Source organism: Artemia franciscana, chromosome 10 (assembly GCF_032884065.1).
Source record: "Artemia franciscana chromosome 10, ASM3288406v1, whole genome shotgun sequence".
Taxonomy (NCBI): domain Eukaryota; kingdom Metazoa; phylum Arthropoda; class Branchiopoda; order Anostraca; family Artemiidae; genus Artemia; species Artemia franciscana.
The window spans coordinates 33,900,636-33,964,155 of NC_088872.1; the positions used below are offsets into that span (position 1 = coordinate 33,900,636).

General features: G+C 35.0%; 1 protein-coding gene across 2 annotated transcripts; it reads right to left on the reverse strand.

Moving 5' to 3' along the window:
* Positions 1–14,642: 14,642 nt before the first annotated feature.
* Positions 14,643–60,493, reverse strand: LOC136032109 (poly(A) RNA polymerase, mitochondrial-like). 2 transcript variants are annotated; one of them, XM_065712270.1, is made up of 9 exons: positions 60,354–60,493; positions 44,211–44,410; positions 35,344–35,571; positions 30,050–30,151; positions 27,251–27,361; positions 25,394–25,525; positions 19,643–19,731; positions 17,850–18,076; positions 14,643–15,332 (listed from the first exon to the last, which is right to left on the reverse strand). In XM_065712270.1, the coding sequence occupies exons 1-9, from the start codon at positions 60,436–60,438 to the stop codon at positions 14,767–14,769; spliced, it is 1,740 nt and encodes a 579-aa protein (XP_065568342.1). In that variant the 5' UTR covers positions 60,439–60,493; the 3' UTR covers positions 14,643–14,766. The 2 variants fall into 2 exon arrangements, with proteins under 2 accessions (XP_065568342.1, XP_065568343.1); XM_065712271.1 differs by lacking the exon at positions 60,354–60,493 and adding an exon at positions 45,504–45,561.
* Positions 60,494–63,520: the final 3,027 nt, after the last annotated feature.

Here is a 63,520-nt window from a genome sequence, read left to right on the forward strand (position 1 = left end):
GAACTTTAAAGCACAAGATCCTTCTAAATTTCAAATTTCATTAAGATCTGGTCACCCTTTCGTAAGTTACAAATACCTCAATTTTCAATATTACCCCCTCCCCCCCCCCCAATTCCACCAAAGAGAGCAGATCCGGTCCAGTTATGTCAGTCACGTATCTTAGACAGGTTTCTATTCTTCCCATCCAGTTTCATCCTGATTTCACCGCTTTAAGCATTTTCTAAGATTTCCGGTCCCCCCAACTGCCCCCCCCCCAATTACGTTTGATCCGGTTGAGATTTAAAATAAGATATCGGAGTTACGAGGTCCTTCTAAATATGAATTTTCATGAAGATCCGATCACTCCTTCGTAAGTTAAAAAGACGTCACTTTTCTTATTTTTCAGAATTACCCCCCCCCCCCCCACAATTGAGCGGATCCGTTCCAATTATGTAAATCACGTATGCAAGACTTCTGCTTATTTTTCCAACCAAGTTTCATCCCAATCCCTCCAATCTAAGCGTTTCCCATCATTTTAGGTTTTCCCACCCCAAACTTCCCCTAATGTCAACTGATCCGGTCAGGATTTAAAATAAGAGCTTTGAGACACGATATCCTTCTAAAAATCAAATTTCATGGAGATCCAATCACCCGTTCGTAAGTTAAAAATACCTCATTTTTTCTAATTTTTCAGAATTAACCCCCCCCCCTAACTACCCCAAAGAGAGAGGATCCGTTCTGGTTATGTCAATCATGTATCTAGGACTCGTGTTTTTTTCCACCAAGTTTAATCCCGATCCCTCCACTCTAAGTGTTTTCCAATTTTTAGGTTTCTCCCTCCCAACTCCCCCCCCCCCAATGTCACCAGATCCGGTCGGGTTTAAAATAAGAGCTCTGAGCCAGGATATCCTTCTAAATATCAAATTTCATTGAGATCCGATCACCCGTTCGTAAGTTAAAAATACCTCATTTTTTAATTTTCAGAAATACCCCCCCCCCCAACTACCGAAAAGAGAGCGGATCCGTTCCGTTTATGTCAATCATCTATCTAGGACTTGTGTTTATTTTTCCCACCATGTTTCATCCCGATCCCTCCACTCTAAGTGTTTTCCAAGTTTTAGGTTTCCCCCTCCCAACTCCCGCCCCCATCACCAGATCCGGTCGGGATTTAAAATAAGAGCTCTAAGAGACGATATCCTTCTAAACATCAAATTTCATTGAGATCCGATCACCGTTCGTGAGTTGAAAATACCTCATTTTTCTAATTTTTAAGAATTACTCCCACCCCCCCCAACTACCCCAAAGAGAGCAAATCAGTTCCGATTATGTCAATCATGTATCTGGGACTTGCGCATATTTTTCCCATCAAGTTTCATCCCAATCACTCCACTCTAAGTGTTTTCCAAGATTTTAGGTTTCCCCCCTCCAACTCCCCCCAATGTCATCAGACCCAGTCGGGATTTAAAATAAGAGCTCTGAGACACAATATCATTCCAAACATCAAATTTCATTAAGATCCAATCACCCGCTCATAAATTAAAAATACTTAATTTTTTCTATTTTATTCCGAATTAACCGGCCCCCACTCCCCCCCCCCCAGATGGTCAAATAGGGAAAACGACTATTTCTAATTTAATCTGTTCTGGTCCCTGATACGCTTGCCAAATTTTTAATCGTCCTAGCTTACCTGGAAGTGCCTAAAGTAGAAAACCGGGACTTTAGGTTTTCCCCATCCAACTCCCCCAATGTCATCAGATCCGGTCGGGATTTAAATAAGAGCTCTGAGACACAATATCATTCCAAACATCAAATTTCATTAAGATCCAATCACCCGCTGATAAGTTAAAATACTTCATTTTTTCTATTTTTGCGAATTAACCGGGCCCCCACTCCCCCCCCAGATGGTCAAATCGGAAAACGACTATTTCTAATTTAATCTGTCCGGTTCCTGATACGCTTGCCAAATTTCATCGTCCTAGCTTACCTGGAAGTGCCTAAAGTAGCAAAACCGGGACCGACAGACAGACCGACAGAATTGGCGTCTGCTATATGTCACTTGGTTAATACCAAGTGCCATAAAAACTAATTTTTTTAGCTGAAAGTAAGGAGCGACATTAAAACTTAAAACGAACAGAAATTACTCCGTATATGAAATGAGTTATCCCCTCCGCAATCCCTCGCTCTTTACGCTAAAACTTTTAATTGTTTTAAAAAGTAGAATTGTGGCAAAGAGTCAAATTTTAGCGTAAAGAGTGAGGGATTGCGGAGGGGACAACTCATTTCATATACGGAGTAATTTCTGTTCGTTTTAAGTTTTAATGTCGCTCCTTACTTTCAGCTAAAAAAATTAGTTTTTTTTTTATTTAATTTCTGAACGTTTTTGAATGAATGCATGTTTGGTTTGGCTCTCCGCACATAAATTATTAAAATGAAATTTGTATATTAATTCTTTTTTTGGCTAAATGGCTTTCTCTTAGTTTTGATCAGACGATTTTGAGAATAAGGGGTGGAGAAGGAGGCCTAGTTGCCCTCGAATTTTTCGGTTACTTAAAAAGGCAACTAGGACTTTTAATTTTTAACGAACGTTTTTATTAGTAAAAAATATACGTAACTTAAGAATTAACTTACGTAACAAACTTTCATAACTTTATATTTTTATTATGTATACGAGGGGGTTTGTACCCTCGTTAATACCCTCGCTCTTTACACTAAATCGTAAGTTTTGTCCGATTCTTTAAGAATGACCCCTGAATCAGAAAGGCCGTAGAATAAATAGTTGAAATTACTAAAAATACTTTAGCATAAAGAGCAAGGTATTTATCTCCTCCTAAATACCTTGCTCTTTATGCTAAAGTATTTTTAGAACCCCTCATACGCGTAATAATCTGTGTTCGTTTTAAGTTTCAATGCTACTTCTTCCTTTCATTTGAAAAACGTTTTCATGTTTATTTTTCATTGTTTCTTATAGTAATGCTAGAGAATCCTGCGCCCTTGTCATTGAATTTTTCTTCCCCCATGACAGATTCTCCAAGGAAAGATCCTCCAACATAGCTCCCTCTCCTCAACCCCACCCCCAAACAAAATTAAATCCCCCTGAAAACGTCTGTACACTTCCCAATAACCATTACAATATGTAACACAGGTCAAAGTTTGTAACTTGCAGCCCCTCCCCCAGGGATTGTGGGGGAGTAAGTCATCCCCAAAGACATAGTTATTATGGTTTTCGACTATGCTGAACAAAATTGGCTATCTCAAAATTTTGATCCGTTGACTTTGGGAAAAAATGAGCGTGGGAGGGGGCCTAGATGCCCTCAATTTTTTGGTCACTTAAAAAGGGCACTAGAACTTTTCATTTCCATTAGAATGAGCCCTCTTGCGACATTCTAGGACCACTTGGTCGATACGATGACCCCTGGGGAAAAGAAAAGAAGAAAAAAAAAAACACGCACCCATGATTTGTCTTCTGGCAAAAAATACAAAATTCCATATTTTTGTAGAAAGGAGCTTGAAACTTCTACAGTAGGGTTCTCTGACACGCTGATCTGATGTTGTCATTTTCGTTAAGATCCTATGACTTTTAGGGGTTGTTTCCCCCTATTTTCCTAAATAAGGCAAATTTTCTCAGGCTCGTAACTTTTGATGGGTAAGACTAAACTTGATGAAACTTATATATTTAAAATTAGCATTAAAATGCGATTCTTTTGATGCAGCTATTGATATCAAAATTCAATTTTTTAGAGTTTTGGTTACTATTGAGCCGGGTCGCTCCTTACTACACTATTGAGCCGGGTCGCTCCTTACTACATTTCGTTACCACGAACTGTTTGAAAAAATGAACTTGTGTTGGATCGCTTTGGTTGAGAATAATTATAAGTGCCTATTCTCTAACATCCATTATCTGACTTATCAAGTTAAGACCGAACTCATCGGATGTAATTTCTAAAATATTATAGACAGCGTAATAGTGCTGCCTAAGAAAAAAGCGATGTGGGCACAATGTATTTTATAATTATTATTATTATTTTTTTTTTGGTTTAAGACCAGGGCACTTAGCATAAAACGAGTTGCAGAAATTTTGAAAGGGGATCATTGGATTGGAAATTGAGAGGACTAGTGCCCTTCTTAATAGTCAAAAGTAATTGAAGAGCATCCCCATCATTTTCCAAACATATCCAATCAAAATTTCGAGATAGCAATTTCGTTCAGCATAGTTGAAGCGCCAGGAAATTATTTCTTTGAGAATTCCCTAAAGCCCTCAAGGCAAGGGTTGAGAGCTATGCCCTTAGGGCATGTACGGTTTTTACAGAAAGGGTGGTCGTAAAACTTCGAAGGGGGCTGATTGGACTGGTAATCAGTGGTTATAGTGCCCTTTTTAAGATTCAAAGTAATCAGAAGGCAGCTATCCCCCTCCCCTTTTTTTTGGTTTTAGACCAGGGTATTGCATACAGAAGTAGTTGTCATAGAAACTTCGAAAGAACTCATTCGATTTGAAATTGCGACGTCTAGTGCCCTTTTTAATTGTCGGAAGTGATTGAGGGGCAACCAGCTCCCCTAAACCTATCATTTCTTCAAATGTATCCAATCAAAATTTTTAGATATAGTTTTTTTTTCAGTGTAGTTGAAAATTCCAGTGATTATGACTTTGAAGACGATAACCCCCATAGCCACCAGGGTGACTAGCCCCCATGTTTGTCAGGGCGACTAGCCCCCCTCCCTGGAACCCTCTTTTCTACAAACACATTCGATCAAAATTGCGAGACAGCCATTTTGTTCATAATAGCTCAAAGAGCAGACATCAATACCTTCAGGGTGGACACAACCCTCCAGAGCACAGGGGCAAGGGTTGTAAGTTATGCCCCGAGCATATAAGTTTTCATAAAACGGATGGTCATATAAACTTCGGATTGGATTGGGCTCACTTGAATGGAAGTCGAAAGATCTAGTGCCCTTTTTAAGAGTCAAAAGTGAATGGAGAGCAACCAGCCCCTCCCTCACAAGCTTATCATTCCCCAAAACAAATCTGATCAAAATTTTATGAGAGCTATTTTGTTCAGCATTGTAGAAAGGTTCAGTAAGTACGTCTTTCAGGATGTCAACCTCCCCACAGTCTTCAGGTCGAGGGCTGTAGATTAGGCAATTCGTTCGTTGTTCACATGTAGCATATGTTATTGAAGAAAGTATGCATGTTTGAACTTTATATTCCAAAAAGACGAAGGAAATTCAGGTGAGAATCTTTCATGAATGACAAGGTACATTAATTTGGAGCTTTTGGGATATGATGAAAAAGGGAATTCTTCCATGCTATTATTACAACTACAATACTGAAGGAAATTTGAACTAAACTAAAAGACGCTAAGTGCATACACATTGTCAAAATAGCGTATCTCTAGGTTTGATTTGATTATTAAGTAGAAACTGTCAGAGAATGCTACAAGGGGAGAATTATCAGACTAAACATACAATATGTACACGCTACTACTAATAATTCTATCAGTGCTACATTCTCTACTGCTACTAGTGCTTCAACTACTACTTGTAAAGGCAATGCGTTAATACTGCTTCTACTACTAGTACTACCAGTATTACTATTAACACTACTACTGGTAATACAATTACTACTGCTATGACTACTATTACAACTATGCCTAAGTGTATGTGGGTAAAATTTTCAAGGATTTTTTTTTTGGGGGGGGGGGGGGGCGAACTAAAGCACAACATGTCGCCTGTATAAAGGTTGTCAAAAGGACGTAACAGTAATATCCTATGAACAGTTTGGTGTGTGAAGTTGAATCTAACAGGGCTTGCTGTGGGGGATGTTGAAAAAACCGAAAGAAAATATTTGCATCCTCTTGCTACTGCTTTTACTCTTGCTTGCATTATTACTAGTTCTACTACTGCTGCTACCATTAAAGATACGGCTACTACTATTAATTCTACTCCTACTACTACTACTACTGCTGCTGCTACTAAAACCAAGGTTTTTAAGACGAAAAATTTAAGAAATGTTGAAACCGTATGGAATTAAATCGAAACACACTATGCCCAAACAGGCTGTTAAGAGGAAGTATCAGTTGTTTCTCAGCCAAGGACAATATATAACAAACAACTTATATATATATATATATATATATATATATATATATATATATATATATATATATATATATATATATATATATATATATATATATATATATATATATATATATATATATATATATAAATATAATCAATACCACCATTACAGCTACTGTAACTAGTGACGCTAAAGGTATTAAGGAGAAACCTTTAGGGAACGTTTAGGGGAAATTTAAATTAAACAAAAAAAAACTATATGAATGCGGGTTTTCAAAAGGTCATACAAGCAATATCATAGGCAGTACCACTCTTTAATAGCTAGAAATATTATTGAAACTTTGAAAGGAGCTAATTTGGTTCAAGATTAAAAGCTCTATTGCCCATTTTAAGAGTAAAATGAGATAGGAGGGCGATCAGCCCTCCTCCCAAGCCCTTTTATTTTTTAAAAACATCCAATCAAAATTTTTGAGATAGCTATTTTGTTCAGCATAGTAGAACAGTCCAGCAACAATGTCTCTAGGGATATTGGATATGTCCCTCCCCCTATAATTACGTAATGGGCCCATTATGCTTTGAAACTGAATATTGCTTTAAAAATAAATCAAAAGGCACTCTGTGTACGGTTTTCAATAAGAAACCTCAAAAACATGAGATGGAATGGGGGTATTAATTTGGAAGTTTTGGGGCTACTACTACTACTACTTCAGGTTTTACAATTTAAATAAATCCAAAGAGTGTAAGTTTGTCTAGGTTTTCAAAGAGCATAGATGAACTTTTTGAGGGTGATATTAAGTTTTCTTTTTCATGTCAACTGTTGAAAAGTTTCTCGAAAGCATAAGGAATCCCGTGGGTAGTCCATGTTGAACTCAAAGTGACAAAGCAGACAAAGAGACCAAGACCATATATACCCAAATGACACATTCAAGTTTTCTTTGATTGATTTGATTTATTAACACAATAGAATAATGCATATACATATTCCTGTATTGCCAACAGGACTGAGGCTATAAACGACCAACACGAGAATTTAAGACAAGAAATAAAGCACTTCACGAGATATCGTGTCGTATGTGACACATACCTCATTAAAAGAACATTAAGCAGATAAACTAAACAAAAAGCAAACAAAATATAAACAAATTAACAACTATTTAATCTGCTCAGTAAGATATTTTAAGATTTTTTTTTCGGAACGAACTAAGTGAAACTGAATCTTTTATGTAGTTGGGAAACGTATTCCACACCTCTGCACCTACAAGTCGTATTGACATTGCACCTCTGAGGGTTTAGCGTATTTCTGAGATGAGCAAGTTACATTCGGATGAGGTTACTCGGTATGAAAGTTACTCTGAAGCTAAATGAAACATACTAAGTTGCCTTAACCCAAGTGGTGCTAATAAATTATTAGACGAGTAAACCAAACTCACGATTTGGATATTTTAGAAACATTTAAAAGTTTTACCAGACGGAATGAATCACTTGTAGAGTATTTATTTCAAAATACAGCTTTTACTGCTCGATTTTGAATTATTTGGATTTTACGTGAATATTAATTAAAGAAATTAAACCAAAAAGCCAATCCCTACTCTAAATATTAAAAAACGAGAGTGTAATATAAAGTTTTGAGCGTTCAAGAGGAATAAGATACTTTAGTCTCTCTAAGGTACCTGTCCCTCTGGGAGTTTTAATGGAAAGTGTCTCCACGTTGTCTTTCAAAGTATTTGAAATTAGTTACCATTTCTATCAGTACATTTACAAATAAAAGCATCTTATTTATTTCAAAATGTTGGATATTTGAAAAAAAAGATATTTTGCTTTTGAAATATTTAAGTATAGATAGATCATTGTCAAATAACTAGACAATTGACCTAAAGTGTTCTCCATAATATCAAACAAACCATCAGCCTTATATGATTTGAACAACATAACTTTAGCAGCGACATACGTTATTACTATGCAATTAGTTACAATTATTTTTTTATTTCCAAAACATATACCAAGAAAAGCAGGTTTTAGGATAAAACATTGGGAAGCCCCTCATTTCACTTTTCCTTCTAATGACGTCGACGATCTGACAACTGTTATTTGCATTTTAGCTTCCTAATATTATTTTATCCATGTCACCATTAAAAACAGGAAAACTATTTTATTCAGTTTCGATACTAATACCTTATGACTAATAGCATCAAAAGCTTTTGAAAGATCCGCAAAAATTTCTGTAGTCATGAGTCCAATATCCCAATTTCCTTAATCTTTATAACAAAATGATACACAGCATGTGTAATGGAATAACCTTTTTGAAAACCATATTGGCCAGACAGTAAAAATTCCATTTCATTTATGAATTTTGTCATTCTTTCATGCATAATTTTTTTTAAAAGTTTAGAAAATACCGATAAAACTCAAATCGGCCTAAGCTAATAATGTAGCATATATCTCCCTTCTTATGTAAAGGTATCAACTGAATTTTTTTTCCGTTCTTTAGGAAAGATTTTTTTAATGAAATAATGAATAAAAAGAAAAAGAAAAACATGACAAATAAATAGAAAAATTGATTTTAAAGCTTTTTTTTGACATTCTATCAAATCCAAGGGCTTCGGAGGGACCAAGTGATTTCAATACTTTTTGTAACTCATGCATCTGTATTATATCTTGCTGAATGAAATCCATTAGCTGAATCAAACATGCTAATATTTAAAGTTGTCTCCATCGGTCAAACACTAACATTTAATTTGCTGAGATATACTTGAACCAATTTTTGAAAAATAAAAACAAAATCTGTTAGCTAAATCCGCATCGTTTTTTTTTTAGAAAATCTTCGTTCGGAGAGGTGATAGTATTTGGGAGAAAGTAATTCATTTCTCTTATTATTATTATTTAATTCAAAAAACGAATAGTAATAGTTTATTTTAATTCACGTTTCTCAATGTCCAGAGTCACCCAGCATTCCTTATAAAGTGTATTGTTTTCAGGGAAAGAGAATTTTATTTTCAGAACATAGAGGTTATTTCTCAATTTTTATCACATCCCTAACGAAAGTGTTTCTTGACAGACAGGTTTTTTATCATTCGGTGTACCGCAACATGAATCCATGCCATGAATGGAATAAACAATAAATATCCACTTGGTACCTTATCGATTTCATATATCTCTTCCCAATCGTTCTTTGAATGAAACATTTTCAGTTTTTCACAATTTCTATTAGAAAAATTTAAAAATATTTTCTTGAGCGTTATGATGATGAGGCTGGTTTCTTAAACTGTAATAGCCTCTCTGTAATAGGTATGAATATCGCTGAAACTTTTAAAGGAGCTCTATCATAGCTAGTACTATCATTGATATTTTAGAGGAGCTAATTTGACTGGAAATTAAAAGTTCGAGTGCATTTTTAAGAGTAAAACGTGATTAGAGGGCAAGCTGCCCACCTCCTAAGCGTATTCACTTGCCAAAAACATCCAATCAAAATTTTGAGACAGCCATTCTGTTCAGCAAAGTAGAACGGTCCAATAACTATTTCTCTAGGATTAATGGGTATGTCAACCCTCCCCATCAATTTACCCATTACATTTTAAAACTAAATCAAAAGGGACTGTGTGTACGGTTACCAATGAGACACCTCAGCAATATCTCGAGAACAACTGGGAGTATTAAGTCGAAACTTTCAGAGCTACTACTATTACTATTTATGCTCTTACAATTTGAAAAAAAAAATCAAAAACAGTGTAAATATATCCAAGATGTCAAAGAATACCATTCCAAAAAAAAAAAAAAATGGGAATGCTATTAAGCTTTATATTTCAGATCAACTTGAGGAGGTACAAAACTAAATTAAACAATACAATTTGTGTTAGGATTAAAAATTGCTGAAAAAGTTTCTCGTAAGAAATTATCAGCCCCCCAACTACTCCAAAGAGAGCGGATTCAGTCAGGTTATGTCAATCACGTATCTAGGACTTGTTCTTATTCTTCCCACCAAGTTTCATCCCGATCTCTCCGCTCTAAGCGTTTTCCAAGATTTCCTGTTTCCCCCTCAAACTCCCCCAATATCACCGGATACGGTCGGGATTTAAAATAAGAGCTCTGAGACACGTGGTCCCTCTAAATATCAAATTTCATTAAGATCCGATTACCCATTCGCAAGTCGAAAATACCTAAATTTTTTCAATTTCTCCTCTCCCTCCAGCCCCCAGACGGTCGAATCGGGGAAACGACTCTTATCAAGTCAATTTCAACAAAATCAAATTGAATGTTTCGTTTGGAACCTTAGTTTTCAAATGGATACTTGTGCTGGCTTTTGCCTACGTTTTGATTTTTATCTTATTTTATGATCTTAGCCAAGTTTTCCTCAATGTCTTAAGCTGTTTTCCATACTCTCTATCCGTCCATCACTGCATATGTTTGTCAAATACTTGTCATGATTTATTGCATTCGTTAGTATCGGGTAAAAAAAAAAACGCACAATAGAGTTGTTAAACTGCTATTGCTACCAGCTTTTATTCTGCTCGGTGCAAGGTAGCCTGGAAAAGTTTTCTTTTTTGCTGTCTTTATTACGCAAGTTTTTCTTCTATAAAGACTATGCAATTAAGGTATTTAAAAGGAAAGTTTGGTATATAGGGTCTTATGAATGTAAAATTAGATCTACGTTGCATGGGCAACGTGAGGTGTTGCGGCAACTATTGTTCGGCTTCACTGAGTACAGAGTTGCGAGAGCAACACTTTGGTTTTGTTTCTTCGCTTTGGTTAAACACTGAATTTGTTAACATGTAAGGATCTTAAATACTAGGTACACCAACACGCAAAAGCTGCAAACCCCTCATTACAGCTAGCAAATAGCAAAAGTTGCGAACCCCTCACCACGGAAGATGATTTTGTGCTAACAGTCGACTGTTGCTTAAAACTCCCCTGTATGTCTTACAATTGATATCGGCCTATTTGTTTGGCAGAATTAGCTCCAAGAGAGAGACTATGAGAGGGTGGAGGTAGAAATTGATATATAATCCTAAGGGTCGTATCCAGGACTTTCGTTTAGGAGGAGGGATGGGGGGCTTTGGAAAAGACATGGTCACTTGACTCAGAATCTAAGTCTGAAGGAGTGGTACTAGATTTGCAAGCAAATCCTGATGAAGACAGTCTTAATGACTGAATGTTCCGCATTTATGATCCAGTGCTTAGTTAATCAAAGTCATCAAAGTGCTACAAAGCTCTTTCTTAACTATATTCGGTACTTTTATAAATAAATGAAAATAACATGTATGCGATATGAGAAATGTAGCTGAATGAGGCTATTTAAATATGCAAGGCTGTTAGGGTAGCATTTCTTAAGTTTAAATATAGAAAAATTATTAATAATTTTACTCCCGAATAAAGGCAAGTTTGATTAATTTATTTTATTCATTTTTTTAAATGGATGTCCGAAATTGGGCACTGTCCAATTACTGAGGTATTACCGTAGGCACAAGATTACCAATGGGATGAACTAAACAGTTAATTAAATTGGTGAAACTCTATATAAAGGGGCATTATCTTTTTCAAGCCCAGGAAAATCGGAATCATTAAAAAATTTCAGTAAAAGCTGCAAGTGATGCTTAAAAAGAAATGTTCAACTGGTCTTGTAGCTACAGGGCAGCTCTAAAGCACCAATTATATTCTGTATTTTACAGGGAGTACCTTATTTTTACCTATTTTATCAAATTTAATTACCGAGTTTTTTATTTTACGGTGATTTTACAATACTAGATATGAGCATCCACTATGAAGGAAATTTCGGATCATAAAGTGCAAATCAGGTACCAAGATGGATGCTTTGCTGAAAGCACGCTTGACATTTATCTGGAAATTCAGAGCTGCAAAACAGCCAAAACTCTTTGTTCCGATGGATGGACAAATATTAGACAGGAAACCATTGTTAACTATGTCCTTGTCCCTGACAAAGCTCTTCCTTGAATCAGTAGAAACTTGCGACAAGCGGCACACTGAGCAGTTTGTAGCTGAAGAACTGGAACGAGTTGCTAAGGTTTGGTGCCCAACTATTACTGGACACAGGAATGCAATGACAGGAATCGAAGCCATTTGCCTTGATAATCCTAGTGTAAATAAAATTGCTATCTCGTTATCGAAGCAAAAATATCTCCACCATCAAACCATTGGGTGCACCCCTCACATTTTGAATCTACTTGTCTGAGATACTATGAAAAGCTTAGACCAATGTGTCAATAATATCTTTAAGGTCATTACATTTGTCACGTCTCAAGTTTTCGTTAACGAAAAGCCGATTGCACTTCTTGGCAAAACTATCAGCCCAGAACTCCTACCAAAACTCGCTGGGGATCTATCTACCGATCTATGCGCTTCATGAAAGAGTCGTGGGAACCTTTACAGTCTAAGTAAATCGATAGAAAGTGTGATTTAAATGAGGGTATTCAGGATATCAGAGAAGTGCTTTTCGATGATGTGAAACTGGATCAATTAACAGCCTGTCACAAATTCTTTAAGCCAATTCCACTTGGCTGCCACTTCTTTGAAGGAGAAGAAGCTCTTTCTTAGTGCGTCATCCCGTACTTCAATTTGCTACAGCGGCATTTCCAGGAGGCTGTACCGTTTTTGCCAGTATTAAAGGTCTAGGAAAGGCAAATCCATAAGCACCTAGAAAATATGAGGAAATTTGCATATGATCCCACCCTGGCTGCAGCTACTCTAATTGATCCAATTTTTGGTGCAAACTCACTGACACAAGATGAGTTTGCGGATGCAGTAAGTCTAATCAATGAGCTTAGCAGATTTTCCCACCAATTTTGGAAGAATGGTGATTCATTTAACGAAAGATCTGAAGCTGACTCTGTCGGGGTCTTGAACACAGAACTCTCTAGGTACATCTCCAAAAGTGGCCCATTTTCCCAATCATTGTACTTTGAGACTGCAAAAGCTGTCGAATCGGTAGCTTGTTGGTGGGCTGGTTATTTTGCGAAGTTGATGCTTACGGGAGTGGCTGTAAAAATCTCAACAATATGTGTTACCTTAGCATCCTGCGATGGACTCTGGTCACGTTTTAGACTAGTACAGTACGTTAGTTACTAGTACATTAGTACCTAACACAGAAACCACATCAAGAATGAAACAGCGAACAAAATTCAAATGGTCCGTCAGTCGCTCAATAGCCAAAAAATTGAACATCGCCGTGCAGCTTCAGAAATGCCTGGAAATCAACGTGAAAGGCTGGAAGGGATGCTCATGCTGCATTTCATTCCATTATTAACATTGATTCATCATGTCTGTTTATCAGTAGTTCACTGCTACGTGATAGTGGAGACGGTCTGTTGGAAGATGATCTGCCAGACATACCGTTTGACGATACACCAGATGAGGAGGAGGAGGAGCTGCAGCAGCTCTAGCTTATCTCTTATACAGAATTATTTGAAGCCTAAAGCACAACTTTTTATATTTTTCCCCCCATGTAAACGAAGTAGAAAATAAAAATAAAAATGAAGCAAAAATAATGTTTTTTCTTATCAATCTGTCAGAGAAGAGAGAATATTTTCTTTTAAATTCATGAGTTTTTGAAACTTATCCACTTATGCGGTAACTTACAGTAACTTACCAAAGTTAACGGTAACTTGTTCGGTAAGAGTAAGTTTCGAAAGTTGCACACTAACTTCTTCACATCCAATGAAAAAAAAAACAAACAAAAAAAACAACAACAACAACAACAACAACAAAAAAAAACCTTCAACCTAACAAGTTTTAGCTCAGCTTGATAAACAGTAGGAAGATATTTCAGCAAATGTTCTTTTATATAAAAAAAATTAGGATCAACAAGAAACTCTTGACTGTAGAAAAAAGGACAGATAAAAGTTTCCCATAAATAAGAATTGTACACTTAATTATGAAGTTGATTACTAATACTTCCACACAACTGTGCGTTTGCGATCTGAAGTTTTTATTGTTTGCGTACTTAATTTCGCTCGAGATTTCATCTTTTCTAGTGCACTTTTAACTACTGGATCAAGCTCTCGAATTTCCGTTTCTATCTTCTTTGTTTTAATTTCTTCTTTATTTTCAACACAAACAGGAGTTCTGTTCCTTAACACTTTCACGTTTGATGATTTAAAACTCAACAATCCCCAAAAGGTTTTATCATTCCTTCCTAAATTACTTAAGGACTTCTTTGCAGATTGAGCTTCATTCACTAATTTACGCAAATTCACCATGTCTACATTTTTGGTCACATTGAGCTCTCGTTCCAAAGGATTTTGTATTAATATTGCACATTTTTCCTTTTTGACAATTGGTTTTCCAGTGATGATAGATATACCCCTTTCATCAAATGGAAAAGTAGACAAAAAATTAAAAAAATCGACCAAAAGGTCTTGCAATGCGGCTGGGTTTTCCGATTTTTCTATACGTCTGAGATCACGAACAAAGGTGCAATCAATGCCTTCGGTTGAGCGAACATCCTCAGTGGCTAAAAGAAAAGAAACGTTAAAAACCGTAATCTCAACCTTCTGAGCAACCTTCAACAACAACAACAACAAAAAAAAAACCTTCAACCTAACAAGTTTTAGCTCAGCTTGATAAACAGTAGGAAGATATTTCAGCAAATGTTCTTTTATATAAAAAAAATTAGGATCAACAAGAAACTCTTGACTGTAGAAAAAAGGACAGATAAAAGTTTCCCATAAATAAGAATTGTACACTTAATTATGAAGTTGATTACTAATACTTCCACACAACTGTGCGTTTGCGATCTGAAGTTTTTATTGTTTGCGTACTTAATTTCGCTCGAGATTTCATCTTTTCTAGTGCACTTTTAACTACTGGATCAAGCTCTCGAATTTCCGTTTCTATCTTCTTTGTTTTAATTTCTTCTTTATTTTCAACACAAACAGGAGTTCTGTTCCTTAACACTTTCACGTTTGATGATTTAAAACTCAACAATCCCCAAAAGGTTTTATCATTCCTTCCTAAATTACTTAAGGACTTCTTTGCAGATTGAGCTTCATTCACTAATTTACGCAAATTCACCATGTCTACATTTTTGGTCACATTGAGATCTCGTTCCAAAGGATTTTGTATTAATATTGCACATTTTTCCTTTTTGACAATTGGTTTTCCAGTGATGATAGATATACCCCTTTCATCAAATGGAAAAGTAGACAAAAAATTAAAAAAATCGACCAAAAGGTCTTGCAATGCGGCTGGGTTTTCCGATTTTTCTATACGTCTGAGATCACGAACAAAGGTGCAATCAATGCCTTCGGTTGAGCGAACATCCTCAGTGGCTAAAAGAAAAGAAACGTTAAAAACCGTAATCTCAACCTTCTGAGCTTGAATGCATTCATTCATTCATTCGTTAATTGACAATTCTCGACTGCAAAAGCTCCTTCCTTCGACTCTTTGAAAATAGGAATTAAGTCTTGGGCAGTTTTTCCAGGCAAATATCAATCCAATCACCCAACACACAGGACCTCTGTTTGAATTCATGTAACTTAGTCTAACTTAAAATTCCTCTTAGCTGTAAAATAACAAATCTAGTTTATAATATGTTCTTCTATGTAAACTAAATTGCTCAGATAGAGTATTAAATTCGAAAAGAAAATCATTTTTTTTTCTTTTCACACGAGATGAAATAGCACAATTTAAAGCTAAAATGAACAGAGGATACCACAGATAGGAGGGAGACTGGCGACATCTTCCATCCCTTCAACCCATCTTTATCCTAAATTCTAACTTTATTTTTTAATCCGAATTATCCGATAGTGAATGTGCCCACGTGTATTTGCTTTATAAACCACGATTTGCAGTTTAAATGTTTTAAAAACAGCAAATAAATAAAAAACCGCTACTGTCAACTGGCAATCTTCTTTACATTCTATTAGCCTTTAAGTTAAGATCTAGCAAAACTTTAGTGTAAACAGGAAAAGAAGACTTTTAGGAGGGCGACAGTCCCCTCATATTTAGGCTTGTATCTGCTCATTTTGTATTTTAGCTCTAACCATTAATTTGGTGTGAAAAATTTTTTTTGTTTAGCTTTTACCCGTTTTTTATTTGATGATACCAAAGAAATTATACACAGTACAGTAATACATGAACAAAATTCCCCACAGCATGGGAGTATCGTCTAGGAGTCTGACCCCTGGTGGCTTTCCGATGCCTTTGGGATGGCTGTCACATAATTCTTTAACACATGTCATTTGGTCCAATTCACATAAAAAAAAATTGTTCAGCAGCCCAAAATAGAGGAAGAGCCACCGCAATAAACTGACCAAGACACTTTCATTCAAGCTTAAAAGAAGAACAAGAAATGACGAAGAACTGCATATCAATGAGGCAATATATTCGACGATATTTTACCACTCCTTTGACAGAATCACCCCAGAATGGAGATCCAAAGTCTAAAAAATAAATTTTCCAACACGGCAAGGGCTCTTCAGGCAATCTTCATCTTTGATGTACCCTATCCTCCCCTCCTCCCAAGAGAGTTAAGCAAGTAAATTAATCTTCCATTTTATACCCACAATATTTCCGCCATAAGAGCAGAGCTGCCCCATCAATTAGAACATGTAAAATCCGGTTTTTACACTTTGGTGATTTTCACACAAAAGACAAAGAACGACTTGAAAGAGAAAAAAAATTGAAGACGAATTTCTGAAAACTATACTCAATGAAAAATTCACCAACGTAAGCCGAACTTGCAGAATCGTTGGGTGATACACAGGCAATGGCGTCCAAGCGCCTGAAATCATTAGTATTCACTCGCAATCTGGAAATTGGAAACAACATAAGCTGAAGCTGAGACATGTTGAAAGGCAAGTTTGCATGTCAAAAATTATGCTTCAGCGCTATAAAGATCCGTCTTCTGCATCAAATTCTCACTTTTACCATAAATTGATTAATTTAGATAACCTTAAGTGCTAAAAATCGTACATGAAGCCGGGATAACTAGGAACGTCAACACCAAACTCGCATCACATTCATTTTTGTATCATTTATTATGAGCTGCTAAGACTCAGTAAGTAAGTAAGTAAATAAGTAAGACGACACTAGACCCTTAAGGTCCAAACCGGCGGTGCTGATCTCCGTTTTATGGCCCTTCAGACAGGAAGTGCAATGGGGGGTTGGGGGCCAACCATCCTGCGAGCTTACAGTCACGCCACTGACCCCTGTCCCAAACTAAATAACTGATCACAACTGGGATTGAATCCGCACCCCTTGGACACAGAATTCCCACGCCAGCGCGCCAACCATTCAGCCAGGACGGTCTTAGACTGGCCTTCTACTCAGTAGATTTATTACGAAAAATATGTGACAGACATGAATTGATTCGCTTGAAGAGAAAACTGAACAAAAAAGGCCAGAATATACAACCCAACTTGAGGCTGTAATTTCTTAGCATGACAGCACTAGTTGTTGAGAAAGTTTAAACCAACATGTTTACATATCGTCTTGCTAAAACAAAGGCCATTCCTATAGCTATACAGGAAATAAATAATAAGCCTTTGAAGCTTCTGGTTAATTTCTGATAGCTTAGATCAGGATATTCATGCCGGCATAAATTTTGATGTATAGTAGCGGACATTGAATAATTTCGGGTAATCTTTAGAATATAGCTACTGAATATTTCTTTGTTGAAGCCAATGTCAGTCACCCCTACCTTTAATGAAGTAAAAACCCCTCTGCACTAAGTCAACCCACTAGAAAACTTTTAGAAAAAGAATAACTGGTTTTATGAAAAGTGTCACATGATGTTAGAGCAATAGGACCCTTTGATTTTAGCCGACATAATACATTAGGCTTACCTGATCCTTTAATTAAGCTCCCGAGAGTCGGTAAAATAGGCAGCGCTCGTGTTTGAAGAAAGTAGATGACTAAAAGTGTAAGCGAAAAATTTGTAATTTGCTGTCCCGGATGGTCACTTGTCAGTAGTACTTCTTTGGCCCAATGACGAACGGTGAAAATTAAGGGGCGAAAGCGACTATCAACTTCTCCGTACAAGTACAACAATTCAGACATATAGAATCCTGTCCTGGAACAGAGGCGTATACACAAAAGAAAAATTAATAGTCGTACAGAAATCGATTTTTTTTTTTTTTAATGAAATTAGACAGTCATGTATTCAGCATAACAATTGTATGGCGATAAAGACAAATATTTATGAAAATATGGACACTTTGGAAAAAAATGATAGAGGGACAAAAAATTTATACCCGAGCAAAGTCAGACAAGTTACATGATTATCTTTCTATTACGAACAATTTCATGTGTTCAAAAAACTATGCACGAAATTAAAAATTAGCATCTGTCAGGCTGTTTACATTAGAATGAAAACAAACAATCTTTTTATACCACAGAAAGATTTGAAAATTATAACGTAACTTTTTTTCCATGGTTGGTCCGGTCACTAAAATATTTAATTAGAGTAACGAAGACAAATTTACATATCTAAAAAGGAGCACTTTCTCACAGACGTGAAAGTGCTGCCACTTACATTTACAAACCATTTTTTGTTTGAGATTTTGGTTGAATACATGATTTATTTTCTGTGTTTCAGGCTCAGGTAGTGACGATATTTTATGTGCATCGTAAACTTAAGTGGTTCTTAGCTGGTAAAAAAAATGGAGGTTTCCCTTTGCTTCTTTCTTAGCAGTGATAGTAGAAAGTAGGTCCAGGTCCAGAAAATCTACTCCTGAATTAAGAGAGCTGAAACTTTCTTTTTGACACTGATCAATACTTCTTGAAGAGTTTAAGCAACTAATTTTTGTATGAGCTTTTTTGTGAAAAATTTTGATAATTTTGAGGGGTACATAAAAATTTACAAAACGAATCAGGAAATTGTTTATATGCATTTCTGTTGCTTTTTTACGAATCTAACGATTTTTTGGGGGGAAGGAAGGGGGTTCCTTACCTTAAGTGGGTACCTAACCTTCAGTTTTGAAACTGCCTTTTGCTAAATTTCAATGCTACGAGGTTTTTTCGAAAAGTATTAAAGTTTGCAAAAAAATGAGGCATGGTTTGGATCACATATGTAGAAGATCCCACTGGGCATGCTTGAATTTTTCTCTGCCTAGAGAAGCAGTCAGTTACCGGTAGACTGCTGATGAATAAAGAAGTGAAATAAGTGTTGTTGGATTTCGTTTCCGACAAAATGACAAAAAACATTTACACACTATTGCACTAAGTTGTATGTAAAACTGAAAAATTGAAACAGTCTAAGGATCATATTACTTCAGTGAAGTTCAACCAGGACTAAAGATGAAACCATATGAAACGAGGTAGTTCATTTCAAGTACAATTTAAGAATATATTTTTAATGCTATTTTTGCCTGTTTAGCAGCTAACATAAAAAGTCTTTTTGTAACAAGTTCATCTGTATTGTCTATTGATTTTTTAATATAAATTGATGCCATTATTAACTAAATTTGTGCATAAAGCATTGAATGAATACACATCCAAGGCTCTATTTAAGGAATATTATTATTTAGCTTAAGTTTGATTTCAATTGCCTCACGTATACATACATCAGACGGAGGTTTAAAAGAAGCAAAAGAAAGAAAAAGAAAACTATAGCTCAAAAGAAAATAGGAACACTTACATATTTAAGGATGAAAGATCGCACTCAACATTAGTATATTCGTGCAGAAACTTGATTATTGGTACACGAGCGTTCAGGATACGCCTGATCTAGGAAAAGATAAAGTAAAAATCCATGACGAAAAACTATTTAATACACAAAATTTATTAAATTACAACAAGCAAATTAGAAACAACAATATAAAAAATATTATCGTCATTTAGTATCTTGGCATTTTTCCCAAACCTTGGCATTTTTCCCAAACCTTGGCATTTTTCTCATGAGATTTTTGAGATACTGTTTAATACTCAGCAACAGCCCTGTATTGAATGCCAAATGACTTTCACGTTTTCAGCAGGGTTAATTTGGGTGAATGATATTTCACCCATCGTTACTTCGTTGTGGAAAGTTCGCATCTCTACTTAGATAAAATACTTATTATGTTGTCCATCAATTGAAAATAAAACCGGCATAATATTTGGTTTTTGATACGAAAAATTTTATACAAATTTCGGTTCTATTCTTTTTCCTGTCTGATTAGAAACCCGTTCACCTCCAACCTGCTTAGTAACTGATGCACATATACTAATATACTTCTATTGATCTGAATAAATGGTTCCGTCTCCTTGAAAGATCTAAACATTAGCTTCCCATTCGATTAAACCGTATCAGAAAATAGTTCGTCTCAAGCCAAGCGATTCTTTGAGTGCATTTTAATGCTCGAGTACCCCCTTTTCAGTCAAATTTGGACGTGGCATGCGAACGTATTTGTATAAAGTGACACACATTAAAAAACTCAACTTGAATTGTTTATATATGATAATTGGGGACATATGACAGGGAGATTCTTTAAAAGAATACACTTTCAGGTGCTGGACTGTCAGTTTTAGCATGATATATTTACAGAATTTTTTTTTCATTAAGATGCAAAGATGAAATAACTATTGCCGCTGACAGACAAAACTAATTGTATTCTACGTAGAAGTAGCGTCTACACTGGTGGTCAATTGTTATGATCGTCAAGAGCAGTTTTTGAACCTTCTTGAATATTTACTTTGTTTTAAATTGAGAAAGGCGTGTAATATTTTATTTCGTTTTGAAGCAAGAAAGTTTCTGTCGCTTTGATACAATAGCATGGTGGCTAAGATACTTTCTTTTAAATTTTGACGACATCAATTCAAGCTACATTGCGGTAACATTATTGAACATCAACTGACGAGTAATTTAACGGCTAAGGCATATACAGCAATGTTATAAATTCTCATGACTTGAAGACCGTTGTTTTATAAGTTTAGGTTAATTAATATAATATTATAGTGGTCCGGCATGCACTAAGTCAATGACATTCACACCTGCCTCTCCTTCTGAAATTCTGCAAATCATGCGAAATCTATTGGGTAACTCGGCTTCTCAGTTTGACTGAATATACACTAAAGTGAGCCTCTACGTCAGTAATAGTCTTTTAGTTAGTAAATTCGTCCTTGAAAAAGGGTAATTTCCCAGAACTACTAAAAAAAATTAGAATAATACCAATGCTTAAAAGAGGTTCTTGAGTTGATCTGGCTAATTACAGAACTATTTCCATTCTATTAGCTTTGAAAAATCTGCAAGTAACCCTAATTACTACAGAAAAAAAGGGTTCCTTAATAACCGCCAGTTTGGAATCAGGCCAGGTCAATCCACCCAGGATGCGCAAACTGCATTGAGCTTATGGATAAGCAAATCTCTGGATTCTAGTCTGCTGCCTGCAGTGATTCTTGTCTAAATCAGAAAAGCATATGATAGTATCTAACATTCAATTCTTCCCAAGAAACAAGAATATAAAGGAATAAAAGGTATTGCTTTAGACTGGTTTAGATCTTATCTGAGTGACCGCAGGATTTATATTGGAGAAGACCCTGAAAACGATGTACTCGGCAACTGCGGAGTCTCCCAGGGCTCAATAGTAGGACCACTGCTGTCAGATGCACTTTAACGATCGGTGTCGAGTACTAAAGCCCGCACAATTAGCTACAGTAAATCTATGTTACGACGAAGATTTTTTCCAACCCAAAGATGAGAAGGATGAGCTCGTGGCTTTCAATGATGATATTACACTTTGCTTCTATGAAACGGATAAGACAACACTCATTTCCAAACAGAGGGATATTCTTGAGGAGGTGTATCTCTGGATGGATGGTATCCGTCTTGTTTTTAATATTGAAAAATCTTTCATTTTACTGTTTTATCAGGTCGGTGTATTCATCCGGATACAAGTGGTATCCAAACCTCCAAAGATCAAATCAGTTGACCAGAAACGCACTTTGCAAAATAAAAGGGAACGCTTTTTGATGGAAACCAGTCATTCCTGTGTCATATCCAAGCAGTTAAGCTGAATCTATCCCGGAATCTTGGAGTAATAAAAAAAAACTCAAGAACACCTTGCGACAAAAAAAAAAAAAAAAAAAAAAAAAAAAAAGCGCTCTTACAAAAACCCCCTTTACAGTATTGTCAAATGATCTGGCAATCGACTTTTAAATGTCACTTGCGGAATCTGAATTCAATCCAAAAAAAATTGTCTAATATTAATTGGAAAAAATGAGGAGTACTTGTCCTGGAAAAATGTAATTGGAATATACTTGTAATTGGAAAAATGAGGAGGAGTGTACGTCACTGCATCAACTATCCTGCTTGACTTTTGTGTTTGAACTTCTAGCTGGTGAACTGCCATTTTTATTCAGAACTTTATTTCGACCTACCTCTGACCAGCAAAGTCAGCATACCCGTATTTAAAGTTTTTTTCTTGAATATCAGTCTTTTTTTAAAGAGACAAATTGGTCAAAAACAAAGAAAAGTAGTGTCATTAGTTCAATAAGATTCAGCCCCCCCCCCAAAAAAAAAAATCAATTATGGATTCTTGTCTGATCTAAAACGCAAGTCAACTGTAGAACATGAAAGATTCAGTTTTTGATTAGAAATGATACATAGCCATCTATTTTACGCATATGGAGAAGAAAATTTAACATCTTACGGCAACCACACATCTTTTGAACGCATGATAAAAAAAAGTCGTAATTGTGTTGCGAGAGCAACACTTTGGTTTTGTCCCGTTTTTTTTTTTGTTTTTTTCCTATGCCGCCGATCTCAGCTTATTCCTGGAAACTGGTAAGGGTCTAACCTGTGCGGTTTTTACGGAAAGTGTGGACCTCAGGCCGGATTGATGAATATGACATTACATTTTGGAAAGCTCCGTAGAACTCTTGCCTGGGGCCAAAAAGGATGGTTTTTGCTTGTCCTCGAGCCAGAGCCTATGGTGTGCGAAGTGAAGTGGAGTTATATAGCCTATGTCAGAGAGGAGTATCTGAAGTTGTGCAGCCAAGCTTTCGTTTCATCAAACCATGTTTCTGCTTTCGAGTGGAAAGCTCCATTCTAGCAGGCAAGCAGGCAGGCACCAGTTTCAAATTGAAGATGGACTAAAATCTATAAGTGTTAAATATATGCGGTAGTTCCCCGGCCCCACAGCCAATATATCTTCTTTGAGTGATAAATAGAAAAATTTACAGAAACAAAAAAGTGCGATTTTCCCACGGGTCCGAAAGTGCTGCCATCTGTTGTTTCTAGCCATTTCTGTTCGTGATTTCAGCTGACTTTACCATTCTTTTTTTTTTTACTTGGGATTGCAATAGAGAAATGGTATCAGATATACCTCTTAAACTTTAAAAGTTCTCTCATTGCTAAAGAAATTAGAGCTTATCCTTTGCTCCTTTCTAAGTGGTGGTGTTAGAAAGTTGGCCTCCGGCAAAAAAGTCAACTTTTGAACTAAGACAGATAGAATTTTTTTTTCATTGACAATCGATAGACCTTGATGAGCTGATCAAAGTATATGTCATCCATTTTTTGTTACAAAAATTCCTTCATGACATACACCAGTTTGAAAGTTTCAAGGGGTTGACAACTTCAGTGGTAAGGTACACACTTGAACCAAAAATAGGCCGATACCAATTGTGAGATATGTAGGGGACTTCCAAGCAACAGTCGATTATTAGCTTATAATCATCTTTGGCAATGAGGGGTTTGCAACTTTTGCTGATTGGTGTACCTATTATCTGTTTCTGGTGTAATTGATGGTAAGAACAACTTGGTTCCCGATTGTAAGACATGTAGGGGAGTTGTAAGTAATAATCGGCTGTTAGGCTACAATGACTTCAGCGACAAGGGGTTTGGAACTTTTGCTAGTTGGTGTACCCATTATTTGTTTCCGGTGAACTTGGATGTATATCCCGGGAGAGGGACTTGTAAGTAAGAATCGGTTGCTAGAGGAGGCTCACGAGGGGCTACAAATTTGTGCAAATTGGTACACATCTATGGAATCAGGGACCCATAAATTTCCTGTAATGACTCGCCATCCAATAATAAGCGATCCTGGATGGCGAGTCATTACAGGAAATTTATGGGTCCCTGATGGTATTTTGATCCTGAAAAGTTACAGATAGCTTTATAATACCAACTAGATTACATAAGATAATGTTCCAAGTTTCCATCCGTCACGATGTCTACGATTGAAAAGGATAAAGTTCAACCGGCTGCAAAGTGACATTTAGGGGCCTAGTAAGTAATAATCGGCTGTTAGTGTGGACCTCGGGCCGGATTGATGAATATGACATTATATTTTGGAAAGCTCCGTACGACTCTTGCCTGGGGCCAAAAAGGATGGTTTTTGCTTGTCCTCGAGCCAGAGCCTATGGTGTGCAAAGGATAAAGTTCAACTGGCTACAAAGTCAATTTAGTCCCTTCTACCAATATTTTTTTTTTTTCAACCCTGAGGAATAGCCTTTGATCATCTGATTACTGATTGTGTTATTCTTTGTCTCTCACGGAAGAGGGACTTGTAAGCAAGAATGGGTTGCTAGAGGAGGTTCATGAGGGGCTACAAATTTGTGCAAATTGGTGCACATCTATGGTATTTGATCCTGAAAAGTTACGGATAGCTTTATAATACCAACTAGATTATATAAGATAATGTTCCAAGTTTCCATCCGTCACGATGTCTACGATTGAAAAGGATAAAGTTCAACTGGCTGCAAACTCAATTTAGTCCCTTTTTCCGATATTCTTTTGCTGTTGTTTTTTCAACGCTGAAGAATTTGATCATGTGATTACTGATTGTGTTCTTCTTTGAATATGCCGTTTTGAAAGCTTTGATAGTTTTGACAACTTCAGCATTTAACCGATAGCGAAGAAACAAAACCAAAGTGTTGCTCTCGCAACACTTTAATCGGCAAAGCCGGACAAAGGTTGCCGCAACACTTCACGTTGCCCAGGCAACGTAGGTCTAGTTTCTTTTATTAAGCTACGAAAGAGTTACAAAATTAATTTCGATCACACAATTTCGAACAAAAACAGTGACTCATCATTATCAATCAAATTATGTTACATAGCAGATGGTAACTCACTTTTAGTTCAATTTGAACTTGTAGTATCTCGGTAGCATCGTTAGAAAGATGTAAAACCTGAACGGGTCAATCTATGATCCGTCTAAACTGCATTATTAAGTTAGAGCCTTTTAGTAACCTCTTTTACCCAAAATTATAATTCAGTTATAATGCGTAAGAAATGAGAGTGAAAGAAAGAGAAAAAAAGGGAGAGAGAGAGAGTACAATATCATGGAGAGGAGGGTTATAGAGTAGCAAATTTGCAATTCTGGAACGTGAAATGTAGTAAACCAACTTGACAAAGAAAAACCTAATAGATAAATTAACTAAAATAAATGAACATATATTAATGTAAAATAACCTGACTAGGCCCTGGTAAAAATCCTTTCAGTATGTCAGCCATTATCTCCATATGATGTTTCGACAAAGGTCGATTGTTAGCAATTGCTGTTTTTGCATGAAATATTAAACGACCACTTGTTCCCTCCTTTACCTGAAAACAAACGATCGATTTTTAGTAACCATAGAAACAAAAAGGAAAAAGAAGTACAATTACAAGCTCCACATGCTTTTATTTTTACTATAATAATAAAAGAAAACTTTAAATGAAAAGTAAAGACTTCTTAATACTAATAGAAATTAAAACAACATTACATATCGCAAGATATACCACCATGCATTATATTCAAATGAGCATTTTAAGAAATATAATAAATTTTTATGAAACAAGAGAAAGAACTTTCGGGTCAACTAAGAGTACTAGTTTTAAATATAGCTTATTTACAAATGAGAGATAAATTTGATCTTAAAACAAAACCACCTTTAATTAAGGGGGAAAACAAGGACCATTTGCTTAATCGTTAGAAAATAAACAATATAGTATAATAGCCTTAAGGCTAGCTGGACATTTTTTCTGGACATGATATATATATATATATATATATATATATATATATATATATATATATATATATATATATATTATCTGCTTAGGGTTGCCTTTTGGTTCTGAAGTTTGTATTCAAATTCCTTAAGCCTGACCTCCATAGACATACTGTCTCACTTGACAAATTCATAAATAAATTCAATTAGAACATTAATATACACCAAGGCATAAATTTAGTGATTAGCCTCTCCAGAGGCAAACAAAAGGAAACATGTTAATGAAACAATTCTTACCTCATAATATTTAGAAAGATCGTAGTCAACCTTTTCTCGATTTTATCCACTTTCTTCGTTTTTTTTTTATAAATATATTAATTTCTTTTATTCCTTAAATTTCTTGCCTTCGAATATTATGCAAACGGTGAATAAGGGTGGGCGAGGGCGCTTCAGAACCTTTTTTCTAGAACACCAAGCATTTACCCCCTTAAAGAAAACGGTAGATCAAAGGGTCTTGCCTTTGAAGCCAAAATATTAAAAAAGTGCAACGTGTATACAAAATTTGGAAAGTTTACAACACTTTTCTGCAAAAAAAAATCTTTCAAACCATACCCCCTCCCATCAAAATGTTGGAAGGATCACCCCTTTGGAAAAAATGTCTATGGGTGAATAGTAATCTGAAAGACAATGCTTCGAATAAAATTGTGTGCCATTCTATCAACAATTTATGACGACGATAGACAAAAGGAGCCTGATCTTGCGAAAGCAAGGGCAAAGAGGATATGCACCCAAATGAAAAAGAAATAATAGGACCCCAACTCTGAAAAAGATACTTTATGCGGCAGGAATAATAAACTACTCAAAATTTAGCCCGTAAAGAGGAATAAAGTTGCTATGCAGAGGTAGATCAGGGCGTGATGGGTTAGCTTGGGGTTGGTTCTCAAAGTTCAGAACCTAGTTCTGGTCTTAAAGTTCGGAAACAAAGAAGAGAAAAGATAAAAATTATATTAAAACATATTAACACACAAGAAAATAATAGGATATAAAGAGCACATAGGAAAGGATTTAAAGGGAATTCAACAGTCTTCGAAAGAGTTCAAAAAGTTAACTTTCGATTATTTCCTGTTTATAAAATGGGCATAACCCTCAAACCTGAGCTACATCCTCATATCCTAGAGGATTATAATATATTTACTTGATCTTTAAACGATTCAAAAGTAAATAATATTCCAAGACAAGTCCCTTACTGGGTGTACTTATCAATTCCAAGACTTACTCAAAAAATAAAACTTTTTACATCCAATAAGATGACATTGTAGTAGGAGACAAAGCTTACCTTAGTAACATTATTATAACATTCGAAGACCATATCTAAATCCGTTCCACTTCGTCCACACCCGTTTACCGAGGATCCAAATGGAACAACTCTACCATTGGGGAAAATTCCCTGAAATTAAAGAAACAAAGTTGTTTTAATCTAAATTGGAAAATGAATCCTCAAACAACAATTCTTAGCTATAAAAGAGAACGGCCTCAAAAACCAATCTATTAGTCTTTGGAGGTTATACATGACATTCATGAATGCGAGTAATCTTTAAAGCGACAGCCTAGTCCAAGTTATAGATACAAAGAAAAAAAAAACCAGCGAGAGAAGAGATGGTGACAGCCTCTGTTCTTCTTATTTCAGAGATACAAACTATTCCATTTGTCTTAAGAGCTTTAAGAAGAAGTTTGCCACAGAACATTTTCGTGGCACGCATAAAAAGGGGAATTCTAATTCATTTTCCCTAGAATCCGGATATATTCATTATTTCGCCTAATCACTTATGTTTTCCACCTAATTTGCCCATTTTTGGTGTTTTTCCGAAGTACCCCAACCCCCCAATTTTTTTAAAGCAAATGCCAGTTCTATTCATCCAAGCTTTACAACTTGAATCGCCGTTTAAAAGATAAATATGTTATACTAACTTGTCAGAAGTTACACGTGTTGCATCATCATGTACATCGTGATTCAGTTTTGTCGATATTTGCATTTCATTTTAATAATTCGGTTGCTGTAAGCTAGAATTCGTTCTTTACCATAAAAAAAAAAAAAAAAAAAAAAAAAAAAAAAAAAAAAAAAAAAAAAAAAAAAAAAAAAAAAAAAAAAAAACAACACCTGACATCATCACAACTAATGAAAAGAGGCTAACACAAACAACAGTGGTGTCGTCAACGCCTTCAAACACACCTTAGTCACTTTAATTGGTAAAACTAGAAGACATTTTTGATTCCATTTGCAAACATAATAACCTGAACATATATGAATAAGAGGCATTGATTGAAGAGAGCACAAAAAAAACATACATTTCCCCCGGTTTTACTGACAGTTTTAGCATTATTTATGTATTCTCTTCTCATTTTATTAATCAAAGAAAACTAATTTTCATGACTAACATTTAATAACTTCAGGCCATTCTTAGAATAATTACTGAATAACCAAGGTCGTAGCTCCAGCATTTTAATTGGGGGGGGGGGGCAAAGGAGTCCATATCCGGATAGTTAAGGGGCATTGGCGATATAATAATTTTTCTCCAGATTATTGGGGGCCACTACCCCCCCCCCAAACGACACCCCTGTGAATAATCATGAATTCATGAAACCGTCTAGCTTTTTTAAAGATACGAATTTGGGAGATGGTGGCTCGGGACAAAGATATTGCCTTTGGGCCCTCCAATTTTTCAGACCAGATATCCTTACACTACTCTTAAGGTACAGCTTATATTAAAATATATCCAAAAACCTCTGCTTTAAATGGGCAACCTTATAGAAATAAATTGCCCCTGGGGCTGCCTGCATTATGTTTCCGCTGTGTTGAATACTTCTGTTATAAGTAGTTTTTTTTTGAAATTTTCATTTCTTCATTAAAACAGATTTTTTTTTTACAAAGTAGCTCTGTCCCAATTTTCAAAATAATCTGTTCCATATGATAAGACTAGTAAATTATACTGATAATAAATGGGAGACACGTCGATCTTTACTAAGTCAATGGCATTTTATTAGCTTACAATTTCAATAATTTAACAAGCCCGTATTGAATTCAAGTGGTACAGGACCATAAAAAATATTATTGAATCTTCTGTGATTGCTTATTTCTACATAGTGTCATCCAACTATAAGGTTTTTCACTGTTTATTACACTTTTTTCGTCCATTTTATTGTTATTTCTTTTTCTAAATATATTTTATGTCGTATATATATATATATATATATATATATATATATATATATATATATATATATATATATATATATATATATATATATATATATATATATATATATATATATATATAATGAAAAGAGAAATCACCAATGCAACAGGACAAACACATAAAATAAATTAAAGAGACAGAAGGAGAAAAGGAAGACTGTTTTCCTAAATTAGTGATTAATATAGACCAGCACTTGAATGAGGCCTTAACCCTACTCATCCATACAATCACATAGGTCAAACAGCATAGCCAAACACAATCAACCATAAAGAATAATCCATGGACAGGCAGTCATGTCGTCAATAAGTATAAGTTGTCATTTACCAAACAATAGGAAAAATAATAAAGACAAATAATTCAGAGGCAACAACCCAACACAAGGGCTCATCAGGAGAATACACTGGCCTATAGGGTTCCGCCACTTTAAATTCTCTACCCAGCCAAGTGTTGTGGCTACCACAGAATATCCATGGCATCCCCGTGTCAGGTATCACCCCCAAAATACATGCCTATAAAAAAAACCCAGCAAATGTAAAACAACCAAGTAACACCAAAACAAGCTTATCCTGTTAATATATCCCTCTTCTCGTTTAGGTTTGTTACTTGAACTAATCCCTTGGACATTTTTCAAGACTTTATTTTTGAATACGGGTTCATTTCTAAAAAAAAATTAAGTTATTGAAGCAAATACGTACTGACAGTCTAGATTATATTCATATTGTCCGTTTCCATCGATGTCTAGCGACCGAAGTTCACCTTTTCTCCTTCTGTCTCCTTTTTTTCTTTCTTTCTTTCTTTCTTTTTTTTAATGTGTTTTTGCTGTTCCATTGGTGATTTCTCTTTTCGTTATAAGTTATATTTATAATATGCGACATACTTACCTTGAAGGCAGACTCGACTTGATCACAGACAAGAAATCTTAATCTGATTTCAAGTTCTGTTAACTTGGTTTTACCATAAAATAATTCCATTTGCGAAGAAACCTGAAAGATAAGATAAAATTAAAAAACAAGTATTGCAACAAACCTACTTAAAGCAGCAATTTACTTCGGTGGTAGCGGGAAAGAGTGTTCATATAGAGCCGATCCTGTAAACATGTCTGCTTTTTTATGACACTTGAGAATTTAATTAATGACGCGATATAAGCTCTTTAAACTATTCTATAGCAAGTTCCACTGCTAATCTTGGCTTATGCAGCCATGTTTTATTTAAAAATGTAGTTTCCAAATTAATGTCACTCTTTTTTTTAGCCTAATATGTCCCATCCTTGTAACGAATGTTATAGAAAATACGGAGCTTGTTCATTCCAGTATTCTAAGTGCCTGGATTGATCGATATTGCGAACATAATTGCCAACCATCCATCCCAAATACCCTCACACGTCTCTTGTGTCAGTAAAGATGAAATATCGTGTAGTGCGAAATTTACTAGCGTTAAAACTCCGTTTTCAGCTGGCAATTTTCGATGCATCCAGCAATTGGTGGTATTAAAACCACCAACCCCATCCAGCAATCCTTTCGTAGCTGACATTCCTTGTTTCTGCTTAAACAAAAACACTTTTTTCAGCTGATCGTAAGGAGCAACATTAAATGAACAGAAATTATTACGTATATTAGGAAAGTTGCTCTCTCCTCAATCCCTCACTCTTGACGCTAAAGCTCTTTAGTATTTTTAATAAAGCTTCCTAATCTAATTAAACGGCACTTATGTTTCAGGAGTCGTACTTAAAGAATCGGGACAAAAAGTTAAGCTTTAGCGTAAAGAGCAAAGTGCTGAGGAAGGGGCAGCCTCCCTAATATACGCAATAATTTCTGTTGGATTTAAGTCTTAATGTTGCTTCTTGCTTTCAGTTGAAAAAACTTGTTTTTCTTATTTAATTTCTGATCGTTCTTCAAAGGATGCCGGGAAATCAAGCTTCCCTCCAAGGAGAATTTTCTCCCCGACAGAAAATTCCGCAAATTAAGGCTCCTCTCATGTAAAATGACCCCTATCCATCCACCAGGAAAATACCCCCGGACAATTTCATCCTCGCTGAAGATCCTCCAGGAGAATTTCTCGCGGACGATTCCGTCTGAAAAATTTCCTTAGCATACTTTCATTTGGAAAAACTTCAATGTCTGATCCTTTCTCAAATCCTATCGGAAACCCTCCTTCCGTGGGATATTTTTCCCGGAAATCCCCTACACCCAGTGGAAAGTTGCTCCCGCAGATAATTTTCCCATGGAGAATTTCTCCCGTGGAAATCCCCCCTTCCAAAGAAAAACCCTCAAGACAATTTCAACCCACGGTGAAAATTTCCCCCGGAGCATCTTCACATGTAAAATTTAGTCAGCAAAGACAGCTTAAGACAAGTAAAAAGAATTTCGTATTGGAATTCAGGTAAATTCCCTCAGTGTAAAATTTACCCTGGAATATTCACTCCCAAAAATTTCCTTCCCCAGAAAAAATTCTCAGAGTCGACCCTGCCCCCCTACCACCACAAAAAATGTCTGTACTTCTCGATAACAAATGCAAAACGTAAATGATGGGTAAATTTCGTAACTTACAGCCTTTCCCCCAGGGGCTGTGGGGGCCATGTTATATCCTAAGGCATAGTTATCGGACCTTTCAACTATGTCGAACAAAATTGCTATCTCAGAATTTCGATCGGGTGACTTTGGAGAAAAGGGGGAGGGAAGGGGGGCTAGGTGCCCTCCCATCTTTTTGGTCACTTAAAAAGGGCGCTAGAACTTTTAATTTTCGATAAAATGAACCCTCTTCCGATATTCTTGGATCACTGGTTCGATATGATCACCCTTAAAAAAAAAAAAAAAAAAAAAAAAAAAAAAAAAAAAAAAAAAAAAAAAAAAAAAAAAAAAAAAAAAAAAAAAACACGCATCCGTAATCTTTCTTCTGGCGAAAAAAATACGAAATTCTACATTTCTGTATATATTGGCTTGGAACCTCAATAGTAGTGATCTATAATATGCTGAATCTGATGCTTCTTTTGAATATGCTGAATCGTTTCAAAAATTAAGCAAATTTTCCCATGCTCGTAACTTTTGATGGGTAATATTAAACTTAAATGAGCTTTGTATATTTCGAATAAGCATTATTCGATTCTTTTGATGTATTTATTTTATCAAAACTTTTGTTTTTTGAAGTTTCGATTACTATTGAGCTGCGTCGCTTCTTACTTACAGATCGTTACCACGAACTGTTTTTTTTTTACTTATCTCATAATTTTCCATTGCGTAGATTCTAGTGTTCAAATTCTGAGACCAGAATGTCATCAAACGTATTACACGTCCCTTGAAAGATTTGGATCAAGCAAGTGCTAGTGAACTCTTATGGCAGAATTTTCTAACGTTATTAAGAAAGCCACTCAAAACTTATCCCACTAACCTAGTTTTAAACGTGAACAACGAAGTCGTAAATTCAGCGGTAATAACCGGTTTTCAAAAATTGATAATAAGGCCTCTTTTGCCCACGAAAATTGCTTACTAATGCAATCAAATATTGAAAAAAAAAACAACTGATTTTAGGGTTTATCTACCTAATACGTGTTTTAATTTTTTAGACACAAAATGCAAGTGTAGGAATTGTAAATATCTTCACATGAAGAAATTTAACATTTTTAGCCATTGTACCAATAATTTGCATAAATACCCCATATACCATTTATATTTGCAAAAAAAATTCCCAAGTGAAAGATGCTTTAGTTGTGCAAAAATTCATATTAAATTGCCACATAATGTTAAGTAAAGGTTTCTATTCACAAAGCTCCTTCCTCAGCTCCCTAATGAATTTTTTGTCTCCTTTCCATTCTTTAAGATGTATACCTCATTTGTCTCTTCCCATTTTGAATATGCTTGTTCAGTTTGGCACACAAGCATTTCGCGAGAAGAGTCAGATAAATTGAATGTATCCAAAAAGAGTCTTGCCAACAATTTTCAAAGTTGGTGAAGTTCCTAATTCTTTTCTTCTAGAAAATGGAAACACTTGGCGCGGGACAGTTAAGCTGTGCATCGCTTTTTCAAAAAAAAAAAAATTCCCCAAAAGACACTTGCCACCTGCACTCCGCCCAGCCTTGACTGTTTCTCAGCCTGTTCTTATCTTGTCCCGAATTCGCTAATTCATTTCAATTCACGAACAAATTCCTGTCCCTTATACTACAGAAACAATAATAAACATCCAACTAATTTACTTCTTGTTATTTTTATAAGTTCGTTCTGTCCTTTCTTTTTATATTTTTAATGACCTTTTGATTTTTTTGGATTTAACTAGTTTTATTTGTTTTATTTGGATTTAACTATCATATAAATATGTATATTTATATTGACCTATTTGTTAAAATGGAAGAGGATCCTTTTTCAGTTAAAAGGGTCCGGTGTTAAACCCTTTCTCATGCTATTATCCTAATTTTCGTTTGACTCAGAAATAAGTTCGGCACATCTAGTGTTAGCAATTTTTGAGATGAGTATCTCAAAAGTAAAACAAAAAAAAAGTAGCTGAATGACATTAATTTTTAAGTAAGGAGATCTAATAAATATTTAAAGATTTCAGAAGAGGCGAAGAAAAAAAAAGCCCATTCCCACGCTGATTCACTTCTCTGATTCAGAGTAGTCTTCTAAGCGCATATTCTGTGCATATGTTCTTGCATATATTCCTTCTTCCCTTTCATATTTTTGAATACTGAGGATGGATTAGTGGAAGTCTTTACAGATACATTTGCTTTGTTTTTTCATTTTTAACTTGCTGAAAATCATCCTCGTTTGGCTAATTTTTTTTTCTTGTTTTCTTTGTCATTTGTCGAACATCACGCATGGACAATGTGATCAAACGGACCTATAAACAACAGCTTCAAACATGATAAAACAGGCCGGAAACTTCAGTTAGTGTATAACTACATTAACTAATTATTCCTATACTTTTGTTTTAGAGCTCATTTGGGCACTCTTATGCTGATTTTATAATCTTGAAACAGTTCATTCCCTTCAGTAAAAAGTGGATGAAACATAGCTTCACTCCTCTCTCTCATGTCTTTAACTTGGCTCTTAAGATCGTCAGAATGTTTGAAAAAGTATACAAGACCTATAGTTCCTGACTGCAAAGATGTCAACAAATTGTGTGGCAGACTAAAAACTTTACTGACAGTAACCGTAGCTACAACACAACTGCATCTCAACAGCAAATAGTGAAGAATAAGCTTTGCTTGAAGATTCAGTATCTGAATCAGGATGTTATTGTGTTTCCTTGCTAACCCTATCGATAACAAAAAAAACCTTTCTCTAAACAAAATGATTGCTTTTAAGTGCTCTGCCCATATAGTCTTACAAATTTGCTCAATCTTATTCTTTTTGTCCCTTGAACTTACTTGCTTGAACAATTTGTTTGAAAATTCCAGAGCGTTTAAGGGAAATTCTAAAGAAATTAATTACTTCTTTCAAAGTTCCTAGACAATTTCCTATAACAGATATGTTGAACAAATGACTCAGGCTTAAGTTTAAGGAGCGACTTGCACAGTGAACATGGATTGCCTGGAGAAAAACTTCACGGAGTACAGAAGATCAATCTTGAAACTGGCCGCTCATAGATGAAGCTCCGTCATAATCTTGCCCCCTTAAGTATTTCAATTCTTTCTATTCCAACTAAGGTTTGTATCAACCAACCAAGGTCAGCTAACGACCAATTGATTCTTTTTGAAAAAGTTTATAATTGTTTATTTTCGTTTTGAGATGATGGACGACTAATTAACAAACAGGGGCATAGATGTCTATATAAACACTGAAAAAGCACATTCGTGATTGAAATGATATTACATGATCTCAGGAGCCCGATGCTATAACAGCACATAGCTTACTTGACAGCAGCCTGGCATTGTTCCCAACTACGTATTCATGAAACAAAATTCTCGTGTGGAGATCGTCATACATTACCTTATTATTGTGCATACATTACTCTACTCAATGGGAGTAAAACCCATAATGAATTTGGTTAGGTTTAAAGACAGTTTTGTTTTAAATTCATTTTATAAAATGAATAAATCATTCAGTTATTATCCTCATCATAATAAGATTTACATCGTAAAGATCTATAAAAAAAATCGACCTTACGGGACAAATTTCTAAAATTTCGGAGGAGGGGTTTCCCTGTTCGCCCCTGGTGATGGTATTAAATAAATAAAAGCATTTACGTCATTACACGATAGAAGAGCTTCTGTCAATGATTGAGAGTCAGGCGGTTCAAAGGATTGTATTGGAATAGGTCTGTTAGGAACTTCTTCATGATTTAAACTGCCATTTGACTTCAACCAGAGGAAACGTGACCTCACAGGAACCACAGAAACTTCTTGAGTATATACAGCACTTTTTAATATTTCACTAGCGGTACCTCTATCAGCCATTTCAGCCAAAATGAAATTCTACAAATAAATATTATTAGAACAGTCTGAAATTCAACTCAACCTAATCTAAACTATTTTTATTTTCTTATCATGTGATATGGAAGCATCCAAGGCCGTCTCCAGGGGAAGGGGGAGGTCACTGAATTTGAACCACCCGCGGCTCGCAAAACATAACAAAAATTAATATAAACACATTTTTGACGTTTTTTTAAAGTTTTTTGTAGCCCCACACCCCAAACAAAAATCCTTGATACACTCTTGGAAGCATCAAGTAAAAGTTGAGTTTTTATGCCACAAAAACCAGCATATGGTAAATTTTTATTGAGTATTGAGATTACAACACAAGATTGGTTAATCTTAGATATATTTTTTAGGGGGGGGGGGTTACCTATCTATATATCCATCTTTTTTCAGGTAATATCTTCAAACAATAACACGTAAAACGATGAGGAATTAATTTAACACCGTTAAATTTTTTATTCCTAAATTAGCATATTGGCTCTATATTCAAGGGACGTCCTTGGCAAAGTACATATAAAAGTAAAATAAGACTCAATAAAATGGGTGGTCAGTAAAACTAAAACTAAAAATGAAAATAGTCGTTGAATCACTTCAAAGAGGTTCAACCAGGACTGAATAAAAAACAATACAAAAAAGGCAAAATATTCAGGTGAAAAAATCCATTAAGTTAATGCTATTTTGCTTTTTTGGCAGCTAGCTTAAAAGGTGTTTTTGATAGGGGCTCATTGATATTTGCTATTATACAGGTTCAATTGATATTGATATTGTAATAAAATCTATTCATTCATTTTTAATTAAATTTGTGTATAATACATTGAGTGAATACTCTCCCAAATCCCTATTTAAAGAAGTACTATTAGTTAAATAATTTCTAGCCTATTCCCTCTCAAACAGGGTTATGGAGCCGGGATCGTGGAGTCAATATTTTACTAACTTTTTACTGAATCTAGTCGAAGTAACAGAAATAATGTAAGACCCTTTGGAGTTGGAGATGTGGAAGTACATAAAGGCATAAAAACAAAAAAATTGGCAGAAAAAGTCGGTCGTTTTGAAAATGGATGGAGTAACAAGGAATATAGTGAACTACTTCGCAATAAATCAAAGGTTTGTCAATGACAGCAATCAAAATATTACTAAAACACAAACTATAAAAGATATCGAAAGTCATCCTGAAAGTAATTATCTCCAGGACATAATTGAAAACGCTTTAAAGGAATTTGAAAAAAAAATTACAAGTTCTTTGAATTGTAACATATGACGCATCCAGTATAATACAGACCATTAAAAAATAGAATGAGGTTAATCAAGATGATAGTGATACAGCTATTAATCCTCCTGCTAAAGACATTGGCAGTTGCACTGAACTGGAATGTATTAACTGAATTATATTGAAAGTACCAAGTAGCTTTAAACAACAATAAAGGTTTTAAAATAATTGTTGATTTTTTTAATATTGAGTATATTAAAAAATATACGAATTAAAGTTTTAAAGAATTAAATTTTACAGAATTACAGAATTAAAGTTTATTTAGTAATTTTCTTAATAAATGAATAATCATATAAAATTGTATTAATAGAAAATTGCTAAGAGATAATCATTACTCTAGGGAATTTAAGATTCAATCATAGGCAGCACAATAGCGCTGCATAAGTAAAAACAATGTGGGCGCAATGGATTATCATATTTTTTTTTCTTTTAGGCCCAGGCACTTTGTATAGAAGGAGTTGGCGTAAAAACTTTGAACGGACTCAATCGATTGGAAATTAAGAGGACTAGTGCCCTTTTTAATGGTTGAAAGTAATTGGAGGGCAACCAACTCCCCCCCCCATTATTTCCCTTAACACATCCAATCAAAATTTTGAGAGAGCCACTTTATTCTGCGTAGTTGAAAGGTCCGGAAATTATGCCTGGGAGGATGACAGGCCCCCTCCCATAGCCATCAGAGCAAGGGTTGTAAGCTAAGCCCTGGGGGCATACAAGGTTTTTATATAAAAAGGGTAATTGAACAAACTTCGGAGGGGGCTCACTCGACTGGTAATCATAAGTTCTAGCGCCATTTTTAAGAGTCAAAGTGATTGGGGGCAACTAGCCCCTCCCCAAAATACATCTGATAGTAATTTTGAGACAGCCATTTGTTCAAAAACAGTCCAAAGATCATATGACAAGGCCTCTGGCGGTTGACACAGCCCCCATAGCCTGGGGCAAGGGTTGTAAGTTATACCCTGGGGGTATATAAGCTTTTTATGCTATGGGTCGCTGTGTGAAATTTAGAGGGCGCTTATTTGATTGGAAATTTAAAGTTCCAGTTCTCTTTAAGAGTCAAAAGTGATGCGAAGGCAACTAGCCCCCCTCCTTTCCCTGACATCATTTTTTCCCCAAACGCATCCGATTAAAATCGTGAGATAGACATTTTGTTCACAATAGTCCAAAGAGCAAACATTGCCTCCAGAGTCCAGGAGCAGGCGTTGTAAGCTAAGTTAAACTCCCGGCATATAAAGTTTTATAGAACGGATGTCCGTATAAACTTCGGACCACATTGGACTCATTTGATTGGAAGATATAAGATCTAGTGCTGTTTTCAAATAGTTCGTGGTAACGAACGGTAAGTAAGGACCGACCCGGCTCAATAGTAACAGAAACTCTAAAAAACAGAATTTTCATACCAACAGATATATCAAAAGAACTGGATTTTTGTGACTATTTCAAATATATAAATTTCATAAAGTTTACTCTTACCCATTAAAGATCACGAGCCTGAGAAACTTTGCCTGATTATCTAAAAAAAAAGGGGGAAACACCCTATAAAAGTAACAGAATCTTAATGAAAATCCCACCATCAGATTAAACGTATCAGAGAACTAGTACTGTAGGAATATCAAGCTTCCATCTACAAAATATGGAATTAGTATTTTTTGCCAGAAGAAAGACCACGGATGCGTGTATATTTGTTTTTTTTTCCCCAGGGGTGATAGTATCGACCCAGTGATCCTAAAATATGGGGAGAGTGCTCATTCGAACGGAAATCAAAAAGTTCTAATGCTCTTTTTAAGTGACCAAAAAAACTGGAGGGCAACTAGGCCAACTCCCACGCCCCTTATTTCTCAAAATCGTCCGGTAATTTTGAGACAGCCATTTTGTTCAGCATAGTTGAAAGCCCAAATAACAATGCCTTTAGAGATATCATGACCCCCCACAGCCTAGGGGGAAAGGTCTTTAAGTTTCAAAATTTGTCCATTGTTTAAGTATAGTATTCATTACTTGAAGTATGCATACATTTTCCACGTGGATGCGGGGGGGGGGCAAATTTATTGCTAGTGGAATTTTTCATGAAGATAATTTTCCATGGGGAGGGAAGTTTCCAGGGGGTGAATCTTTACAGGGGAAATTTTACACTGGGGGATTTAGCCATAATTCCTTTACGAAATCCTTGTTGTCTTACTTTAACTTCGCCGGCTCAATTTTACGCGTGAATGTTAAGGATAATTGTCCGGGGTAAATTTTCACCAGGATTGAATTGTCTAGAGAATACATCCGTAGGTAGGAGGAACTTTTCCGTGGAGGTGTAGCCAGATTTCTGGCACTATTAAAAACCGATCAGAAATTAAATTAGAAAAAAACAAGTTTCTTTTCAAGTGAAAGTAAGGAGAAACATTAAAACTTAAAACGAACAAAAATTATCACGCATTTGAGGGGGATGATTTCTCCTCCACATCTCGCACTTTACGCTAAAGTTTGAATTCTGTCCCAGTTCTTAAGGAACGAGTCCTGAAATACTATTTTCGTTTAATTAGAACAATAAGAAGCTTTTTTTAAAAGAACTAAGAAACTTTAGCGTAAAGAGCGAGGTGTTGAGAAGAAGCAAGGTTTTATTTAATTAAGAATCAAAAGTGGGAGGGCAACCAGCCTCTCCCCCAAAACACATCCGATTTAAATTTTAAGAGACTGAAGGGTCCAGAAGTTATGTCTTCGGGGATGTCAACCTCCCCACAGTCTTTAGGTTAAGGGCTGTAAGTTAGCCAATTCATTCATTGTTTACATATAGTATATGTTATTGAGAAAGGCACGCATGTTTGAACTTTATTTTCCAAAAAGACGAAGGAAATTCAGGTGAGCCTTTCAGAGAATGTTGAGCGGAGTGTTGAACTAAATCAAGACATGTTATGTGCATACGGATGTTCAAAAGGCCGTAACTCATGAATGACTGGGTATAATAATTTAGAACTTTCAGGAAATGATAAGGAACATGATAAAAAAGGGAAATATTTGCATGCTACCGTTGCTACTGCAACTACCAATACTACTACTACTACCACACTACTCAATTTACAATGATGAGGGAAAATTTGACCTGATTCAAGAGACGCTATATACATGCGTATTGTCAAAAGGGCGTATTTCAAGCATTGATTTGGTTTTTAAGTTGGAACTTTCAGAGAATGCTAAAATGGGAAAATGATCTTAGCAAAAGGCAACATGTGCACACTACTAAAATACTTCTATTACTGCTACATTTACTACTACTACTACTTTAACTACTATTTCTATTGAAATTCCTTGTAAAGGCAATACGTTAATACTGCTGCTGCTACTAGTACTACCGCAATTACTGTTAATACTACGGCTAGCAATGCAAATACTATTATTATGACTACTATTACAACTATGCCTAAGGGTATGAAGGTGACAATTTCAAGAATTTTTTTTTTGGGGGGGAGGTGAACTTAAACAGAGCACCCCGTCTGTATGCAGTTCGTCAAAAGGATGTAACAGCAGTATGTTAGAAACACTTTAGCGTATGAAGTTCAAACTAACGGGGCTTGTTGTGGGGGATGTTGAACTAACCAAAAGAAAATATTTGCATCGTATTGCTATTACTTCTACTTATACTACCACTACTGTCACTATTATTACTACTTCTACTGCTGCGCTGCCACTAAAGATAAAGCTACTACTATTAATTCTACTACTACTACTGCTGCTACTAAAAATAGCCGTAGTTAAACGAAAAATTTGGGAAATATTAAAACAGTATGGAACTAAATTGAAACAAATTATGCCTACACAGGTTGTTAAGAGGACCTACAAGAAATGCTTCAGCAAAGGATATTGATATTAAGTTTACACTTTCAGCGTGTGCTGAAGGGGATGTTGAATAAACCACAAGTGCTATGCACATACTGCAATTAATTAGGGCCCGACCGACATGGATTTTTGGGGTCCGATACCGATATTATTTGCAGATAAATTATCCGTTGGAAAAAAACTTACCCAAGAAAAGCCTCACCAAAGGAAAAGCGTCAATAGTTCATTTTGGATTCCAAAAATTAAGCAAGTTACAAGAATTGCTTGATTTCTTTACCTTTTCTTATCGGTAGTTTCTGAGCACACAAAAGAAATAGCGGTTATTCACGGAAGTGACATAAGAAAAAAAAAATTAACCAAGGAAGCTGGTTTAGATACATAAACATGAATACGAGAAAATCCGATTGGAATAAGTGAAAGATATTTATTGAAATTGATTATCCAAATCCAAATTTCAATAGTAGGACTTTGAATTTTAATCATTCCTGTAATAATGTGATAACTTCACTTTAAGTTCTTGTAATATGGACTTTTACTAACGAATCCATGCTAAGCGCACTGGATACATGTGTACAACTAGAGATTTAAGTTTGGAGGAGGGATTTAAAGAAGGTGTCGATAAAATCGTCCAGTATGCCGACAATGAGGATACATAAGCAAAATTTCTAAGGCAAATAGGTAAATCCAAGGTCTTGGCACGCGGCTGCGACACCTTGGAACCTCCCCCCTCCCTACCTTACAACACCCTTCTCCCCCTTAGCTGCGCCCTTGAATCGATATCATGATTTTAAGTGATTGAATCTTGGATCTTTCATCCAAGCAAGTGAATACTCATTTAACAGAAACAGTATAGTGTATTGTATTATTTTTATTTGTCTTTTTATTCAAAAAGTACGTTCTTGAAGTCACCATACACCTAGAACATTGCTGCATCAGGTGTGTATTGACAAATATAGACAACAAATATACTTAGATAACTTCGAAGACCACACTGCCTTTCCATGACGAAAGTAAAACAGTTCAAAATAGGGATGATACCTTTATATTGACAGTGAATAGATATAAAATTATTTAACTGGATATTTCGAACACATATACAGTGTTCATCATCAGCAGTAAAACTGTTTTACTGCTGATGATGAACACTGTATATGTGTTCGAAATATCCAGTTAAATAATTTTATATCTATTCACTGTCAATAAAAAGGTATCATCCCTATTTTGAACTGTTTTACTTTTAACAAATATACTTTGACTCATCTCTGCTGCTCTCTCCCCCATTGTCAGACTTAGCTAGTGGCTCCACCTCCCAACGATTGAACAAACAACATTACCCGATGAAATCTGGTACCATCTTCTAGACAAGATGCATATAAAATAAAAATTCAATCGGCTGATAACCGATGTTTCTTTCCCGATATCCGATAATGACACTGACCCTCATATCGACACGATAATAAATGTCGGCCGATATATCGGTCGAGCCCTAGTACTAAGGCTATTACAACTATTGCTCCTACGCAAGCTAATAGTATAAAGGTGAAGCTTACAGAAATATTTTGGCAGATGTTGAACTAAATCAAAACGTTTTAGTTCCATTTTTAAGAGTCAAAAGAGATTGGAGGGCAAATAGCCCTCTTCCCAAGTCCATTCATTTTCCAAACACATCCAGTCAAAATATTTAGACAGTCATTTTGTTCAGCATAGTAGAACGGTTCAGTAACTATGTATTTAGGGATATTAGGTAGGCCTATGTCTACCCCCCCCCCAATTAAGTTATCGGCCCATTATGCTTTAAAACTAAATGTTGCTTTAAAACTAAATCGAAAGGCATCGTGTGTATGATTACCAGTAAGACATCTCATCAGTATACCGAAAACATCTGGGGGTATTAAGTTGAAACTTCCAGCGCTACTAATATTACTATTTCTGCTCTTACAATATAAACTAATCAAAAGAGTGTAAATATATCCAAGTTGTCAAAGAGCATAGAAAGAATTTTTTGGGAATGATATTATGTTTTTTTTTAGGTCAACTTAAGTAGGTATAAAATTAAATTAAATAATACTATTTACGTTAGGATTAAACATTGGTGAAAACTTTTTCCAACATACAAATAGCAAGCCGAACTATGGATTCCAATAGAAAACCGTAAAGATATAATTTTTTCCACGAAAAAGACTATATCGATAAAAAACGAATAGGAATTAATTTAAAGAAAACTATTTCCATAAAATGAGTTTTTACAAGAAAAGTAAAGAGCTCCATTAAAAAAAATGAACAGAAAAAAATCGATCAATCTTCTAAGCGTAAAAATACCACAAGCGTAAATGTAAAATGAAACCCAAAACAAACAGATATTATAATAAACAACCCATTCAAACTCAAAACGAGCAAAAATTAACATCAGTAGTGCTGACAACCGCCATGTCTTCTCAAGACTAGAACATAATTTGCACTTAGTGATTCAAAAAAATGACCGTAGATTGTCTGTTTAATATACATATTATTCCTCAAAGTTTCAAGAAATTTTTATTTATTAAATTCAAAAAAGTAAAAGCATTTAGATGTATTTTCTTTTCAGCAAAGTGCAAATTTTATTCTTGTCTTCAGAAGGGGGGGGGGATTGGTACTAATCATGTTAATTTTTGCTTGTGAAGGAAAAAATCTATAAATGAAAAATAATGAAAAAATCATGCTACCATAAAGAAAAAATCTATTATATACATGTATTGCACAGTATTCTACTGTTTTGTTTTAGAGTTTTTACTTCATTAATAATTTTATCAGCAAACTGATCAGGACGATCATGAACTATCATTGCATAAATAGTTTTGTCATTTAAATCTGACTGAATTAGGTTGTCATTATCTGTTGTATCCATGACTAGTGAATTGCTTTTATCTGGTTTGGTCATTATAACAGTATTAGAATCATTCCCCATTGTTTTGCCTGTTGTTGTTTGCATGATGGAAAGGCAATATGCTCTTTGTTGTTATTTAGTGTTGTCTTTTTCTTATATTGACTCTTTACCCCTCCTATCAGGCCTTAAATTTAAATTTTTTAACTTGCATACTAAAATCATTTTCATTCAAGTCTTTTAACCATTTCTTTGTTGCCAAACAGAATTTGAACATATGTACAATTATCAAACACATGTTTTATTCTTACATATTTTTTCAACAATTTTTTTTTAACACTACCTATAAAGTTGATAATTTTCATTTTTTCTAATATGTTTAATGTTGTCTACACTACTATCTTCACTTTACTTTGGTAAAACAATGTGTAGATTAGGCTACATTTTTCTTTATATGTGATGGTGTTTAACACATTGACTGTTGCTGATGCAAAACATTATAGCTTTTGTAATTCCAATTACACACCGTTGTCCTAACAAAGAGTAAGTCATGGGTAGTTTAGGATACTAAAATAACAAAGGCCAAGCAAGTTTAGCAATTGGCCCATAGACCAAGCAAGTTTACTATGAATATTCTGTCTAACTTCTAAATAAGCACAACTTAAACCTATGTAATATTACAAGAGTACATACATCATTTGGTGTTTTATAATGATAAAATTCGGATATGTCACCAAAAGTGGATAATAGTCTGTGCACATCACCAGCACTTTTCCTGGAACCAACTTGGATGACAACAGTCTTTCGGGCTTGGGCAGCTCTTTGTCCAATTATTTGATCAAAAGTGTGACTTTCCCTTGAAATATCTTCTGTTAAATCTACTGCCTTTTTAGCTGAAAACAGAAAAATAAACTTTTGAAATCAGATAAATCAATCTTAAGAAATGGATAACAATATAAGGCAGTGAAAAAACGACTAAGAAAAAGTGGATATTTTAAACAACAAAATCTAAAAAAAGTTTTCCCATGAAAGGCACAGATTATATTTAGAACAAGCGATAATTGCTTACATATGGTAACAAGCAGAAGTTACTAGGAATGAAGAAAAGAAACTTAAAATCAGGAGTAACAAATCCAAACGGTTTTGCAGCCCATTTTGGAAACGCAACATAACTCTGCATGCCAAATATAAAATTATGTATCCCTACCCTATATTTCCTTATAATCAGACCCACTATGAACATTGGTATGAAAATTGAAACATAATTAGCTACTTTTATTGTATTTACTATTAGTCTTGTGTTTAAACATAGATAAAGTGGTAAGAATAATAGTGAGTTCACATTGTCAAGAAAATTTTAGCAATGAAATAAAAATATAGAAATTAGATTATTACGAAATATGTATTTTACTAGTGCATGTCTGTTTTTTATCCTTTCACTTGGATTTCATTAATCAACCTCAATTTGAGCATTGACACATTCTCATTGGTATTACAGCTTAGCATTTGTTATGTTTGACCCAGCTCTGTGTTTGGTTTATTTGACTTTTGAAAAAAATTATTTGTAAAAGAAGTTAAACTGAAAGTCTTTGTCTTTCGTAAGTCTTTGAACTGTTAATAACAATACCAGTTTTTATCATTTGGCCAGTTTTTCACAAAGGATTTTTATTTGGATATTTTATAGCCTTTGATCAGTTAAAAACTATTTTTCTTTTAATAGTCAGATTATACTACAGAGCAAAATCTATTGAAAGTTCTTAAGCCGAACTGGTCAGACATGACAATAAACAATCAAGAGAGATAAAACTCTAAAAAAGAAAACTTCAAACGAGACGACGGCCAGTAGAATTAAAAGACTAAAACAACGCGGATATTTCGCCTGTATAAAACAAGGCGTCTTCAGCACAAGATAGAAAATTAAAAAGAAAACTAATCTAAAAACAAATAAAAACCACCACCAAATATAATAAATACAATTGTCGCTACTTATCCACGTAGGGAAAAGCAGCTATGCGAGTTACTTCAATGAGAATCAAAGAGCAACTGAGGAAAATTTATGAAAATTGAAACTTAGTTAATTATTCTGTTGCGAAATAATCCTTTTGTAAGCTAACATTGAAGCAACTCTTTTTGGTCTAGTGGGTAATCTTGTCCCCTGGTGATTGTGTAAAATTTTAATTCCCCCATTGACCATTGGTTCATTTTTTAAAAGAATTAAAAAGCCCCTTTCATATACGGAGTAAAGCCCCGCTCCTTACGCTAAAGTTTTTTATTGTTTTAAAAAGTAGAGTTGCGAGAAAGAATCAAACTTTAGCGCAAGGAGCGGGGTGTCGAGGAGGAAAAGCCCCTTTCATATACGGAGTAATTTCTGTTCGTTTTAAGTTTTAATGTCGCTCCTTACTTTCATTTAAAAAACTTGTTTTTTTATTTAATTTCTGAAAGTTTTTTAATTAATGCATGACTGATTTTGGCTCTCCGTACATAAATTATTAAAATGAAATTTGCATATTAATTCTTTTTTTGGCTAAATGGCTTTCTCTTAGTTTTGTTCAGACGATTTTGGGAAATAAGGGGTGGGGAAGGAGGTCTTGTTGCCCTCCAATTTTTCGGTTACTTAAAAAGGCAACTAGATCTTTTATTTTTAACGAACGTTTTTATTAGTAAAAAAAATACGTAACTTAAGAATTAACTTACGTAACAAACTTTTATATTCTTATATTTTTGATTATATATATGAGGGGGTTGGTCCCCTCGTTAATACCTCGCTCTTCGCACTAAATCTTGTTTTATCCCAATTCTTTAAGAATGACCCCTGAATCAGAAAGGCCGTAGAATAAATAGTTGAAATTGTTAAAAAAAATTTTAGCATAAAGAGTGAAGTGTTTATCTCCTCCTACATACCTCGCTCTTTATGCTAAAGTATTTTTAGAACCCCTCATATGCGTAATAATCTCTGTTCCTTTTTAAGTTTTAGTGCTTCTCCTTACTTTCAATTGAAAAAACTTTTTCATGTTTATATTTTCATTGTTTTTTTTTATAGTAATGCTAGAAAGTCCTGCGCCCTTTTCATTGAATTTCTCTTCCCCCATGAAATATTCCTCCAAGGAAAGATCCTCCCATATAGCCCCCTCCCCTGAACCCCACACCCAAACCAAAAAAATCCCCCTGATAACGTCGGTACACTTCCCAGTAACCATTACTGTATGTAAACATTGGTCAAAGTTTGTAACTTGCAGCCCCTCCCCCAGGGACTGTGGGGGGTAAGTCATCCCCAAAGACATAGTTATTATGGTTTTCGACTATGCGGAACAAAATGGCTATCTCAAAATTTTGATCCGTTGACTTTGGGAAAAAAATGAGCGTGGGAGGGGGCCTAGGTGCCCTCCAATTTTTTTGGTCACTTAAAAAGGGCACTAGAACTTTTCATTTCCGTTAGAATGAGCCCTCTTGCAACACTCTAGGACCACTTGGTCGATACGATGACCCCTGGGAAAAAAAAAAACAAAAAACAAATAAACACGCACCCGTGATTTGTCTTCTGGCAAAAAATACGAAATTCCACATTTTTGTAGATTGGACCTTGAAATTTTTTCTATAGGGTTCTCTGATACGCTGAATGCGATGGTGTAATTTTTGTTAAGATCCTATGACTTTTAGGGGGTGTTACCCCCTATTTTCCAAAATAAGGCAAATTTTCTCAGGCTCGTAACTTTTGATGACAATAACTAAACTTGATGAAACTTATATATTTGAAATCAGCATAAAAATCCGATTCTTTTGATATATCTTTTAGCATCGAAATTCCGTTTTTTAGAGTTTCGTATACTATTGAGCCGGGTCGCTCCTTACTACAGTTCGTTACCACGAACTGTTTGATATCATAAATGGGGTCAATATTTAAATTCCCTGTGTCTCTATTTATTGAAATATTAGCAAATATATGTTTTTTAATTTCTATAGCCTCCCTCGCCCACTGAGAAAAACCTCTATCATTAGAAATAGCTGTAGCCTCATCAAATTGTATAAAATGTTCAGGATAAAAGAATGTGTGTTCAGCTAGAGCCGAAACAAAAGTTTCGGGAGGCTTTCTTAGTTGTAGGGTTTTTTCTATTGAGTAGCGATGCTCAATAAATCTTTCAGTAAATTGTTGGTGAGTTCTACCAATATAAAACTTTCCACAGGAACAAGGAATTTTATATACCCCACTAACTAAATCCCCCCGGGTTAAATCCTTCCCAGAATTAAGAAAACTACCAAATGGTCTCACTGATTGGAAACAAGTATCAATGTTATGTTTACCCAAAATTCTTTTAAGCATCTCCCCCAAAGTAGGTACATAAGGTAAAGAAATGAAACGTTTCGGTAAGTCCAATTCTGTGCACTGTGAAACCCCAATAACCCCATTGTTGTGTTTAATGCGTCTATTTTTTATTATTTTATCAATGAATTTAATCGGGTAACTATTACAAAATAAAACATCCCTCAAATATAACAACTCAGAATCTAAAAACTCCCGGGAACAAATTCTGAAAGCTCTATCCACCAGTGCAATCACAACCCCTCGTTTCACTGAGATAGGGTGGCAAGAGTGAAAGTTCAAATACCTATCATTGTGGGTAGGCTTTCTATAAACTGAAAAAAGTAAATGGAACTCACTTTTGATCAATAAGATATCCAGAAAAGGTAGTTTATCACTTTCTTCAAACTCCACTGTAAATTTTACGTTTTTGTCAAAACTATTTAAATGTTTATGGAAAAGGTCTAAAGACTCTACACCGTGTTTCCAAATGCAGACCACATCATCCATGAATCTGCCCCAGAAACAAGGAGAGAGCCTAAAACTGTGTATGGCGGAGGTTTCAATAGATTCCATGAAGAGATTTGCCAACAAAGGGGAGAGAGATGCCCCCATAGCCAAACCAAACACCTGTTTATAAAATTCATCTCTAAAACCAAAATAAAGAGAATGTTCATTTGCAAGAATAACCAATTTCATAATGACTTCAATCTCCAAACTCGCCATGGTCACATCTTGTATCAAATCAAAGTGCTTTTGTAATTTAATCCTTAATATATCCTCGCACTTTTTTACGTTACAATTTGAATACATGGACACTACATCAAAACTACAGAGAATTGAATTCTCCTCCAGTGTGAAATTTTTTAACTTATTAGTAAGATCAGTGGAATTTTGTATATATGATTTTTGTGTTCCTAAGAGTGGACGCAATGCCACCGACAACCACTTTCCTAATTTTGCCACTGGTGATGAAAAAGTTGATACAATGGGACGGAGGGGGACTCCCGTCTTATGAATTTTGGGTAGGCAATAGATCTTTGGTGCGGAACAACCTCTTGGATAAAATTTATTATAAAATCGTGGGGTAATTTGTAAATTATTTTTCAGGGACTCCAATTCCTTTCTAATCGATTTTACATATTTATCCGTAGGATCGAAATCCAATTTCTTGTAAAAAGTGGTATCCGAAATGATTGTATTCATTTTACGATCATAATCATCGGTATCTATAATTACAATAGTGTTGCCTTTATCTGCCCTAGTGATAGGAAGGGTCTTATCCTTTTTCAAATCAGAAAGTATTTTAATGTCATTTTTTATTATATCATTATCAATTTTTTCATGTTAAAAGTCTTAAGTTTCCTTACGATTTCAGCTCTAAGTTCTTGAGGAGCTTCGACTTTATCAATAGAAGCCATAATTCCTGACTCTACGTTAGAGATTATTTTGAATAAGAAATTGGGGTTGGAAAACAGAATCTAAAACCATTCGACAAAACTGCCTCTTGTTGACTACTAAGAGTTTTAGACGACAAACTCTTAGTGGCAGGACCCTGACAAAAACGAGGATAAAAAATATCCGAATTCTGGAACTTTTCAAACAAAAGGCTATTGAACTTGTCGACCAAACGAACCTTTGACAAATGGAAATCATGTTGACTACTAAGAGTTTTAGACGACAAATTCTTAGTGGTTTAGAGTCTTTAGACCTTTTCCATAAACATTTAAATAGTTTTGATAAAAACGTAAAATTTACAGTGGAGTTTGAAGAAAGTGATAAACTACCTTTTCTGGATATCTTATTGATCAAAAGTGAGGTCCATTTACTTTTTTCAGTTTATAGAAAGCCTATCCACAATGATAGGTATTTGAACTTTCACTCTTGCCACCCTATCTCAGTGAAACGAGGGGTTGTGATTGCACTGGTGGATAGAGCTTTCAGGATTTGTTCCCGGGAGTTTTTAGATTCTGAGTTGTTATATTTGAGGGATGTTTTATTTTGTAATAGTTACCCGATTAAATTCACTGATAAAATAATAAAAAATAGACGCATTAAACACAACAATGGGGTTATTGGGGTTTCACAGTGCACAGAATTGGACTTACCGAAACGTTTCATTTCCTTACCTTATGTACCTACTTTGGGGGAGATGCTTAAAAGAATTTTGGGTAAACATAACATTGATACTTGTTTCCAATCAGTGACACCATTAGGTAGTTTTCTTAATTCTGGGAAGGATTTAACCCGGGGGGATTTAGTTAGTGGGGTATATAAAATTCTTTGTTCCTGTGGAAAGTTTTATATTGGTAGAACTCACCAACAATTTACTGAAAGATTTATTGAGCATCGCTACTCAATAGAAAAAACCCTACAACTAAGAAAGCCTCCCGAAACTTTTGTTTCGGCTCTAGCTGAACACACATTCTTTTATCCTGAACATTTTATACAATTTGATGAGGCTACAGCTATTTCTAAGGATAGAGGTTTTTCTCAGTGGGCGAGGAAGGCTATAGAAATTAAAAAACATATATTTGCTAATATTTCAATAAATAGAGACACAGGGAATTTAAATATTGACCCAATTTATGATATTCTTTTAAAAAATGAACCAATAGTCGATGGGGGAATTGAAATTTTACACAATCACCAGGGGACAAGATTACCCACTAGACCAAAAAGAGTTGCTTCAATGTTAGCTTACAAAAGGATTATTTCAGAATAAGTTTCAATTTTCATAAATTTTCCTCAGTTGCTCTTTGATTCTCATTGAAGTAACTCGCATAGATGCTTTTCCTTACGTGGATAAGTAGCGACAATTGTATTTATTATATTTGGTGGTGGTTTTTATTTGTTTTTAGATTAGTTTTCTTTTTAATTTTCTATCTTGTGCTGAAGACGCCTTGTTTTATACAGGCGAAACATCCGCGTTGTTTTAGTCTTTTAATTCTACTGGCCGTCGTCTCGTTTGAAGTTTTCTTTTTTAGAGTTTTATCTCTCTTGATTGTTTATTGCAAAATCTATTGTGGTAATTACCCGACTGTGGCGAATGAGTATATATATATATATATATATATATATATATATATATATATATATATATATATATATATATACTGGCAACGATTTTGGCACTGATTTGTACTAGATTTTTGTCTATTGAATATTACTACTGTCAGTGCAGTTAGGAAATAATGAACGACTTAAAAATTATTCTAAATCCAATTTTGAACTTTTATTTCTTGACTGATGATCAATGGTATCAAATAGTTTGTGGTATTGAACTGTAAGGAGCAACCCGGCTCAATAGTGATCAAAACTATAAAAAACGAAATTATGATACCAATAGATACATCAAAAGAATTGTATTTTTATGCTGATTTTAAATATGTCAAATATATTAGTCCTACTCATCAAAGTTATGTGCCTGATAAAATTTGCCTTATTTAAAAAAAGGGGGAAACACCCCCTAAAAATCATAGAATCTTAATGAAAATCACACCATCAGATTCAGCGTATCAGAGAACTCTACTGTAGAGGTTTCAAGCTCATATCTGCAAAAATGTGGAATTTTGAATTTTTTTGACAGAAGAAAGATCTCGAATGCGTGTTTATTTGTTGTTTTTTTTTGTTTTTTTTTTTCAGGGGTGATCGTACGGACCCAGTGGTCCTATGACAAGCTTTTTCAGTCATGATACTATTCTGTAGACAAAGGAGGTTTACCATCAGATGCTAGAAATTAGAACACATTTAATTAGATGCCAAAAAGATGATGAAAAACATTTGTAAGTGGTTCACAGTGAAAAGAAAATCATATCAAAAGTAAAACGTAAGATTCTGAAATTCGTGATATACTCACCATGTGAAATTCCAGCAATTGGAAATGCGATCGTTGCAACGTTAATATGTTGAATGAATGAAATTTCCCTTAAGATTGACAGTTTTACCAAGTTAAATAAGCAACATCTCACAGTGCCTGGCCCCCTTCTGCTCAGCTGTCTTGCAGCAATGACTAATCCAAGCCTCCTACCTATGCACTTGTGTTAAAAAATTGCCTGTCCAATCTTTCATCTCCACTATTAAGGAAAGATTTTATTGATAAAATATGTCCTGAAGCTGCAAATGACATTTCAGAGGTGAAATATCCCTCATCAGAATGCAGAACTATAGTAAAAAGTAAAGTCAGTGCCTCCTAAATTGCTGACCAGATGAAAAAGTCCCAACTTGGCCTTTTATCCTCTGTTAAATCTCCTGCCTTCATCAGTGTAATAAAAGGCTTACCAACATAAATAAACAAAAAAGATTTAGAGAAAATTATTACCAAATGTGGCAAAGCTTTGCAGTGTGGCAAGTTACGTGTCTACAAGATTTACTTTGATTGACTGAATGATCTAGGTTCGCTTTCAAAAATTCTGTGAAGGTGAGATACAAGAAGTTAGCTGTCCAGGAATTTAAATTCACACCCAGGCAGTGTATCAGATACCAACAAGGAAATATAGGTGCTGATTTTAAGAATGCAGAACTGTGCTCTTGCTGTGGTTCCATGGAGCACTCTTCCATCTGCAATAATCCATGTGTTTGGAACATGCTCTGCATTACATGTAGTGTCTGGCCACACCTGTTACAGTGTCAAATGCCCTGGGAATGCTCAAACCAACAAACAAGTCACTAAGTAGATAAATGGATGTTAACTTTCTCTTTTGGAATATTAAATGGTGGTCTTATTAAGAAAAGACCTATTCTTGAGAATATATTTCAAAATCATGATATTCTGTGTTTACAAGATCATTACCTTTGTAACCAAAGCCTTGGTTTACTGGACAATAGTGCCAACTTTAAAACTTTTTCAGTCCCAGCTAAGCATATTAATTTCAAAGAGAGAGCTTCTGGTGGTATTGCTACTTATGCAGCATCAAATCTTAATTCAAGTGTTTTCTTTTCTAGTGAAAGTTTTCAGCTGTGTGAGTACGCGATTCCGTAGTAATAAATGTGTATTCACCTACAAATTACAAAGATGAAGATTTGGAGAGATTTTGCATTGACAGTTAAGAAAACTTAGCTCATGTCCTTGTTATGTCCTTAAACTGAAAATCCCCTGTTTGATTGTAATTGATTTTAATTTTGAGTTAAATTGCAGTTTGTTTTCAGCTTCTATCTGTGCTTCTTTACTAGACAGAATATTTGGTGATTATTTTAAGGTTCAACAGGAATACGCTAGGTTTACTTACATTAATTCTATAATCTTGATATGCTTTGTGTTTAGGTGTTTTCTAAATTTCAAGTTTCAGACCACATTCCTATTACTTCTAGTTTTAAATAAGAAGCTTCCCAGGTTCATGTGTTACAGGCTAATTGTTCACTGCCATACATGGTATACTATCATGATTGGAAATAAACCAACACATCTAAGTAATCTGGAACTTCTGATAGCATCCTTAACATGACCTGGGTTCCATTTCATCTTCTGCAAAAGTCTTCCATTGAAGACATTAATGAAGAAAGATTAACTCTTGATATCTATTCTGCAGAAATCTACCATATGCTTTTGTGCACTGAGAAAAGGGCAGTTGCTCTTAAGAAAATCTGTATTGGCACTGAAGTTCCTGGGTGGTCAACAAACCTAACAGTGTCTGAAGCTTGAGACTGGGCTAAATTAATGAATTTTAAATTAAAATGTTCCTCAAATATATCTCAGTTATTGGTGCCTCTTGATGCTCTCCTGCAGGGCTTCTAGTGTATTTGCAAGAGCATGTAATGCTTCCCCTTTCCAACAAGCACTGGATTTGGACAGTATTGTGAAGTCCTGTTTTTTTTTCTGCTTTCATTGTCATTCTGTCTGCCCCTTTCTGCATCATCTCACTGCTTTTCATTATTCTTTTCTGTTTTACTTTGATATTTTCTATCTCTTGGTGGAGCTCCTTTCTTTTCTTCCATTTGCAGTTTGTTCTTAATTGATGTTCCATACTGAAGATATTGCCTATACCTTATTCTTTCTTCAATACAGTGTTGCATAAAGTCTCTTGGCAGAGTTTCACCAATACCACACTTAGCAATTGCATCCTGGATTCGGTGCAATACTATCAGACTGAATTCTTCCCTGAGGTTTGTAGTTGCATGTAATGATTCTGTCACACTCAGAGGCAGTGCATCATCCTGCATTGAGAAGAGCCCAATAGAGTTTCTTAAGGGGCGAACAGTGTCCACACACAACAATTGTACAATTCTGCTTTGATAGTAGGTGGATTCAAAAATGAATGGGTTTTAAAAGGAATGACATATATTTATTGAGACAGTGTTTTCATGTCTCTCTGTTATTGGTTGTTATTTTGCTGATTAATTTCCGGGTTACCAATTCTGAATTTTTTTCCAGAAAATTAAAAGCATAGAGATTACTTAATCTAGTGGCAATAATCTGTAACATTTTAGCAGGAATCTAACATTTAGCAAACTCTTACAGGTGACTAGTTGTCATCAAGAATTTGTGATTTAACTGACAGGAAGGGAGTAAGATTTGGTTGAAGTTTTCAAATGAATATATTGAGGAAATTTTTCTATGCAAAATGCCTTGTACATTGACAGAGGAAAATAAAAAGAATGAGCCAGAGGTGATTTTAAATAAACTGGTATAATTTTAACAAATGAGATTATCTTGATTGAGAAGAATTTTATAAACAGGGAGGATTTTTATGAGGAGGAGCCATTTGAGGAGAGAATTAGCTAACACAGTAAATGCTTGAATAGTCAAAAAGAAACTTTGGTTGAAACCTAATGAAAAACTTGACTTTTTCATTGGGTCTGTCCTACTCATTGAATTATGAAATATGAGTGACAAATAGCCTGAAGAGGGGTGGGGGCAGGAATTAAATGAAATTTAAATACATAATTAACTAAAATAAATGTAAGTTTTTGGGAAATTTTTAAGAAAACCCTATAAATTCACAAAGGTTAGACAGTAGATACTTTTAAATGCATGGAATATACAAACATTAATGATAAAATACATTTTCTTAGAAGCAAGGCTGTATCCAGAGATGATTTAACACCCCTGAAATTTTTTTCAAAACACAACAAAAATGCATATCAATTTTTTTTTTGATTTTTTTTTGTAACTAATCCCCCCCCCCCAAAAAAAAAAAAATACAGATACTGCCTTGCTTAGAAACCATGCAAGCAGTTTTATTTGCCCCTTGATCCATTGAGAAATGCATTGCAGATTGTGATAATATGTGGTACTTGTAAACACCACAATGACCCCAATCATTTTCAACTATAATGTGCCATTATTTTTGTTTTCAAGGCAAGTATTCTTTTGGCACAGCCTCCATTCCTCTATATTAAAATTTTCTGCAATGACAGGACTGTTTACTTCCAGAACTGCCGTATCACCAGAAAAAAAGGTTGCTAATCCATCAGGACTGGCTTAAAAATATCCATATTCAATATGAACAAAAATCCTGAAGAATACAAAGTCCGATATAGCGATTTGTCTGTATATTTGCCCATATTCCATTGCTTTAATCTCTCAGTTCTGTGATAAAGCAGTTGGCGCACTAACACTTCAACAGTCTTCATCCATCTTTTATAAATTATTCCAGGTACTGATGCAGTTACCCTATTTTTTCTATATTCTAGTCATATGTTGTCAATACAATTACTCTGAAGTCATGCTGCTTCTTCTATTTGATAAATTTCAAAATCAGTACACTGTACTTGGTTCAAAAAATCACTTTTTGAGTCTTCAAAAGAATCAGGATCTAAATCTGGAACATGTGCATTGGGGCTGTAGTTTTGTCAGGTTTTGAGACTTACTTTGTAGATTGTTTTGCAAACAGACGTCTTTTCGATTTCCATGCCTGCTTGTTAATGGTGCTTCTGGTCCGCTTCAACAAATGGCTTGGTATTGATCCTAAACCTCTGCAAAATATATGCAAAACCCTGAATGTCCCTTAAAATATTTTATGCCCTCAGCAGTTTTTGCTACCATTATGGTTTTCCCCCCAATAAGCTTAGTAACTATGCTCATAAAATATTCAGAAAGGTTGCTAGTACTGTTTCTGATGAGAAATTGGGCTCTAGTTAAAGTGTCAAAGGCTGAATACACATGACTAAGGAAAATATTGCTTGGGACATCTTCTTTGTTGAATTCAAGAATGCTTCCTGCCATTTCTGAGCATTGTGTATGAAATGGTATGACTAACATATCAGATTCCATACCTGTGCTTGGTCCCTGTCAGTTCATTAAACATTTATGGTCAGGAAGCAGAGTGTTTTCATTCCTGCAATGCTTCATACAAATGTAACAGTATTTATTTCTAATCTGAACCTTTAGAAACTTTTTTGAATTTGATTTTCACTCCATTTAACTTCCAGACCAGGTATAACATTTCATATAACTCTTTCTCAACTATAGATTTGCTTCTGGGTCCTTCTTCATATTATGATCTAGTTCAGATAGTAAAGGTGTTGTCTCTGCAATATGATCATTCTGCAATTCTTACATCATTTCAAGATTTATACTATTCTCCCAAACCTCACATAACTACATTTAATAACTCCAAAGGCAATTGGTCCCTTTTTGGGAGATATTAAAGAAAGTAGACTTTTCTTTTGTTTCTTCCAATTCTGATATTAATGCCATTGAGTTTGATTTGAAATCAATCCTGCTGCAGTCAGCTAAATTGGCAATGACTAAGGTACATTTTTACAATGGCTCCAAAAGACCCAAGAACTGGTGGAATGATGAGTGTAGGGCTACAGTTCAGGCAAAAATAAAGGCTCATAAAATGTTTCAAAAGTAACTATCTCAGTCAACAGCAATCTCTTATAAGCAAGCATGTGCTAAGCTGAAACTAGTTTGTAGGAGAGCTGAACAGGGTACATGGTTGAATTTCAGCTCAAGTATCAGTTTTAGAACCCCAATTTCATTAGCCAACTAAATATTGGGAAGCAGTCTAATGATGACCTTAGATATGATATCATTCAGGATGGTTATCCAATTGTCTCAGATAAAAAGAAGGCAGATATGTTTACTAATATCTATAAGAATGACTGCTCAGATTTTCATTGTACCCAACCTCCTTCCTGCACTTTGCCTCTTACCTGTTCATATAAAGACGCCCTAATGAAACCTTTTTCCCAAGATGAATTAAGTGTAGCACTTTAATATCAGGTCTTCCCCAGGTCATGATAGTATTTATATGAAGTGGATGCTTGAATCCCTAAAGGTGGTTCATACTGCCCACTTAAGGCTTTGTAATCTTATTTTGGTCAAGCCAAGTTCCCAGATGCTTGGAAGATTGCTCAGGTATTTCCAGATTTAAAACATTCTCACTCATCTAGTGATCCCAAGTCTTACCATCCTATATCAGTATTACCTGCCTTTAATAAAATTCTGGAAAGGCTTGTCTTATCAAGAATTGAGTGGTTTGCTGAAGTCATTAATCTCTTTCCTAGTGAACAAATAGGTTTCAGAAAAGGGCATAGTTCTTTACACAACATTACCTGGCTAGAAATTTGTGTTTCTAATTTGCTTAAAATAAGACTTGTCACAATGGTTGTTCTGTTTGACTGGTCAGATGCCTATGGCAATGTATTTCACAATAAATTATTGGAACTTTTAATTAATCTTGACTTCCCTTATTTTTTCATAATTGTTATGAAGTCCTTTTTTACTGATAGATGTTTATATGTTCAAGTAAATCAGTCTAGAGTTAAGTTCCATTACAAGAGGTCTTCCTCAAGGTGCAATACTGAGCCCTCAACTTGTATGTTTCTGTATTTCAAATACCTCATGCATCATTTGGCCTTTATGCAGATAATTTGATTATTTGGAAGTCTGGAAGGAATATTGGCCTTCTTCAAAGTCTAATTCAACAGGATATAAGATTAGTCTGGAATTTCTCTTTAGCTTTTGGTTTCCCAATCTCAATTAGTAAAACAAAAGCCATTATATTTACTAATGGAACTACAGATCCTTCTAATCCACTAACAATTTTCTCAAAGGAGATCCCATATTGCAATTCAGTGAAGCAACTTGGTTTATTTTTGGATTCTAGAATGCAGTGGCATGAACATATTAATTCTTTGAAATCTTTTATTATTCAGAGACTTTGTATTCTAAAGAGACTTTCTGGAAGTAAGTGGGGATGGCATCCAAAAATTATTTGGATTTTTATAAATTATATATTCATTCAAATATAGAATATGGGATCCAATTTTCCTCAGCTTACTCTCCATCCTCATTGAAAATCCTTCAATCTTTGCAAAACTCTGCTATTCAAATAGCTTTGGGTGTGCATAAGCATACTCCTCTGTCTAAGCTAAAAATATTGTCTGGATTGTTGTCCCTAAGTGAAAGAAAATCTGGTCTTAGGATTAAGTATGTCTTGTAAATCTAGGCTTATGGAACCAAGCATGCTGTATATGCACATACCTTTGCTGGGAAGTCAGCCTGTCCCAATCTGCATTCATCATGGAACCAATTTCAACTAGAGGTCCTAAATTGGAATCAATACTCTCCTTATGCACATCCCTTTACTAAGTCCCCTCCATGGGAAATGAGTCCACCAGGTTGTCAGGTAGACCTTATTTCAATTAATAAAAACTTGATTCCTAATTATGAGATTCAGACTATTTTGGCTGAACAGATCTCAAAGATATACCCTAATCATAGAAAAATATATACAGATGGATCTGTCCAGAGGGAGAGAGCTGGAGCAGGAGCATGTATCATCCCTGAACTTGAACATCTATTCTTCTCTCCAATTGGGATCTTCTGTTTTGTCTGCCAAATTATGTGCCATTCACCTGGCCTTTGATACACTTATAAATTTTAACACAAAATCTGAAAATATACTCTGTCTTTCTGACTACAAATCAGCATTGCTATTGCTGTGAAATATTAATAGAACAGCCAATGACAAGGATTTATATAATATCAGAAGACATCTTCTTAATCTTGAGACTAAAGGCAATGAGATTTATTTCCAATATGTTCCAAGTCATAAAGGCATCAAATACAATGATATGGCTGATTCTCTAACAGTAAAGGCATCCATGTTAATCCCTAGTCCTTCCTCTGACCTCAATTCATGAGATATCATCAGGCAAAGATCTAATGTTAATTACAGTAAATTAATTTAATCCCTATTTTATATGAGATTAAATACTGTGCTATATTACCAGCTGAAATCTGGTGTTCTAAACAGCCTATTATTTAATTGGAAACTACATCAGTCAGTCCCCTTTATGCCAAGTCTGTTTCTCAATAGATGAAATAATTCAGCATGTATTATTTGATTGCCAGGCTCAGATTAAGGAGACTATTTCTCTAAAGTATTTATGCTCCTTGGCTAAGATTCCAAATACTTATACAACTATTCTGAATTTTAACCTGTCCTGAGATATTGACTGTAAGATATTTAAGGTATCTATTAATATCTTAAAAAAGAGAAAATTGGTTATTGATGATTAAAGCTTGAAGAAGTAATTTAAAAGGATATGATTTATACATAGTTTTTGATTATGCAGAAGAGAGTGGGAGTGAGTAGGAAGAGCCATATTGGTACCAGCCAGCCTAGTGGCCTTAAGCTGCTGGGGACAGGTAGCTTAGGTACCTACCTGTATGTCCCATAATCAATAACAATTATATTTGTAAAGAGCATAAAAAGACATTGAGTGGTATGTTCACTTTATTGGTAAGTCCATAATATGAACTGTGATATATTTACTGAAATATCTTCCTGTAACTTAGGATAGCCTAAATGACCATTTTCAAAAAAGACCACTTTTCTTTGGCATTCTGGAAAAATAGAGATAGGTTTTTGGACTGCTCCTATTTTACTATAGCATGATGTAATGATGCAAGTGCAGACCCAATCACTTCTCACTGGAGGCAGCCCAGTGGGAGTACCATGTCATCATAGATTCAAAATGTGGTCTCTATTTTTGGCAAGCAATTTATATTTTGACTTACAGGATAAATACCAAGCAATAAAGGCTACATTTTTAGAATCAGAAGGCAATCCACTCTCTGTTAATACATGAATAAAACTGAGACACTGAGAAGATGTATAGCCTACATCAAAATAGAATTGTTGGTAGGGTATTTCAAAAAGGGTTTTTTCTATGAAAGTCAATAAACTAATAGGCTAATTTCAAGTGCTTGATCTTAAATAATTTTAATAATAACCATGTTGATGCAAAGCTTAGATTTTTAACTATTTGTTAGCATATACAATTCTTTTCAATTCCTATTTGTTAACAAGATGTGAGGGTTTAAGTTTTACATAGCCTAATTTGGGTAAAAACCTGTTTGGGCTGCAAATCCTATTCTTAAAGTTTTATTCGCCTAACTAGATAAACTTCAGAGCAAGCAAAGCGCCACTAAACATTTGAAGGTCTCATCGGTTGCAAGTTTTTAGACTCACACAGCTTTATGGGACTGTAGGATATAAACTGGCTTTTCTAAACCTTTATTGTTGTCTTCCATAAGCAAATACACACAACTAACTCATAAATTTCGAATATTTTGAGTTTACCAGAAAAGTTCTTTGATCTTCCACTCCTTGAAAGCTTTGGCTTGGCTTTAACACAGTAATTTCTGATAATTGAACAATAGTTCATGTCTGCCAGATTTTCTATTAAAATTATCTATGCCAGTAAGTCTAATTGTAAACAGTGTTACCAGCACAGCCAAACAAACCAATCTGTACAAAATATCCCGAAAAATCACCAGAAAATCGGTGACCAATAATGATAGGCTATGTGCTAATAAGAAGCGAAGGGCACCTTGAGGTAAACTGAATTTCATAGGCCGTCAACCACTTCAGGAAGAAAAAATTCTTTTTTCTGGTTTCCCATTAAAATAATATCCTGGGTGCTGCTATTTAGTCCTCAAATCAAACTTCCGTTCGCTTTTGAGCGTTTTTACTCCTCATGCCACAGCTGGTATTTTTAATAGTAAATTTTAGTTTTGAAAAAATTAACCAAACAGTGTCACTTTTTTTATCTTTTTTACCTCCGAAAAATTGTCATGGGTCAATCTAAGGGTGAAATATCGGACAAACAACAATCTTATCCCCCTGGTTCCTTTGATGAGACGTCTGATCTGGTCTGTCTCTAAATACTGTGGTTTGGAAACGCATAATTCAAAGAGAGAATGCAGAATTCCACCAGACAGTAGAAGAACATTTTATCTTTCGATTTTTAATGTCAATTTATTGCAGACCTACAACTTCACCATATATAACTACCAGGGTTGCCACTCTCGGCTACATTCATCGTTGCTACCTCTGTCAATTAATTTGTCACCTCGTGATTCGGAAATAGATTCCCAAAACCTAACTTGAATCTTTCAAAAAGTTTAGATCTCATTCTACAGTTTATCTTGACAAAGAAAAACTATTTGAAGTATAAAGACATTTGTCCCGTAAAAGGTGGAAATTAAAGTTCTTTAATTAACCCTCCTTTCTACGCCAATTTGGTTAAATCCCTATCTTTATTAAATAAAAAAAAAGTTTCTTGTAACTGAGAATAAGGAGTGGCATTAAAATTAAAAAACAAACATAAATTATTCCACACATGAAAGGGGCTGGCCCCTACTCAATACCTCACTCTTTACGCTAATGTTTTTTTTTTTTACTTTAAAAGCAAAGTTGTGAAAGAGAGTCACACTTTAGCATAAAGAACGAGGTGTTGGAAGGGAACAGTTCCTTTCATATACGGAATAATTCCTTTTCGTTTCAAATTTTAATTTCGCTTCTTTGAAAAACCTTTTTTATTTAATTTCTGAACTTTTTTTTTAACTAATTCAGGATCTACTTTGGCTCACCGTACATGAAAAATGAAAGCAGAGTTTGCACATTTATTTTGGCAAATCTGCACTACCCCCATGAAAAATTTCAACTGAAAATTTCACCTCTTGAAACACCTCTCCGTATAAAATAATCGGCCGCACATCAAAAACACTTCCGTCGAAACTACTTAATTGTTTTGAAAAGTAGAATTGTGGCAAAGAGTCAAACTTTAGCGTAAGGAGCGAGGGATTGCGGAGGGGACAACCCATTTCATAAAGGGAGTAATTTCTGTTCGTTTTAAGTTTTAATGTCGCTCCTTCCTTTCAGCTAAAAAAACTAGTTTTTTTTATTTCTGAACGTTTTTTAATTAATGCATGTTTGATTTTGGGTCTCCGTACATAAGTTATTAAAATGAAATTGGCATAATAATTCTTTTTTTTTTGGCTAAATGGCTTTCTCTTAGTTTTGACCAGACGATTTTGAGAAATAAGGGGCGGGGAAGGAGGCCTAGTTGCCCTCCAATTTTTCGGTTACTTAAAAGGGCAACTAGAACTTTTAATTTTTAACGAACGTTTTTATTAGTAAAAAATATACGTAACTTAAGAATTAACTTACGTAACAAACTTTTATATTCTTCTATTTTTGGTTATATATATGAGGGGGTTTGTCCTCTCGTTAATACCTCGCTCTTCACACTAAATCTTAAGTTTTGTCCCAATTCCTTAAGAATGACCCCTGAATCAGAAAGGCCGTAGAATAAATAGTTGAAATTACTAAAAATACTTTAGCATAAAGAGCGAAGTATTTATCTCCTCCTAAATACCTCTCTCTTTATACTAAAGTATTTTTAGAACCCCTCATATGTGTAATAATCTCTGTTCGTTTTAAGTTTTAATGCTACTCCTTACTATCAATTGAAAAAAACTTTTTCATGCTTATATTTTCATTGTTTTTTTTTAATAGTAATGCTAGAAAATACCGTGCCCTTTTCATTGAATTTTTTTCCCCCATGAAATATTCCTCCAAGGAAAGATCCCCCACATAGCCCCCTCCCCTCAACCCCAAACCCAAACCAAAAAAATCCCCCTGAAAACGGCGGTACACTTCCCAATAACCATTACTGTATGTAAACATTGGTCAAAGTTTGTAACTTGCAGCCCCTCCCCCAGGGACTGTGGGGGAGTAAGTCATCCCCAAAGACATAGTTTTTATGGTTTTCGACTATGCGGAACAAAATGGCTATCTCAAAATTTTGATCCGTTGACTTTGGGAAAAAATGAGCGTGGGAGGGGGCCTAAGTACCCTCCAATTTTTTGATCAGTTAAAAAGGGCACTAGAACTTTTCATTTCCGTTAGAATGAGCCCTCTTCCAACACTCTAGGGCCACTTGGTCGATACGATGACCCCTTGGGAAAAAAATAATAAACACGCACTCGTGATCTGTCTTCTGGCAAAAAATACGAAATTCCATATTTTTGTAGATTGGACCTTGAAATTTTTTCTATAGGGTTCCCTGATACGCTGAATGCGATGGTGTGATTTTCTTTAAGATCCTATTACTTTTAGGGGGGTCCCCCTATTTTCCAAAATAAAGGCAAATTTTCTCAGGCTCGTAACTTTTGATGACAAAGACTAAATTTGATGAAATTTATATACTCAAAATCAGCATAAAAATCCGATTCTTTTGATATATCTCTTAGTATCGAAGTTCCGTTTTTTAGAGTTTCGTTTACTATTGAGCCGGGTCGCTCCTTACTACAGTTCGTTACCACGAACTGTTTGATTTAAGTACTTGGAATTTTACTCAAGTAAATGTACTTAAGTACCAACCCAACAATACCTTGGAGGTATTGTTATATGTTTTTTGGGCTATTTTGAACAAAAGGGCGATTTCACAATTTCAATCAGAC

Bases quoted from the DNA above. Each gene is read 5' to 3' on its own strand.
- LOC136032109 (XM_065712270.1), bottom strand. From the start codon at position 60,438: ATGAACTATTGTTCAATTATCAGAAATTACTGTGTTAAAGCCAAGCCA. The intron at 30,152-35,343 runs GTAAATGCTTTT...CTTATCTTTCAG, and splicing joins CTCTTCTATCGTGTAATGAC to GTTTCTTCGCAAATGGAATT. The intron at 27,362-30,049 runs GTAAGTATGTCG...CTTTAATTTCAG, and splicing joins AAGTCGAGTCTGCCTTCAAG to GGAATTTTCCCCAATGGTAG.